Source organism: Lissotriton helveticus, chromosome 5_1 (assembly GCF_964261635.1).
Source record: "Lissotriton helveticus chromosome 5_1, aLisHel1.1, whole genome shotgun sequence".
Lineage (NCBI taxonomy): Eukaryota > Metazoa > Chordata > Amphibia > Caudata > Salamandridae > Lissotriton > Lissotriton helveticus.
Genome location: NC_136065.1, coordinates 1290440227 through 1290512315, shown reverse-complemented (window position 1 = coordinate 1290512315; position 72089 = coordinate 1290440227). Strand labels below are relative to the sequence as shown.

Here is a 72089-nt window from a genome sequence, read left to right as displayed (position 1 = left end):
GCGAGATCGCAAATTGCGATTTCGGTAATTGCGAGTTCGCAATTTCAACATGGTTAACGGGCGAATCTGCGATTTTTCAGCGATTTTGCGGTAATCGCTATCGGCAATTGCGGCCAATTGCGATTCGCTTTTTCAAATCGCTTTTGTTGATGCATCCCATTCTGCGAATTCTAAATTGCGATTCGGTATTTTACGCAATTTAAAATTCGCAGAATATGGGATTGATGCATCTGGGTGTTAAAGTATCCCATACATGAAGGAGCTGTAAGCACGATTCTTGGCTTCAGTAAATACCCCAACTTAGTAATGATGGCCGGGCCAATAGTCTCACAAAGTACGAATGCCCCAAAGGTCAAATACCAACAAGTGTCGAAGGAATAGCGATATCGGGGAGGCCCCGATCAAGGTGGAACAAGTGCACCGTTAGCCTGCAATGACTCAAGCAGGATATCCGCAGCACGTGGGTGCTGCACGACAAGAGAACAAGCAGCAGCTTCTTGCTCCCTGGAGGCTTCCTTTAACTGATCTTTCCCATCCGGTTCAGTTCCCACGTGTTCCAGGCGAATGCAGTTACTTCAGCTGTGCCCCATGGGAGTTGCAGTTTGTGGGTCTTTAAACGGAATGCAAACCGTGTTGTTGTGCAGCCCCACCATCGAGTCCTTCACAGGAATGGAGATCCCGTTCTCGGACCACCACTTCGCCAGCCATGACCAGGCCCTGCCATAGTGGGTAAGAAGGGGCGATGCTTCATTGCCCTCATGCGTGTTTGATAATGGGCTGGGATTTTTTACAGGGGCAGATTGTGTGTGTAACACAATGCATGTGAAAGCCAGGACATGTAATTGTGTGTGTGATATGTCCTAATAGTGAAATACTGCCAATTTCTTTTTTCACTATTGAAAGGCTATCTGTCCCATAGGATAGCATGGTAGATGTTTTGTAACATTTACAAGTATAACTTCCCACTGGGACAAGATTGAGGAATAAAGTTAGGCTCCCTGAACTTAATAACACATCTTTTAGTAAAGATGTTTTTAAAATTGTTTGTTTGAAAATGCCAATTTTAGAAAGTAGGCATGTTCTTGGTTAACCCTTCTGTGTGTCTCTGCCTGTTTGTGGATTGGCTGATTTTGGAGTGACAGGGGCTGGGTGTGTGCATTCACTATAGACAGCCACTGGGGGGGTGGAGGTTTGTCTGGCCCTTCCTGGAAGACTCAGAGCTGAGCTGAATAGACCTTGGATGCATTTAGAGTAGTGGGATGAGTTTTTCTTGCACCTGAATAGGAGATGTCTCTTTGCACCATGCTATCTTCACCCCCTGTGGTCATACTGCACCAGTGAGAACAGAACTGGTTTGGACTGGGCTCAAACGCCCTGGCACATAAAAGAAAAAATTCAAAATGGGGTATAAGTAGTGGGCCTTACACCCCAGAATGTTTTATCACTTTTGGACTCAAGAGGAACCTTTGCCAAGGAGAAGAGCTAGAGAGCTGTGAGGAGGAGAACTGCCCCTTTGCTGTGTGCCGAAACTGACGCCTCACCGCCGACGCAACCATCTTCCCCTGTCCTGGATTTAACACATTGCCTCCTCAAGGACAAGATCCCTCGTCTCCCACTTGGGAGCCAGGGAGCCAGCCTCTTCCTCAGCACTGACGCCTCACGTCCACAAAGCAATGCATCATCATTGACTTTGTTTTCCATGGTACTGATTGTTCGGGGGTCCGTGTGAATCTGTGCCCGACACCGCACGCTTTGCGGTTGGCATCGTACTTCGGATTTTTTCGTAATAGCTCCAGGTGGAGGTATTCGTTTTCTACAAGCTTTATTTTAGAAATTACTGATTTTAAGTGCTCTTTGACTACATATATGTTGTTGAGTTTAGATAAATATACTTTATTTTTCTAAACTGGCGTTGTGTCCATTTGTCATGTTATCACTGTGTTACTGTGTGTTTTGAGCACAAATACTTTACACATTGCGTTTGGGATAAGCCTGTCTGCTCGTACCAAATTACTAAGGGGGTGAGTAGGGGTTATCTAAAGTGTGTTTCCCCCTTACCCTGACTAGAAGCAAGGGTCCCTAATTAGATGAAAGGTACCTACCTCTGCCAACTAGAGACCCCGGTTCTAACATAGGGTCACATCTGCTCAGGCAGATATGTCCACACATGGGATATAGTGCACCCTGCTTTTGAGCTATAAAGCTTGCTTTAGGGGTGGCTTACCTATATCTCATTCATTGTCTGATGGCATGGCACACAGGGCTGTGTGCCATACTGACTCTTTGGTTTTGTCTGCATCAAGACACGCAGTCTGTAATGGCAGTTTGCATGATCTTGGTGAGGTATTCCTAGGGGGCAACATTTATGCTGCAGTACTAGTGGACCCTCTTCAGTCCCAATGCCCTAGGTACCAGGGATACCATTTACCAGGGACTTACAAGGGGGCTGAAGTTGTGACAATTGTGGAACAATGGTACATTTTTTGGAAAGAGCCTTGTCACTGGGCACCTGGTTAGCAGGAACCCAGCGCAGTTTCAGTCTAAATCACATCAGGTATCATGCAACAAGTGGGGGTGACCATGTCAGAAAGGTGCACTTTCCTACACACACCACTCCCTCCAAATGAAAGAGGATGAAACTACCCTTTCCCATGAAGAACCAGTAATGGTCATCTGCGTTGGCATGGTCAGTCCCAGGTTGGCGTTTCACAGTAAAGTCCATTCCCTGTAGGGATAGGGACCACCTCAACAGTTTGGGGTTTTCACCTTTCATTTGCATTAGCCATCTGAAGGGCTTGTGGTCAGTTTGAACAAGGAAGTGAGAGCCAAACAAGTATCACCTCAGCTCCTCCGGGGACCAAACCACAGCAAAGGTTTCCCTCTCAATGGCACTCCAACACGGGTCTCAGGGGAGTAACTTCCTGCTAATCAAAGCAGCAGGTTGGCCACGGCCATCTTCATTGGTTTGGGATAGGACCACTCCTATGCCATTTTCAGAGGCGTCTCTCTGCACTATGAAGTGCTTGGTATAATCTGGAGCTTTCAGAAAGGGTGCTGAGCACACTGCTCCATTCAGAGTGTCAAAAGTCTTTTGACATCTCATTGTCAAGTTACCATTCTTGGGCATCTTCTTGGAGGTCAATTCGGTGAGGGAGGCCACAATGGAGCCATACTCCCTTGCAAACCTCCTGTAGTACCCAGTCAATGAAAGGAATGCCCTGACTTGAGTCTCGGTGATTGGAGCTACCCAGTCTCGAATTGTCTGAATTCCGTGTCGTAGTGGTTGAACTTGTCCTCCACCTAAAAGGTGGCCCAGGTATACAACTGAGGCCTGCCCTATCTGGCAATTACTTGCCTTGATATTGAGGCCTGCACTTCTCATAGCCTCAAGGACCTTGCTAAGGTGGATCAGGTCATCCTGCAGGGTAGAGCTAGAGAGACCAAAATCATCAAGATATGCTGCACTAAAGGATTCCAACCCAGCAAGGACTTTATTCACCACCAATTGAAAGGTAGCAGGGGCATTATATAATCCAAAGGGATTAACAGTGAACGGATAATGTCCATCTGGTGTCAAGAATGCTGATGTTTCTTCTGCTCCAGGGATCAGACCTATCTGCCAGTACATGATGTCATATCAAAAGCACTGAGAAATCTGACTGCCCCTAACCAGTCTATTAAATCATCAGCCCTAGGAATTGGTTGTGCATCTGTCTTGGTCACAGAATTAAGGCCCCCATAGTCCACACAAAACCTCAGCTCTTTCTTCCCACCCTGGGTGTGAGGTTTGGGGACTAAAACAATGGGGCTGGCCCAAGGGCTCTCAAAGGGATTGGGGACTTCCAATTCCAACATCTTGCCTACTTCAGATGTTATGCTCTCTCTGACATGATCAGACTGCCTGTACGCTTTGTTTTTGACAAGTAGGCTGTCCCCAGTGTCCACGTCCTGTGTACACCAGTTGGTCTGACCAGGGGTCAAAGAGAAGAGCTCAGCATACTTATATAGGACTTTCCTGGAATCAGTTTGCCGTTGGTCAGTGTGGGTGTCTGGAAAGATGACTCCTTCAACTGACCCATCTTTAGGGTTGTTTGAGAGGAGGTCAGGGAGAGGCTCATTCTCTGCTTCCTGTTCCTCATCTGTGACCATGAGCATGGTCACTTCAGCTCTGTCATGTTAGAGTTTAAGGCGGTATAAATGGATGCCCCTTTTGGGGCTCCTGCGACTGCCAAGGTCCACCAGATAGGTGATCTCCCCTTCTCTTTCAAGTATGGGATAGGGCTAACTTGATTGGCCTGGAGAGCCCTAGGAGCCACCGGCTCCAAAACCCACACATTCTGCCCTGGTTGGAACTCCTCCAGGGCAGCATTTTCGCCATACCAGAGGTTCTGGAGCTCTTGGCTGGCATCAAGGAATTTAGTTGCCTTTTCCATGTTCTCAGCCATTCTGGAACTAAGGCTAAGCACATAATCCGCAATGTCTTGCATAGGCTCTTTGAGAGGTCTCTTCCATCCTTCCATCACAAGACACAATGGTCCCATTACAGGATACCAAACAGAAGTTCAAATGGGGAAAACCCTACTCCTTTCTTGTGTTACTTCCCTGTAGAAGGTGAAAAGCAGGCATGGTAGTAAGACATCCCATCTCCTTTTGAGTTTTTCAGGGAGTCCACTAATCATACCTTTCATGGTCTTGTTGAATCTCTCAATAAGTCCATTGGTTTGTGGATGGTATGGAGTAGTGAACTTATAAGTCACTCCACATTCTGCCCACATGTGTTTTACTTTTAGGTACCTAGACATGAAGTTTGTACCTCTGTCTGAGTCCACCTCCTTTGGAAATCCAACTCTGGTAAAGATACCAATGAGGCGCTGGCTACTGCAGGAGCGGTAGTAGTCCTTTGGGGAATGGATTCAGGATACGCGGTAGCCAGATCCACTACTACCAGTATGAATTTGTTTCCTGAGGCTGTTGGAGGTTTAAGGGGACCAACAATGTCAATCCCAACCCTCTCAAAGGGAACCCCAACCACTGGAAGTGGAATTAAGAGTGCATTTAGGTGGCCACCTTTCTTGCCACCGGCTTGACACGTAGCACAGGAGTTACAAAACTCTTTCACTTTCTGGGACATACCTGGATCACAGAAGTGGTTCACCAACCTACTCCAAGTTTTGGTCTGGACAAGATGTCCAGCTAGGGGGATGTCATGGGCCAAAGTGAGGAGGGATTCTCTGAACTGCTGAGGTACTACCACACTCCTAGTGGCACCAGGTTTGGGGTCTATGGCCTCAGTGTAAAGGAGTCTCTCCTCCCAATAGGTAATGTGGGAGCCACTGACCCTTTGCCTGATCAGCAGCTTGCTGCCTCACGCTTTCAAGAGTGGGACAGGTCCTCTAACCCTGGCATATATCTTCCCTAGAGGGTCACCCTGGGTCCAATAACTCTCCCATGTAAGGCTCAAGTTCCTGGGGCTCAGTTCCCTCTGGGGCTGGTTTTTATGCACACCCATTCTGATATACCTGGTATTGCCGCATGGGTTTTTCTTCAACCTCACCCCATGCTGAGGACTCCGGATCATTGTCTAGCTGACACTGTACAGAAATTGCAGAAGGTATGTGGCCAGTAACCCCTCCCCACTCTAAGGATGCCACCACCATGAAGTGGACCTTAGCCTGATTATCAGGACTATATAGGCCTCATCATTAAAGTATTGTTTGGAGGACACCAGTTGCTCAATCACCATGGTGACACAGGCACCAATGTCTTTCAGTTCTTCTACTCTAACCCCAACAATATCTGGATGTTGTCTGTACTTCTCCAGGTTACTGGGCCAGACAGCCGGGGCAGTTACATCCACACTGCCCTCTGAGACTAGAGTTTCCTCAGTGAGCTCCTTGACATGGTCAGGGCTCACCTGTGACCTGGAGACTTACCACTGAATTTACTGCAGGTGCACTAGAGGCATTCTTTTTGTTCTTACTAGAGTCTCCAGTTAAATGTCCAAGAGCTCTACAATCATGACACCAAGCCTTTTTGGGATCCCAGTTCTTACCCTGGTACCCACCCTTAGATTGTGTAGATTTTTGGGGCCCGTCGTCCTGAGCAGGTTTTTGGGACCCTTGAGAAGACTCTTTGTTTTCATCTTTTGCTTGATCACCCTCTCTTCCTGGGGGGGGGGGGCTTTTTGGCCTCTTTTTTATTTTCTCCCCTGTAGTAGCCTGGGGGGAAGGGCATTAGGACCCTGCACTGGACCACAGAGCAGGAATGGAACTGGACATCACTTCTGGTCAGGGAGTGGACAGGGCAGTACTGACGAGGAGGGCAAGAGGGCAGACGTGCATGTGGGCAGAGAAGTAACAATTAAAAATAAAGAGTAAAGCAACCCTTACCTGACTCCTGTGTGGTTCCTTGGGTAAAGAGAACACGACAACTGGCGACGAAGGTGGTGGGACTTCAAAGCAACACCAGACGCGTGCACCGAGGTACCTCATGATTCAAGAACGGAGCCAGGAGCCCACCCTAGTCCGCCTGCCGCCGGAAAAGCACAACTGCGACGTCGGGAGCCCACCCGGTCGCAGAGAAAAAAACGGAGCCAGGAGCCCACCCTGGTCCGAGTGCTGAGGATCGAAACATCAGCGCGGGAGCCCAACCAGCCGCAGTGAAGACATGGTAAGAGGCCCCCCACCTGCCTGATGGCAAGCAGTGTACTCGTCTCTGTGTGGGAGCATCGGGCGCCTGTTAGCAGGCCACCCGGCTGTGTCCCTGCCGCCTGCCGCATCACAAAGAGCCCGCTTCGCGCGTAGATTTGAAGGCAAACCTCCCGTGAACACGGCGGTCATTTTGATGTCAGGCGAGAGCAGCCAATCAGCACCCAGGAAGACCCGGTGGCCATTTTAAAGGGTCAGGCACCGGAAATCTTGGCCTCGCGATATCTGGTGGCCTTCTTAAAGACAGGCGGAGCAAGCCAATAGAAGAAGAGGAAGGCTGGGAGGCCATTTTGAAGTCAGGCAGAAGCGAAAAAGAGTGGAAAAAGTGGAATTCAAGTCCAGGAGGCCAGATTAAGGTGAAGCAGACAAATAAATTAATACAAAGGTATAATCAAAAGGGAAAAAGACAGCAAATAAAGGCAAAGTGAACGTGGCAATAAGGACAGTAAATAGAGACGGAAGTGCCACATAGAAACAAAGCAATTACAGAGAAAGACGGCCTGCACAGAAGCTGCACGTCAGTGAAATCGTTGACACAGAAAGTGACACAAAGGGTCCACAAGCAATATTTCGTAGACCATTGCCATTCAGCCTATTGGAACCACAAGCTGGCATCAGGTGGGAAAGGTGGATTCGGCACTTCGAGCGTTACATGCGCGTCATGGACATCGTAGACAGCAAACAGCTGGACCTCTTTCTGAATCTCGCAGGGTATGAAGTGGAGGATCTGCTCATAACATTTCCCAGAGATCAAACAGCGACATACAAAGTTGTGATACAATGCCTCACAGGGAAACTTGACCCGCAACGGAACATTGACTTTGAGAGATACACCTTCAACACAGCGTGTCAGCGAACAGTAGAGTCCCTTGACGACTTCGCAACACAACTGCGAAAATTGGTCACATACTGTGAGTTTGACAAGTTTGAAAATGAGCAAGTGATACGACTGCGCATCATTGAAGGCTGTCAGTCTGTAGAGTTCCCTGCACTTGTCCTGAAGGAACCAAGGACGCTGGAGAAGATATTGACCATGGCCCGCACGGAAACGAGAGAAACGGCCCATGCCAAAGTGATGGAGCTGGGGAAAGAAAAAGAGTAGAACAAGCGAATTGCATAACTCGAAACGGCAAGAAGAAAGAATACCTGGTGGCCTCGCCAACAAAGAAAAAAGAACAAACGTGCTATAGATGCAGACTCGATATTCCGCATGTCGGTGCGTGCCTGGCGATAGGCTAGAGATGCAGGAAATGCAACAGGGACAATCTCTTTGCAAGCGCCTGCATGAGCAGGCAGTTCAGAAATGAGCGGGGCAGAGCGGCATGATCACGATCATGATCATGATCATGACCACGGATGATCACCAGTACCACCAGCTGGTATGCCAGACACAAGGAAACAGCGAATCGCAGTTCCTCCGATGAGTCAGAAGAAACAGCAGCACCTGTGAGCGTGGCATGTCTGTATCTAACGTCAGATGCCCCCAAGGAAGACCGGAGACCAGAGCAAATTCATCTCGTGGAGAAGCATCAAATAAAGAAAACCGCATCTGTAGACATTGAAGTAGAGCGACATAATACACGGTTTGTGCTTGACAGCGGGGCCACATGCAACATCATGTGCACGTCGGTGTATGAAACAATCACCACCCACTGTTCATGTGTTCACGTGGGGCTCCAAAAAGCCAGTAGAGAACATGGGGAAGTTCACAGAGACCTTAACATACAAGGACAGGTCCTGCCAAGAAGAGATACATGTGCTGAGAGGTGACATCCCAGCACCATGCCTGCTAAGCAATGTCACGGCGCATGTGATGGGTCTACTAGCGATGACATACCAGATGTCGGAAAAAGGGAACATTCTACAGGAACATCCGGCCCCACTGCAGGGCCTTGGAAAACTGAAAGGGAAAAAAATAACCTTGCACATCAACGAGGCGATCAAGCCGGTAGCACAACATCATCGACGGGTACCAATACACCTACAACCATAAGTTGAAGAGGAAATTCAAAGTTTACTGGCCCAGGGCATCATTGAGCCTGCAGAAGGGCTGACACCATGGGTGTCTCCAATAGTGGCAGTTCCGAAAAAGAACACTTCCAAGATCAGTGTGGATATGAGGATACCGAATACAGCAATCGAGCGAGAACGCCACCCGGGGGCCTGCCGATTCTCGAAGTTAGACTTGTGCAAAGGATATCACCAACTAGAGCTGGACCAACAGTCAAGATACATTACCACGTTCTCGACGCACATGGGCCTGTTTCACTACAAGAGACTGAGTTTTATCATTTCATCGGCTACAGAGATATTTCAAGAGACCATAAGGCATGTGATAAGTCCGGTGAAAAACAGCCTAAACTATAGTGATGACATTCTAGTATTTGGGCAGTCAGATGAGGGACATGATAGGGCCCTGCATCAAGTATGCCTACAGCTGGAACAAGCGGGATTAACATTGAACACAGACAAGTGCGAGCTAGGGAGAAGTGAATTGGTGTTCTTCAGCCACATTTTCTCCAAGCAAGGAATGAGGCCAGATTCCAGCAAAGTAGAGACACTGAGAAACGCGAGTCCTTCAAAAGATGTCGGAGAAGTAAGGTCATTTCTGGGCCTTGCCAGCTACTGTGCTCACTACATCAAGTACCTCGCCACGGTGTGCACACCGCTCCGAGAGCTAACAAAGTGGGCAAAGGTTGCTCTGGTCACTGGAATGCAGTTGGGCGTTTGAAGCCATCAGAGAGGCCATAATGACTGTAGATCATCTTGCCTTTTTTGACCCTTTGCTACGCACTGAGCTGATGCTTGAAGCTAGCCCAATTCGACTAGGAGCCATACTTGCGCAGAACCTGCCGCGGAGAGATTCACCAAGAAAGATTGCTGCGTATGCAAACAAAAGCTTGTCTGACATTGAGAATGCATACTCCCAACCAGAAAAAGAAAGCCTAGCAGTGGTATGGGCATGTGAACACGATCACATGTTCATCTAAGGGAAGTCGTTCACCATCATAACAGATCATCAGGCTCTAGTCAAAATATATGGCAATCCTTCGGCAAAGATGCCACCTCGCATTGAGCGCTGGGGCATACGGTTGATGGACTAGGACTTCAAAATTGTGCACAATCCTGGAAAAGAACATAACCCGGCTGACTACATGTAGAGACACCCTCTACCACAGTCACCAGAGACCGCATTAATGGCTGAGCAATATCTGAACTTTGTACTAAAGCAAAATGCTCCGGCGCCAATAACAGTAGCAGAGCTTGAACAGGAGACTGCAAAAGATGCCACCCTCAGCTGGCCAAAGAAACAACAAGGATGCAGAGATGGAGACACATCAACAACAACTGCACCTGGGGAGAAGGAGTAAACAAGGAGGAAATGCTAGCACTGAAGAAGATACATAAGGAACTGCCGGAGACAGAAACAGGAATAATGATGCGAGAAACAAGAATAGTGATACCAAGCTCACTAAGGCGACAGACTGTCAATGTGGCACCCGAGTCACACCGCGGAATGGTGGCAACACAAAAGCTGCTAAGGTAGAAAGTCTGGTTCCCTGGCCTGGATAGAACGGTGGAAGACACGATCGTGACGTGTCACATCTGTCAAAGGACAGGACAGCCAGGCAAACCTGAACCGCTACAAATGTCAGAACTCTCAGGTGCGGTGTGGACAACGTTGACAGGTGACTTCTTCGGGCCACTGGACATGGGCAACTACCTGCTCGTGATCATTGATGAATACTCACGATTCCCCATATTGTGCGACGTATCATCAACGTCAGCAACAGCGACGCTACCAAACTTAGATGACATATTTGCGGCTTGGACTCCCCAGAAACTCTAAAGACAGACAATGGTGCTCCATTCTCAGGAGAAGATTTCCAAAAGTTCATGACCTACCTAGGCATTTATTACAGGAAGATAACACTGCTGTGGCCACAAGCAAACAGCATGGTGGAACGGTTTATGGGGTACATAAAGAAAGCTGTCCAACGAGCGAAGCTGGCACAAATCTCCATCGGACAAGCCCTATGTCAGGTACTACGAGACTATAGAAACACACCCCACAGATCCACGGGAAGATGCCCCGCTGAAATTTTATTGAGGAAGACAAGCAGGACGAGGCTACCACAGATAGAAGCAACAGCGTCACCAGAGCACAGCACCATTGCAGCTAAAGACAAAGAGGCTAAGGAAAAGATGAAAGCATATGCAGATGCAAGGCGTCATGCCACCCCGGCGCACCTCAAAGAGGGAGACGCAGTGGTAGTGCGTCAGCGACAGCAAAGAAAGTCCGACAGCCTGATCTCAAAGGACCCGCTAATGATCATAAACATGAAGGGGCCAATGATTACGGCTGAGTCAGAACATCACCGAATAACACAGAGCAGTTCTCATTTCAAAGGACTGAAGACCCTGAAGGAAGACGGCCAAGACACTGCACCAGGAGGAAATGTAGCGATGGATCACAACGGAAAGGGAAGGGTGAAGGGCCAGCAGAAAAACTACAGGAAGAGACTTGTCCAAGAAGAGTGAGCAGAAGGCCTAAAAGACTTATTGAAGGAATGCAGTGATGTGGTTGCCCACTTATCATTTCTTTGTTCTGAGCTGTTTCTTTTTCTTTCTCCCTATCTCTACATATTTTTCTGTCTCTCTACTCTCATCATTTCTTTGTGACAAAGGGGGGAGATGTAGTGGTCTGGGGTGAAGGGCACTATGACCTTGCACCGGACCACAGGGCAGGAATGATTGGCTCAAATGCTCCGTTCACTATCCCCTTTTGCCAGGCATGGAACTGGACACCACTTTCGGTCAGGGAGTGGACAGGGCAGTACTGACGAGGAGGGCACGAGGACAGATGTGCATGTGGGCAGAGAAGCAACGATAATGAATAAAGAGTAAAGCAACCCTTACCTGACTCCTGTGTGGTTCCTTTGGTTACGAGAACACGACATCCCAACCAGTGGACATTTTGGAGAAGAAAGCAGACCTAGGTCTACCAGGTACTGATCTCTCTTGAAGAACAGATGCTCTTTCATCAATGAATTGTAAACTCCATTATAGTCATTCAGATCATTAACTTTTAACCAATCACTTAGTGGTTTACCAAAAAGTCTACAAAATCTTCCCAGGACTGACTCTGGGTTTTACAAGTCTCCTGGAATGGAACCTGATCCAGTACTCTTCAGTGGTGAGTCCAAAGCCATCAATCAGGATACCCTTCATGAGGTTGTAGGGCTCAGCATCTGTCTCCTTCAATGTCAGGAGCCTATCCCACCATTTACCGGAGAACAGTCCCCAAAAAAGAAAGCCCCAATACTTTCAATTGGCTATATAGGATCTCTCGGACACTGTAAACTATTCGGTAATGTCTTCCCCATCTCTAAACCTGGGAATAATTCCTTTGCAGATTTTAGTGTCAACAGTTTCCTCTCTGTCCCTAGGAATTATTTTGCTGCTACCCAGCTCTGCCCTTTCCCTTTCTATGGGCAGTATCTGATCCTCCAGGGTGTCTTTGGACTAATCTTTCTAGAAAGACTTCCTCCTCTGAGGAGGCCTCTTTGTACCTCAAGCTACCTGAGCTATCCTCACTAGAGGCTGGTACCCTTGGCAAGTGGGTTGTTTTGGAGGACAAGGCATGGTGTCCTCGTCTTTGAGTAGAAGTATATTTGGGTCATTTTCCTCATTTGCTCGGCCCTGGGTCTCAGCATGGCCCAGCTCATACTCTGAAGCTTTCCCGTGGTAGGGTTTTAGCCTGTTTTTATTTGGTATCCTTTGCAGAGGACCCTCAACTGCTTAAAAGTAAGCTGTTGATACTGGGTAAGGTCGAGCTCCTTGGCCACATTCTCTGCAAGATCCATCATCACAATAATGTTGGGACCTTTTTGGAACTAGAAAAAAATCCTAACTCAAGTGTTGCAGTCCTAACTATAGTACGTTTAAAATCCTAAACAATTTTAAACCAAAGGGACTTAACCAAGGCCCTAACAGTTAATTTTAGAAATTTGTAAAAATCGACCAATTAGAAAAAATGTACGAAAGGTAATTTTGGGATATGCTTGTGTAGTCACTTATTGACAGAGTGGTACCAGCAAACACAAAGTCGTAGACCACTCTGCTGATCCATCAAATGTAGGAAGCTTGCTTTCTCTATATAGTGCACTAAAAAGAAGTAAACTGTGCAGGCAGTCCAGTGAGCCTCCAATTGGTTTACTGAGGCAAAGGTAGATAATACTAATGCTCTATTTGTGGTAGTGTGGGCGAGCATTTAGGCTTATCAGAGAGTAGTGCTAAGCATTTGTTGTACTCACAGAGGCAATAAATGAGACACATACTCAAAGAATAAATATGAGACCAATTAAGAAAAATAACACTTATTTTTATATATATTTTCATACCAAGAACTTCTTTTAAAGGTAAGTACTGTTTTTCTTATAAATTATCAACGTTCGTAAAATAGTTTACACTTGTGCGCAATTATGCACAATGGATTCCTATGGGATGAAAAAGCAGAAATGCATAGAAAATTGAGCAGACGGTTTCTAGGGATTCACCTTCTGGGTTTGGAGTTCTAACAAGTCAAGGTCCAATGTTCTACAGTGGTTCGTTGAGAGAGCCCCGTAATTGGACAGGAGCAGAGTGCTGAAGGCTGTGGTAGCTGGCAGCGATATGAAGAATGGAGGCCACCTAGAAACAGGCTGTAGAAGGGACTTGTAGGCAAGTCAGAGAACTCCCAAGAGGGGGCTCAGGTTGCAAAGGCCTCAGAAGCAAGGAGTGAGAACAAAATGGGGCTGGCTCTAATCAGCAAGGCTGAGCCTATATCACAAATAACAGAAGAAGGTGCCAGTACTGATAAACATAACTTAGGACTGTGATTAATCCTCCACAAACAGAAGATCAAATTCCAGAAAGGGATTGCTTATTAATCGCAATTTTATTTATGGAAAATCAACAATATTTTATAAAATTCATTTTTACATTTAAGGAGAAAACAATAGGAAAAATCAAGATGAGAACGGACACAAAAGAATACAGTCACTTAAAACGATCCACCATTCAAAACTACAATCATATCACATTCACCACACATTCGACACATGCAAACTTGGCTCAAACATACCACATGTTCATTATCTACAAGGGAAAAGAATAAAACTGGAACTGCCTTAGTTAAACAAAACGTTCAGAGTAATTGGTTGAAAAATAGTACAAAACCAAGAGATTATACAATTTCAAACAATGATTACAAATAAATGTAAATCGGTAATGCACAACAGATGGCAAAAAGTCTGTAGATGGACATGACTCTTAAACACAGGGGCAGACCAGTAAGAAGATAGGCCTACGCGTTTCGAATCCCCTTTAATTCTTCGGAGATTCTCATCAGGGCCTCAGGCAACTTCAAATAAATGAAGCTCCGAAAACACCTCAGAGTGTGTCACGGGCAGGTTATGCCGCTGGTAGCTGGCGAAAATGGAGATGTCTCTCGGGGGTGCCGGGCTATGGCATAGGCCACGGATTGGTAAAGTGCTGTTGTTGCCACCGGGGGCTGGCAAGAATGCTGATTGCATCAGTGAGAAACGGCCTGGCGGCTCCCGAAGTCACGTCGACGGGAAATGTTGGGGGGAACCATAGGTGCCCCCCAAGTACAAAACGTGAGTGCCCCTGCCGAAGGGGGGCCCGCTACTGGCCCCCAAAGTACATCCCCGCCAGTCCGTGAATGGTGGTTGAACATCCATACACAGGCCGGCGGGGATGCAGCACCCTAATCTGGCAGACGGTGCCTGCTAGGCACCGCCACCATTTTAGAGATGCTTGGTGGGTCCGCCAGGCAATCGTAACGATTGCCTGTGGCGGACCCGTAGCGGACAGACTTTGCATCTGCCAGCACACTGCCTTCCATCGTAATATGTTGGGCGGAGAATTGCTTCACGATGGTGGGGAAAACGCCACCAGCAGGCTGCCGTTGGCGTTTTCTCTGCCATCGTAATCCGCCCCTACATTTTTTGTCGTTTTATATAGCACAAACTTGGCTTGAAGGCATGAGAGCACTTTGCAAGATAACCAGACATTACACATTTTTAGACATGGGGAGATTAAGTAAGGATCACATGACTTTGAGCTGAGGCCTGTGTTCAAACCGGACTCCCAGTTTAAAGATAGTTCTAGCCGATAGGCAACTTCTCCCTTTTGGTGTTAAAAACTGGAAGCTTCTGGACGGTTGTTATCCCCACGTCACTTGCCTGCAAGTAAAAGTTCCAGCACCCACATCTGGATTTTCTCGCACTGAATGTCCCACCAACAGGACATCATGCACCAAGACAGCCAGCCTTTTGTGGAACGAGTATGGAGATTAGTATTAAGCAGTGCTTCAAATGGGCCGGGTCTGAGTACCAGCACTTTTATATTTTGAGAGGGAGAGTACCTGCACTTCGCAGGAGTGACTTGATACTTTTAATTGGAGTGTACCAGCACTTTTCAGAAACAAGCATGTACTCTGTTGCAGGGTGCCTCCACTTCTATTTTTCCATTTCAAGCTCTGGTATAAAGTTTATAAAGTGTAAACTTCACTCATCCCTAATCTTGGAGGGCTGGCTTAATTTGGAAGTATTCCACCAGTTGATTCTCCTCATTGTGTAGTACTACGCCCAGAATGAAATCTGAGGATTTTCCACTGCCATCTAACACCAAGTTAGGCCTTGTCTGTCAAACCTCAAAAGAATCCCAAATTAGCTGCACATTGAAAAGTTAATAACTTCGGTTGGTATCTTTTCCCATAGTGAGCAAACAAAGCTTCTTTCTGGCTTCTTTTCTGGCGAGCCTGGTGCTGTAAAACCCCTCAAGGTCATTGGTAGGGCGCAGAGCTAAAGGACCCCAAAAACCTGAAAATGTGCTTTACAGAAGAATTTCGAGCTCGAGGAATTTGTGACAAACCTACATAACATCTCCAGTATTCTCTTCTTGGATTGTAAACTGAAGTAGCTAAATATGTCAAACTAGGTATTGCAAGTTACCATGCTCGCTTCAGGGTGCAACTTAACCCGGAGTGCGCAGGGTCTGTCTGGCACTATTTCAGTGGATGTGGATGCGCGGAGGAATGCTTTCTGCTGCAAATCGTGCTCTGCTTTGCCCGACCCTTTGATAACATTCTTTCCACTGGCCAGTCCCCGGCCTGGTATTCCGCTTAATGCCCTATTATGAATCTGCCAGGCCTAATGGAAATATTTCGTGTATGTATCTGAATGTGGTTACTCATGCTCTCCAAAATACTCGTGGGCGGAAGTAACACCCTCGCCCCGGCCGGATCTCTTGGAGGGGTGATGACTTATATTTGGGTCTTCCCACGGGAGGGCGAGACCTTGCTTGTATTCAGACTATGACAGCAATCCACTCCTCCGGGATTCCCCTTTCAGAATTCTTCTCATATTCATGCCTTCGGTCACAAGCATTGACCGGGGTGGAGTAAGGATTCATGTCCTTTGGTCAAAGATGGAATAGCGAGGCTAGGCTTTACCAATGGCAGAGTACATGCTGCAGAAATATGAGTAACTTAGTTTGAGTTATTGACAATGTAGCCACTATTATTTATGTGCTGTGTTCTGCACGTTGGGCTTCATTTAGTGTTTGATGGATGAGGAAAATCCATCAAAAAGCTGCAGATGGCCTGTCCACCCGATTTAGAGTAAATTGGTCTTGATAAACTTTAAATATGGTGCAATAACTTCCATTACTTTATGGCAGCTGTCCTGTGTCCTCCAAACTCTGGATAAGGTCCATTGAGCTGACATGCCTCTAGATTCCCTACTTTTTTTGTGGGCTGTGCTAGTGGCATATCATTAGTTGGTAGTCATGCATATGTAAAATGAGATTTCAGCAGAGTTCATCCTCGATTCAGTTCTTCTGTAGTATTTTGATCATTGAAGGAAACAGGAGAGTACTTAGTGGTGGGAGGGAAGAACTGACGACAAGACACAGGACAGTCAGGGACCGACTCAGGATTGAGGTGTGTTCTTCAACAAATGTCATCTTTTACACGCATTTCCGGAGCAATCCAAATGCAGTTTGACTCATGTCTAGATAAAGGACTACCCTTTCTACCGCTTTCCTTCTAACCTGCTCTGTCGCTGAACCTCAACACGTGTTGGTGGAATATAATGCATATTGTGTGGCATGAGGATGGTCCAGTCATATTTGTCAATATTTATTAAAGTGGTAGAACCAATAGAACTCTCTCTTGAAGCTAGAAGCAACTTGATATAAGTAAGAGCATGTTGTAGTGTTGTTACATGGTTTTACAAAAGCACAGCTTTCACTAATTCTTAGTTTGTTTCCTGGTGCTTTAGGTTTTTATGGGCATATATTTTGTTCGCAATAGTGGGTTTACTTCATGGACGATCTGTGTGTGCGAAGTGGGAAGTGAAGGAGACTGGGAGGGGAGAGAAGTACCTAATCCCCAGGCCAGACCTAAGCAAATATTTGAGTGTGGTGGGGGAGGCAAGCCATCCCCAGGCCTAAGTAATTGTTAGCAGTGGTGTGATTGTAAAATGAGGAGTTTTCCCATGATTGTGTGGTGTCAGACCTTTTTCTATTCCAACTTACCAACTTAACCCTTGTGAGTTATGTAATAACTGGGGCTTGGGTTATACAGCCCTCCCTGCAACCTTTGTCAGCTACAGCACTGTTGTTTTGTAGGCGCAATGTATTTATTTTTATTATGTTTTATAAAGTTTTATATAGCGCAAACCAGATCCCGAGGGATATCAGAGCGCTTTACAAAAGGATGACAGGGAGAGTACTACTCCAGTAGCGATATCAAGTAAGAATGCCAAACAGTTGTAGTCACAAAAATTACATACAGGTGATACATAATGAGAAGAGGCGGAGAATACAGCTCCAGTAACGATATCAGATAAGGATACTAAACAGTTATAGTCACAATAATCACAGACAGGTGGTACACAGCGAGTAATGAAATAAACAGGTCAATAACAGGCTGCTACGGGGGCAAACCTTACATCCTAGAGGAACAGAGAGCAAAAACACAGGATGGTAAAAAGGATGTAGAGTCAATCGACACCTGTTGTAGGAGCAGTGGTTGCGCACGAATGCACATCGGCAATGGATATTTTGTCCTTTCAAACAATGTAACTTGTTGCATGTGTGAGTATTCAAGGTGAAGTGTTTGTGGATCTTCTGTTTCTCATCTTGAGTGCATTGTTCCTGATCTAGGTTCTAATGGATCCATTCTGCCCCCTGTTTCTGTTTTTCTGTATCCTTGAAGTTGGAACAGGTCTGTTCCTTTCCTGATCCGTTGCTTATTCTTCTTGGATCCAAAATCTAAGCATTGTTGAGTCTAGTGTGTCCACCCCCAATGTTTCTCGGTGAGAGAGTCTCCCTGTCCCTATTTCTCATGTACCCGAGTCTCCCTGTCCCTATTTCCCATGTACCCGTGTCTCCCCGTCCCTTAGTATTTCCTATCACCAGGTGTGTCAAATGCTTAATACGCACCCTGGTCAGCAAACTCACAGCACCGGTTGCAATCTACTGGTATTCATCATTAATAAATAAAATCTATAAATATAAGTTGGGGCCCTGAAAAGAAAAGGGCCTGGGGAATAATGAACCATTGCCTTTCCCCCATTCCCTTTTGACAGGACTGCATGTTGCACCAGATTTTTCTACATGGTTCCCTTTCCCTAAAGCTGCATGTTCCCTTACTCCTTGTACCCTGAGAGGCGATTTTCCTGAGGCTGTAAATCAGAGGGCTATCCTGCATTGTTGGTGGGTGTTGGCGGAGAGGTAAAAAGACTGAAAATTCAGGTAGAAAGATAGACAGAACTGAATCTTCCAGTGATAGATCAGGAGAGCAGGAGATTACTCTGCTGTTTCTGACAAGTGACAGCTAGATTTTCTCTGTGACAAATGAGGGATAGCGAGGCCCACTGCCCCGAGTGGAGGAATCAATTAGCTGAGCAAGTGATGGAGCGGATATCTGTGCAGGCAGCGGCAAGCCATGGATGGGCCACTGCCTCTCCTGAATGAGAGGTGGCCAAAGGACAAATCGGCTCTCAGTGACAAATTAACATTAAGCCTATTGCTTCTGTTTCTGGCTAGGTGACATTACTTTCCTTGTCCTAGTGCTGATGCTGGTGTGTTCTCAGAAAACTCTCTAGAAGTACTGCATGGAGAGGCAGACATTCCTGGCCCTTTGACTATTCAAACTTTTTACCAGCGGGGGCAAGCAGGTTTTCCAGTCCCTTTCATTTATTGGTACCTTATCTGTCAAGCCAAGAGTTGGAAACAGATTTAAAAGCTGGGAGAGCTAAGGAAGGCTCCGACATAGGGCAACATCATTTCGGTAAGAGACAGGCCAGGCAGTCTGCAACGTCAATGAGTAAAAGGTGCCAAATTGTATCCGAGCCCCTAGGCTGACTTCAAATCTAATATCCTTGACTCCCTCTTTTATTCGCAGTGAGACATTTGCAGGGAGCATCTGGAAGTTCTGATGCTCCCGCTGATTACTTGGTGGGCTTCTAGGATAAATTGGCCGATATCATGTGACGAAAATAAGATACATCAACTGCTTGGTTGACGTTCGAACTGCCAGTGAGAACCCCACAAAGCCATCCACATTAATAGGCGTAAGCCATAACCTCATATTGAGGCCTCAGTTCCAGTCTGTGTGGCCATGCAATAGGTTGTGGAACAGAGTGGGCGCTTCCCTAAAATGCCACATGTATCTGAGAAGGATGGTTCAGTAGAGGGCCTTTGCACTGCTTCCCAAATAGCATGTAGAGGGTGTATGAGGCATGAAATAACTGGTTTGAATGTCATCATAGAATATTGGTCTGAATCCTTGAAATCAACCTGTGGGGACGTACGATTGTAAAGATCAAGGTTTACAATATGTAAGAGAGTCGCACAGGCTGCCTTAAGGCAGATGCTTCCCCAATGTCAAAATCTGGAACTAATCGTGCATTCCAAAAGTCCACAGCCCACTGTTATTAGTTCCTAAGCAAGGGTTGGTGAAACCTTGCACCTGCATACATTACTAGGTCCTCAGAATTGTGACCAAGATAGTTGTCCATCCCTTTATTAGGGTAAACGTTTGACGATAAGTAGGGTGCAGCCAAACTCATGAGTACATTGTGTTCGACCAGTGCTGTGGTTCCTTTAGCCAAAGACAAGAGGGCCTCCACCACCTCAGATCCTCAACAACTTTAATGTAATAACTTTTGTGCTTAAAGAATTCCCCAGTCACGTTCCATAGGATGTCAAAGCAGGTGCTGGCTTGCTGGGAGACACAGCCTCTTGTTACGAGATTGAAGGAGTTTAGTGTGGAGATACTGTGTGACCAGAATCTCAGATTCTGGACAGTTGCCCTTCACCAACTCCCAGGACTTGTACATTTACTTCCCAGATCAGGGAACAACAACATGGACTCAAGAATGAGGGCACGTGTGTTTGTTTCACTACCCACAGGACCTGCTGGATTTTCAAAAAACAATTCCTTATGGATGTACTCCATACCAATACATGTCAAGGGCACATGCTATATTCCCCACAGCATGTTAAAAAACCCACACACAAAAATCATCAACTTGGTGTAGATTCCACTAGCATGTGCACACGTTTCAGTCATGAATTTATAAGATTGGAGTGTAATACTGTTTCACTATTGAGTGTATCAACTATAGTTATAGTCCATAATCTTGACCGATACAATCCTACAAATGTTTTTTAACTAAAACTTCAGGGTTGAAACATTAACATGGAATAATAAGAGTGATGAATTGTTCACCACTTTTATCACAGGATTTAAGTTGCATCAACAATAGATTTATATGTGGTTGTTTATTATACACCACTTTAATTTATAGAACCCGCCATGGCACTCTGAAATCAAGTGATCATTAGACTGTGGTGTCCTTTTCATGTGTGTTCTGAAAGGAACCATACCTGATGAAAGTGCCACATCCTGCAGGACACTGAAACATGTCGACTAAGATGACAAGCAGGGACCGGGAGACAAAACTGCTTATTTAAACATTGCAGATGGGGGTAAGGGAGGCAATGAATAAATGTATGATTTCCAAACACACAAACACTAATTGCCTCTACACAACACACATAGTACTCTCCTACATAGTTTGTTCATGAATAGTCTACCTGACAGTGAGACCACTCCAGGATGCCTCCCAGTGCTGGATGGGGAACCTGGTGATGAAACATGCCACAAAGAGTTAACAGTTGGTCATCCTATGTAGTCCTACTGCGAATTATGTATAGAAGATTATTTTGTTTGTGGAACCTGATTATGGAGAATACCCAGGCTACCTTTCTTTAAGGAAATGTAGTCTCTCTCTGCCTTCTTGGTCAAGAGGGTCAAGTCCCTGATGTCTCGATTTCCTAACTGGACAGCAGGACTTTTTTGGCATCCTAAACCCACCCTTTTGTTGTGGGTGAGATCCTGTTAATGTTGGGTGTCAGGGCTTTGGATGTCAAAGGAATCCTTGATTTTTGTAACTTTTGGCAGTTCCCTCTCCTTGTGCCCAGGACTGAGACAAACCAGTGCTGACTAGAACATTGATCAATATAAACAATGGTTCTGTCGGGTATAGCACTTATTCCTTCAGCACATGAACTAAATTCTATTTCAGGTACAACTTATAATCTTCTCATTGTTCAAGATAAAGCTCCAGACCAGGAGCTTGCTCACCACATAAATCCAACATCAAGAAAATTCAAGGTATTTATTCGTTTGTAATCTATGAATTGATTTTTCATTCATAAACGACCATTATGAGTAACATACTTTTTGCAAGAACTTCATTACAATTCATAAATATTTTCAAAATACGGCGCAACACAATAGAAAGTGATTATAATGTGACATAAAGTGAAATAGTGACATTCAAACGTGTGTATATACAAATCAGTGAAGAAGGGAGAAAGAAAGTCTTTTGGCCAGTTTCCAAATCTAATTAAAATTATCCCAGTAATCCACTTCAATTGGATGTCATAGAACCGGATATTCAGTACTGATCCAATGATATTAAGTTCATCGACGTTTCGACCCTATGGACGCCTTAATTATGTGTCTATAACGGGTCTTCTTCAGGACAGGGGGCTGTGGTAAAGGCGCCTGTAAGCAAGATAAACTGCTCATCAGATAGGATTCATATAGTGGTGGTGAAACAGTGTCAAGTGAGCGATATGTGCTTATTCATACACTCACCAACGGACTTGCGTAAGTTGAACCCAGGTTAATGATCTAGAAGTAATTACGTCCGTCTTTGATTTCGATCTGTTGAGTTAAGCGAGCATATTGTGAACCTTACTTCACAAAACAGGGATTAAGCCAACTAGTCCCTAATCCATTATTACCAGTCTCAATATACACTTGAAGACTCACCCCTTCGTTGACACAATGGTGTCTAACGTGATTTCCAAAGGAGTGCAGAAAACCCATGGGCTGTGAGTATTGGATTGTTCATCAAGCCCAAAGACGTCGTATGAAGCAGAACGTCTGAAAGGGAAAGCGCGAATATTCAGCACGATATTTCGTATATAATGTAGATACCCAAAGAGTACCATGAATGGTACACACTCACCCAACAATCGAATTCAAAGGTTCCTACATCTTATTCAAGCAAACATGGTGTAAATCCGGTTTCTGGCTCCTAAGGTTTCAGGAGGTTCAAACCGCCGTGGCAATCCGGCGTTTTGCAAAGAAACGAGGCATATCATGGGCATGCTGTTCCACCTATTCTCAACGCGTTCAGTTACAGCGTTATACATGTAACTGAAGTCTCACCTTTTCTCCGAATTATGTTGTTTCGTTTGGTTCCAGTCGGCGCGATCTGGCAGCCATTCATTCCTTCTTCCGTGTTCACAAACAAAAGAGACGACTCTCAGGACCCAACCAATCAAGGCCCAGTATATATGGATTCAGCCAATCACAACCCAGTATCACGTCTTGTGGACCTTATGTGGGCGTCATATTATCGCTAGGCAACCAATCGGATTATGCATCACGTGTTGCTACGTGAAGCCAGTGTTGCGGCCGTAAGAGTCATTGTATTGCTAGGCAACCAATCCGGTTCCGCATTCTATATTGTTACGTGAACCTAATGAACGGCTGCTTTGAACCCCGGTATCTCTCTCAATATGTTGAATTGACAGTGGGCATGATGACATATTAGGGGCAACAGACCACCGCATTCCATATTCAGAGTACCATTACCCAATCACACCCATTAATTCAGGCAGAGCAGTAGCCCTTCAGCGAGGTCTATTTATCATTGAGGAATGAATATCCGTGTTACCAGAATTACTATCTAGCAAATCTGGTATACCAACCACGGTATCAGTCTGGTATATAGACCATCAGGGCAAGAATGTTAGTATTGCTATCCATAATGTCCTACCAATTTAGCATAGGGTATCCCACACTATCGTTACTAGATTCATGATAGAATTCCCATATTATCATACAATTCCAGGCATATTACAGTTGTATATGAAAACATTCTGCTACTGTTTTATCTGCCCCAGCAAGGTGCCACGATGTTCAAAGTAATCAAAGTACCACCCGTTGGAAATACATAAGTGGACAAGATGGCTAAAGTACAAATAAATTGAACTTGCACATATAATTGTAATGGCTTCTCAATATCCACATTATCAGAAACCCAGTACTCCAAGATATTACATTTTACAAGTACTTCGACATGGACATTAAACACAAATCAATTATAGGCATCAATGTCACATTAATCACTTATAAACCCATGTACTCAGAGTTGTCCCATCTGCTTAGCTGTTTCCTCACGTTCATTCAATCCTTCCTGCACTGTATTGAGGATGTGTATCCACCTACACTCCTTGTAATTTAATGATTTAGTAGTGGACCCACCTCTAGGACTAGGTGTTATCCTGTCTAGAACTCTCCACCTTATGTCTTCCGGTGTATGTTTGTATGCATGGAAATGTTCCACCAAAGGCGCACCCACTGTATTACACCTGATCCTACTCATGTGCTGTAAAATTCTGGTTTTTACCCTCTGTTTTGTCTGCCCTACATATGTCAAGTCACAAGGACAGGTGATGGCATATATAACCTGTGTACTATTGCAATTTGTGAATGTTTTTAGTTCAATAGTTCTGGTATTCAAGGTAAAGTTCGAGCCCTCCAAGCAGTAGTCACAAGCTCTACAACTGCCACACTTGTGATGACCAATTACTGGTGGCAGGTTTAATAGAGTCCTCAGGTCAGGTAGCTTCGGAGGATCCAGAAAGGCTCTCACCACGGTGTCCTTTATGTTTCTGCCCCTTTTGTAGGCAAATAAAGGTTGTTGTACCATTTGCAATTCTCCTTGGACCAGGTTCCAGTATTTTTTAATAATTTTCTGTATCTCATTGCTTCTGGTATTGTATGTTGTTACACATGCAATCCTACTGGATTCCTCAGGTTTCTCTTTAATTTCAAGTAATGCTTCCCTCGGTTGGTACCAGGCACGCTTCTTAGCCCGCTTTAGGAGACCCGAAGGATATCCCTGATTTCTCAATCTCTACTCCTCTGATCTAGTGTCATTCTTATCACCTCTATGGCATTCTCTTGAGGAATAGAAGTATACAGCGATGACACGTCCAATGTGACCAATATTTGTTTGTCACCATCAAAAGCCTGACCCTCAAGTAATTGAATGATGTGCATACTATCTCGCACATACGATTTTGTGGATGGTACCCAAGGTTGCAAAAAAATAATCAATAAACTGATTCAATGGCTCGAGTATTGAACCACAGCCCGAAACTATGGGTCTTCCGGGGGGATTTTCCAGTCTCTTGTACACTTTCGGGAGGTATAGATAGTTGGTATCCTAGGTTCTTGTTGATTAAGGAACTCTCGTTCACGTTGACTCAAGAAACCTTCCACTCCCCCTTTGGTTGTCGCTTCTATTAGTGCCTTGATTTCCTTTGTAGGATCTCTCGGTACCTTTTGGTAGCTCTCCTGTACTTGCAGCTGTTGCTCGATCTCACTAATGTAATCTTGAGTATCCTGGACCATGATTGCACCTCCCTTTATCAGCCCCTTTTATTGTTATAGCAGCATTCCTCGCAAGCTTATCCAGGGCCATTTTCTCTTCTCTACTCAGATTGTATTTTATATATTTTCTTTCTCCCATCAGTTGCAAAGTTTCCTCTAATACCACTTTTTCAAAGGCCAGTATTCTATCGCTCATCATAAACGATGCTGGAGTGAAGGTAGATGGTGCCTTGAAGTTAGTTGCTGCATATTTCGGGGTAGAGGTATTCTTCATGAAAAAATGCTTCAGTCTTATCCTACGGAAAATCTCTGCAATTCCAATCTAACTTGGAACGAGTCCGGTGCCCTTGTAGGTACGTCGGACAAGCCCTTTGACAACACACTTATTTCCACATCAGACATTTCATAGCTGGATAAATGTAGTATTGGGTCCAGGTGTAGAACCTCCGTTCTTACTTGTAGTGCACTTGATATTCCCATCAGGGCTGAATCAACCTCTATAGTGTTGTTACTGGTCTCCGTAGTATTGTTACTGGTCTGTATCTGTACCATTAGTCTATCCATAGCGGAAGCATGGCCCTCTGGTCAAGTCCCTGATGTCTCGATTTCCTAACTGGACAGCAGGACTTTTTTGGCATCCTAAACCCACCCTTTTGTTGTGGGTGAGATCCTGTTAATGTTGGGTGTTAGGGCTTTGGATGTCAAAGGAATCCTTGATTTTTGTAACTTTTGGCAGTTCCCTTTCCTTGTGCCCAGGACTGAGACAAACCAGTGCTGACTAGAACATTGGCCATAAAGAACCATGTTATTATGCTATTTATTTGTCATTCTCCTTTTATCACATTCAGCGCAGCTATGCCTTGCAGAAAAATGATAGGACAACAAGGAAACAAATCCAGATGAGTGAAATCTTAGATAGTATATGAAACACATTTCAGTAAGTCCTTACAAGGGAAGAAGGGGAGAGGACAGTCAAAACACAGTACGGGTAATCTCTCTTCCAGGACACATGGAAAGAGAGTAGCATACGTGCAAATGGAGGAGCTGGAAGAAGCAACATTCAGTTTCTTCCTGCTTTGCTTGTGATTTTTCCTTAGTTTATTATTTGTTTAGGTATTGTGTAATCAATCCAGACAAACGTGCCTGAAACCTTCACATAAACAGTAGAAGCAATAGAGGACTAGTGAGAATTGTACAAAATATACATAAACATCATTGAATAAAGTTCAGACATCAAAGCAGGTAGGTACTTTCTATATGAATACTGTAAGTTTGCAGGAAATGTTTCTTTTGCCAAGATTTTAACAATATAAAAGAGGGCGCGCCCAGTGTGGGTTTACAACGGGGAGTTCAAGGTTTTCTGGTTTTGGGTACATTACTGTAAAACCTCACTTTATGATGGGGTTTCTTGAATCTGGGAAGTTCCATGCATGATGAGACTTTGCCTCTCAGGCTTCTACTTCTTCAGAATAGACTCACTCTTTTAGCCAAGTACACTGGGATGACCTTGTGTGAAACCGTATAATTGTTTTAGGCCATCTTATAAGTACTTCTAGAATCAAGTGCTCGCCAGTTTAATGATGTCAGGATTGGCAATACATGGTTACATTTTCTTTTCTCATTGATGAGGTGGGCAGGAAAGGTAGGCACAGCCTTTAAAGTTGTGAATTGAGCCTTGGGAAGACCAATGACTGAAGCATCCCCATATTCTTTTCTAGATATAGATGGAGCTTGGACTAGATTTTTAAGGTCTGATTTGGGGAAGTAGATTGATGTCCGTTAGGGTTCATAGATAGACCCTTTTTTAGTAAGACGGTTTAACTTTAACATCTTCAGAAAATAGAAGGATCCTGCAAGTAGTGTTATGGCGAATCAGTGCCAGTCAGAGTGGGGAGTGACAACCAACACAGAATGTTTTCCAGTAGGTGAAGTGCCATATGATCGAAATAAATGGCTGCCAGAAAATAGAGAACATCTGCATTGGGTGGTAAGAAGTTGTGCTTTGTCCCTGGGTGCTTAGAAGAGGTGTCATTTTAAAGAGGGGAAGGGGAAATGTTGCCCTCAAAGCCAGAGCTCTTACAAGCTTCTTCCTCTCCCTGTCAGGCATGGGCCGCCACGTTTCCTCTCTTTGAGTTACAAGATGATATTTTTGACTGAGGAAGCTCAGCACTCCTAGCAGTTGGCAGTGTTGGTTCCAGGATTGCAGATTCTGGACAAGAAATATATTTATTCAGGAAATTCCACCACACTTTGGGATGTTCTACCATGCTTCGGATGTTTTACCATGCTTCAGGACGTACTACCATGCTTCAAGACATTCTACCACGCTTCAGGATATCCTACCACGCTTCAGGACATTTTACCAAGCTTCGGGATGCTCTACCACGCTTCAGGATGTTCTACCACACTTCAGGATGTTCTACCACACTTCAGGATGTTCTACCACACTTCAGGATGTTCTACCACACTTCAGGACGTTCTACCACACTTCAGGACGTTCTACCACACTTCAGGACATTCTACCACACTTCAGGACATTCTACCACACTTCAGGGCGTCTACCTCGCTTCAGGATGTTCACTTCAGGATGTTCTACCACACTTCAGGACGTTCTCCCACGCTTCAGGATGTTCTACTGCTCTTCAGGACGTCCTACCACGCTTCAGGACGTTCACTTCAGGATGTTCTACCACACTTCAGGACGTTCTCCCACGCTTCAGGATGTCCTACCACTCTTCAGGACGTCCTACCACACTTCAGGATGTTCACTTCAGGATGTTCTACCACACTTCAGGACGTTCTACCATGCTTCAGCTGGATATTCCCAGACCAACTACAAGCCTTGCCTCTTTTTCCCCATAGAACCTGAAGCATAAACAGGATGGTTAAATGCCCACATTAACTCAGACGTCTGTGGACCCAAATGCCCGAGTGCCCTCAGGGGCTAAGAGTAACATAACCTTACTACCTCAGCAAATGATTAACAGACCAGAGAAGAATGCAATTGCCCCCTCAACGGCAGGGTTCCAATGGCTAAGAAGACAAATCTCGATTGTTGATTCGGCTGGAACGTCAAATGACCCAACCTCCTAATGGACACCTCTGTAAGGACAAGGTGGGTCAGTAAATGAGCGTCCCTATGGAGGATCTCCTTTCGAATGAATTTCTGCCACAGGCCGCAGTGACCACAAATCGCTATGTGGCCAGGTAAGGGCTGTGATTTGCAAATACCCATGAGCATGAAAACCAAATCAGTAGAGCTTTTTTGAAATGTTGCAACCTTTGTTTGCACTCGCATTGTTTATAAAGTATCTCTATTGTTAGTATCTCCATCCTGTACCACAATCAATCACACAAGACACGGTGCGCAGTATCATTAGACTCGTCTTCTGTGTGTAGGTGCCCCATAGGAGAGATCCCATTCATATGGAATGGAGACACTGAGAGCTCTTCTTGACTTGCTCTGCGCAGCCTGCGCGTGTGGTTTGGGACTGTGTACCGCACACTTCCTGCACGTTGTATTCATGCGGCAGAGAGAGTCTGCCACTTTGTAAGTGAAAGGGCGACCGCGAGCTCGACAAGCCCGTGCACCTTGCCGGACACCTGCCGTTCATTTCACTCACTTGCAAACATGCCAGGGCTGTCGGGCCCGGCAGGCGCGCGGCCCGTGTGCACGTGCAGGGGCGGCTCGTACAGTAAGTGAAACGAGCAGATGATCTGCTTTCACTCAGGAATGTGGGGCCGCCCGGTCCCCTGTCTCGGGAGGGGGGCAGCGGGGGTCAACGCTGCCATCCCGGGCCGCATTGTGGACGACGAATGACGGCTAATCATATTACAACATTGTTTTAAATGCTGTTTTACGGCTTAATTTCCCGGGCCAGGTTTTTCACATCTTAGCCTTGCGTGAATTGCCGGCCCTGCGCCAGCACAATCCCCCAGGGGGAAACAACACGAAATCAGACGTAAAAGTTTTGATGTGTGGCAACAGCTTACAGATAGATCGGGTTTCTTTTGCATTTTCTATATTTATCTCTGTGATTTAATGCCAGTCGGAGGCTTTAAATGCCACCAAACAGTTGGTGTGGGGAGACAGAAGTGCAGTTGGTGTCCAGATATGCAGACAGCCTGCCTGAGCAGCTCAGCGATGGAGCTTTTTGAGACCAATCCCTACTTTTTCCCAGATCAGAGATTTTATGAAGGCGAAACTTTTTTCCCATCCAGGCTGCCAGGTTATGAACAGACAGGGTACCAGGAGCGGCCTGGCATGGGGCTCTGCACTGATGGCAGGGTCCTCTCGGGCACTGGGCTCGAGGAGAAGCTGTCCCCTATGTCTTCCATGGGCCAACAGGAGCACTGTCCGGGCCAGTGCTTGCCCTGGGCCTGCAAGATCTGCAAACGAAAGACGGTGTCGGTGGACCGGCGACGGGCAGCCACCTTGCGGGAAAAGAGGCGGCTGAAGAAGGTGAACGAAGCCTTCGAAGCACTTAAACGCAGCACGCTGCTCAACCCCAACCAAAGGCTGCCCAAGGTAGAAATTCTGCGCAGCGCCATCCAGTACATAGAGCGGCTACAGACTTTACTGGGCTCCCTGAACCAGCAGGAGGGGGGCCAGAGGGACCTGCACTACCGGACCACCGCTTCCCAGCAGGGGGTAAGGCTTAGGGTCCAGACTACACATGCTGATGTTTACAAGAAGATTCCATATGTTGGGTGACATATGCTCAAGAGCTCAAATTTTCATTTTAGTAATTGCTGGTAATATGACAATCTGTGTTCCACATTTCAACTTGGCCTAATTTTGAGAGGGCAATCTCAAATTTGAAGTGATCTTACTTGTCCTTTCATTTTTTTTGTATTTTATCCTTTACGGTACAATGGCATGCAAGACTTTTGACCTAACAATGTCACTTATCTTCTTAAATACCCTTACTAATTGTATTCATTATTGTTTTGCACACATTGATACTCTTCTGCTAGACAACGATTGTAGATTCCAGACTCTTGTCTTGCTATGAGGGTGTCTCTTGAATTTACAAAGAAACATTTTCTTGAAGCCATCCATTTATGGGACCGGCATGAGGGACCACTAGCCTCATTTTTTACCTAGCACATTTTTGGTGTTTCTTTGTAGTAGCTTATTTGCAAGTTGTCAATTTTTCCTCAATTTTTTCGCGCTCTAATAGCTGTTTTTTTTCTTTCTGCTGTGTGAATCGCCAAACGCAGAGACAACGTTCAGTTTGGGGACTGACAACATTAGCTGAGAAAACGTGCTAAACTTGAGGGCAGCATGACCTCGTGTCAATAAAACCTCTCATTTTACTGCTGTATAGAGAGATTTTCCTGACGTGATTGTTCAGCTTAATAAGGGAATAATTAGGTATTTCCACATTAATACGCGCTGGTTATCGCAGCTGAACGTGCTGTGAAGGCTTGATGAACGTGCGAGCCTCATCTTGGGTCGGTCGACTCGAATCACTGCTGCGGACTTTTAGGAAAGCAGAATTATTCACCTGTTTGAATATTCGGCACCATTATATAACATTTAAGATCTGTGCATTATAAATGTTAACAGTGCATTTAGTATGTTGACTAGCAGTGAATACAGGGGGATGAGTATCAGATTAGTGAATGTATGGTTGTGGGGCCTTATGACATCTTGACTCATCAAGGATTTCAGGGGCCCTGGGTGGGATTTATTTTGGGAGCCCCTTTAGGGAGCAAATGCAGTTTCATTACTCATTTCTTGCTAATTCAAGCCTTCGTAATGACAAACAATGCTAAATGATATGTTACATTTCAATAGGATCACAGAACACTGGTAAAATATGTCTTTCCCAGGACCCCAAAAAATGTTTAAGATGACACTGGGTAGAGAGACAAAGGAAGAGGGTGGCAGAGAGTAAGGGAAGTTTAGATAAATACATTGAATAGCAGGAGATCAAATATAGAGAAAGTTCACTTTCTCAGGGGGTCCTGGGCAGCTGGCCACCTTGTCTGTGACTTCAAATGTCTCTGAACAACACCCTTTAAGTTCAGCTGCCGAAGTGAGCACTTTGCATCAGTCATCAGCTCACACTTGTCCGAGACAATTTTTTGTTCTTAATCTTCTTTTATTTATATAGCAAATTTGCCAAAGTGCTGCGCATAGGAAAGATCTTAAGATTTTAAGTAAGAACTTAAAAATAGTGTTCATGAAATCGTCAAACTGGCTATTACAATTGTAAATCAAGGTTTTTGTAGGTAATGACTAAAAAAAAGAAACAAAAAGTAACATTTCGGGGTTGGTCAGTAAATCGATAGGGATGGGGTGGCTGGGGAAGGGCTGCAGTTTCTGGAGCATCTAAAGCAAATTTTGAAAGCGAAGTGGGGTTCGTGTGGAAAGGCAGGTGCTCCCTAATGAGCTGACTTTCAATGATGGGCGTGTCCTTGGCTGTCAGTGGGTGCTGGCTGTCTGTGCTCAGTGGTGATGTTTTCATTGTTTCCTAGTGCTCCGAGGCTGTTTCGGTGAGCACAGAACAGATGGGCCCTGCATCCGCCAGGGCCGTTAGCACAGGGAGCAGGCTTTCAATGGAGGTACCGATGAGAGGGAGGGAGGGCCATTGATTTTACAGTTGAGGAGCAGTATTCGAGCCTCTTTCCCTTCCCAAAGAATTACCAGTCCCTGATGGTGTCAACGTTTTTCTTAGTTTGGGTAAATCATTCATTTACATAGTACTGTTTATAGATTTCAGAGTGGTTAGTCCTTCTTTAACACATCAGCCACTCCCATGTATCATTGGTCTTTGTTCATTCTGTCTTTGAAGGCTACAGGGGCAAGGGCATATTGTCAGACTTAGAACCCCATGTTCTCGAAGAGGGGCTACATGATTAAATAAGCCTCTGTCTTCCACAGGCTCCCTAAAGAAAACACGTCACTGAGTAGTACTGCCGCCTTCCATACCTATGCACCATCAGTAGCATTAGCACTCATGCACGGCGGCACTTAGCAGCTCTGCATGCTGTTTCTGAACTGGAAGCACACAGTGCGCTGTAAGTACTGGTAACAAGGGAAATACTTCCTCACAAGAATACATTCTGTATCACAGGTTTCATCCAATGTAACTCCAAACCTTGGTGAGACACAGCTCTTTCCGAGGTGTTAGTTCCTGTAGAAAACTATTAGAAGATATTGTGAATAAATTATCGGAGGGACAGTAAAGAAGCATTATTGCTTTTGTATTTACTTTCTGATGTATACATATGGTCATGTATTTGATACAGTATTTAACAATATCACCCATGGGATCAGTTGCAGTTGTGAGTGACAATATACAAACAGCGCCCAAACTGAGCCCGAATGAAATATACAGTTGTGGACTATAGTCCTTCAACAACACTGTCCTGTACATCATTTTCTAGATAAACTCAGGTGGGATAAAATGTTAATCATTCAACCCCAGTGGTACTTAATCCGTGGGTGTCATTAGGAAAATGAGTCTCAGCCTACACCCTACATTGAAAACAAAATAACTCAATTCTGGGTGTCTATCAACAGCAATCCATGTGGAGGCGGTTACCAGCAAATGCCATGCTTGAATATCTACGGGTGCAATGTGGGTGGTGGCAAATTTGCTCCCCATGCGTCTGCATGATTTTCTAAAGGCGGGTCCCTTTGAAATGCTGCTAGTGCTGAGACAGAGCAAATGCCATGTCAGGTATGCCAGAGACCTACCTGTCTCTTAGCGGCTTGCCTTGAATTCTAGTGATTTGGGAGAGTATGATAGATTACTGTTGACATAACATGGTGCTTTCTGGATGGTTGTCGCATTCAACATGGCTGTATACGTGCTGATGTCTTTCTGGACCATTTGTCAATCGCCATCCTTGTGTTCTTTCTGAATGGTGGACACTGTGTGCCTTCTGGTAGCAAACATCATGGTATTCAATCTAGAAGGTTATATCCTGCAGCCATGCTTAAAGCTTGCGGGGTAATGTGTAATATACTAGGCATATTTCTTTATTTTGTTTTAAACACTGTTAATGTGTCACATTTCAACCTCTTTGGAGCACTATGGAATACTCTTGAAAATATCTTTGAAGGGTATAGATTGAATCCAAATGTGTAACATCTAGGTAGCTCTGCAGCTGTCGCAAATGCAACAAAGCTAGCCCTTGGTACAAAAACACATCCAGTGTGAAGTTTTCACCTTGAATAATTATGCTCCTTTCATATTAAACAAAACAGGAACAGCAGTAAAAGAAAGTGTGACCTCAACTAAGAGATGGAGGGAAACATTTATTTTCTCTTTATAGAATTGAACTAAGTACTAAATACAGATAAATGGTATAGAAAATATGATACTCTAAGAGGTAAAATAGTGTAAAATAGCTCTTGTCACCAGGTGGAATTAACCGAGTCCGGACCTTTAAGGCATTTTAACAATCTTTGAGGTGATAAAATAAAAGATAATACAGTAAGGATCCCTTTCAATGCATCATTATTAAAATATTAAAAGTTAATTATGCATTGTATGAATTTGCGCATAGACCTGTAAGCTTCACCTTAGGATCTGATACACCAAAACTAACAAAGCAGATGCTGATGAATCAGTAGTTATCGCTGAGTCAGCCATATTTGGATGTCAATAATGTATCAACAGGATTCATAGATGGAGTTATCATGACTAAACACCTGCTATGAGCGGTGATCTGCAATAGATTATAATCAGGCTCTTTGACCTGCTTCTGCGGGTTGCACACTGGGGCATATGGAGAAGGTTTAACAACTCTTACAGTAGATATTTGCCTGAGGAGGCAGAGTCTAGGAAGATACGCCTTGGTAAGTGTGTACAAAAGGTTACCTGAGTATTGTGTAGTAAGTACATTATCTGGAAGTAAAATCTGTTATTGTCCTAGAAGTGTCTGTGAATTCTGATGTGCCACCAGAATATCCAGCTGAGAGGATGCTATCTCTCGTGATGTTCTGACACTGGGGCTCTGTGGGAGGAGAGGAGTGCGTAGTGAACCCGGCCTCCAGTAGTTAAAGACTCGGGCGGCAACAGTAGCGACAAGAGAGATGGACCTGAATTTTATCTAGCATTGAGGTAGTATCTGAGGTCCCCGGATCTGGGATATTTAGAAGGCTCAAGGCATGACCAAAATACAGCAGATATTAAAAAAGAGGTGACCATACTAGGACAGGCCAACCCACTCAAAGACTTGTGGTGTTAGAAAGACGGCAAAAGATGATGAACAAGCGTCCCAAATTTCTTTGACATTAATGTTTATTTTCTATTTTGAAAAATCCTTACTCAGGCGTCAAACCTCTCTTACCACGTATAGTAGCATTTAAACTACTACGATCTGGTTGGATCCGGCGCTCACCTTCATTGGGCATTCGAAGAGGGTTGCAGGTACATGTTACGGCATATTGCGAGGCATAAGGCCGGTCCTTAAATACTTCGATCCTCCAACCCGGCAGCTCGTAGTCCAAGCCTCTATACTATCTCGGCTGGACTACGGAAGTGCACTGATGCTGGGGGCTAACCAGGCTGAGGTAGCCAGACTTCAGAGGGTGCAAAATGCTGCGGCACGGGCCATTGTTGGTCTCCCTAGGCATTGCTCTGTCTCCGGCACTATTTCTTCTCTCCATTGGCTGCCGGTCAGGCAGAGGATTAAGTTTAAAGCACTCTGTCTGGCGTTCAAAATTATGAAACTCTCCTCCCCACCAGCTCTGGTCAATTTATTGACCCCTTATATCCCTCGGAGATCTCTTAGATCTGAGGCCTTGCATTTGGCGATCTGCCCTCGATTTAAACTCAGCAGAATGGGTGGACGCTCTTTCCGGGTGCTTGCTGCAGGACTATGGAACTCGCTTCCAGCACACACCCGTGCTCTGAATGATCTGTTCAGTTTTAGGCGTACTATTAAAACGCTCTTGTTCTCTACTTCTGAATAGCCCTCTTTTATTCTGCCTGTTATGTTACAGTACCTGTCTGAGCACCTGGACGCCCCTTTGCTGGGGTATCAGTGCGCTTTAAAAATATAAATAACATAACATAACATAACATCGTTAGAGGAAAAGGCCAGCATCCGAACAAAAAACTCCAGAGGTGAAGCAGCTGACACAACTCAACCACTTCAAAAGGCATTTACAGATCGATAACTCATCTTTAGTTACAGAACAAAATGACAACCTAAGCATTGCCTTAATCAGAGCAAATGAGGAGAGCGTGTAGTTTTCCTTCTCTTCTTCGTGACCTACAGTATACTGTTACTGCCATGTCAGTGATACTGTAGACTATCATTTTACGGAAAGAATACAACTGCACCCATCCAGTTTCTCACTATGAGTGACATCACAAAATGTGTGTGCTTTGTTTAAAAAAAACTGCATATGAGACAGGTAAATGTGATTAAATCAGAAACTGATGAACCCTACACAGGCGGATACGCCTGAGAGTCAAAGGTCTCAAGTTGCCCAACCTCAGACCGCAACAAAACCTCCAGAATGGGGTTTTATTTTTATTTCGGTGTTATAGTTTAGTTATTAAGATCGGAAAAATAATACTATAGATACCAAAAGTTAAAATGAAAACCAGGACTGGGCGTGTTGTAGAGGGAAATTTGTTGAAATCCAGTACCATCTTGTGATTTCTTGTGTAGAAGACATAAGGCATCTACGTGCATAATTTGAGCTGGTGGTTTCCGGTGCTCAGCAATGGCACTTAAAACTCAACAAGGGCACTTATGCCACCCTGCCACATTGTGGCACTGTTAGGCGAATTTTGTGATGAGTACAACAGCAGTTGTTTAGTAATTCAACATACATTAAAAATGACTAATACCCAGGGCCACTGGAATCATGAGATTGAGCCGCTGTGCAGATTTTCACATCATAATAGATTTGTCACATAATTTATCAGCTGCTCCATAATTTGCTGATTTGAACAAAAAAAATCTTTCTAAGTCAAATGGTTCAAAAGTTACAAAAAATGCAGGGATATGTGTTGTTGTGCTGTGGAAGGTCCTTTGTTGCAAAGGAGGGCTGGTCTCCATTCTGTGGCAATTGCTACGCTCAGGTGTTAATCTGGTACTAATGGGGTGTAACCAATGTCCATACAGTGTAATTAAGTTTAAAATGATAAAATAATGAAGTAATACTATTACAAAATGTGCTGCATTATACCACATAATTTGGCTTTTCTTGCTGCATAATTTACTCAACCCTTCTGCATAATTTGGTCCTATCCTGTCGCATATTTCCAGTGGCCCTACAAATACCTGACTGCCCCAAGATATTCTTATAGCATTGGATGGCCTGGAATAGTCTGAATGTTCACACTTGTAGGGTGTGATGGTTAGCAGTTGTGTTGGTACAGTCACTGGAAGAACTGGCAGGGGAAATGGGTGGTGCAAGCTTCAGTGGTCTCTCGACGAGGGCCCTAGCACTTATGTTTTTTTTACAAATTAATCACTAGGCACCTGTTATCTTAATGCGGCACCAGCACTAGTCACAAGCGCAACTGCAAATCGAGAACCAGGCAATAGATTTCTGAAAATAAAATCTTGTGGAAGAACCTTATGCCCCTCCTGTAATCTGGTCTTAAATCAGTGATGTCTGGATCATTTTTAAAGTGGGGGTGCTGGAAAATATCTTGGTTAAAGGCATAGGGGATATTTGACAGTATTCCTCTGAAACCACTAAAATAATGACAGATGAAAAACATTTGGGGGGGCTCTTTAGTGTTTATTCTCCATCTAAGCTAGTGCAAGTTTCATGGGGGTGCTGCAGCAATTCCGGCGAGCATTCCTTAACATGCACTACTGGGTACTGTATTTACCACAACGTGTCCTTGCACAGCTACCACAACCACAAAGAGCATCAGGACTCTGTGTATTGTTTGTGTACTCGTATTGCCATGGGGCTCCAGCTCTGGAGAGAGAAATATCCTATTGACACATATCAGTGAGGAACCTCCATAGAGATAGAAGAAAGACTAGCATGAAGCCAGTGGGTGCACCTTATGAAGTGTTTAACAGGACTGCAAGTGCGCCTGTCAAGCAATTGTCTTTAAACTCTGGATGGGCTTCCATGGGAGTATGTGAATTGATGTCGGAAGGGCCGCAAGTAACGGCCAAGAAAAGGTCTGAGAAGTACAGACAAACATGAAGAAAAGTGGCACAAATATTTTATTAAAAGAAAAGAGTGGAGTTGAGCCACTCTATAATGGGTAGTCACTAATTTCTGCCAGTCATGTCTAGGCTGGGGAAAAAGTTCAAATGTGGGCGTCCAAATAAAACCACCACCTAATTTCTGATAAAAGATCACACTAGCTAAATACGTCAGGTCCCATTTGAAACATCTTGGGGCAGTCCATGTAGTTTATCCAACAGAGCATAGTTAACATTGTAAGGATGGGCTAAAAAATACCAGCCTGCAAAGTGATTTTCGCTATAAAGCTAGGACTGGCTAGATGTGTCAGACTGTGATATAAGACCAATTGCTAGCAAGGTAAGATGTGACAAAAATAAAAGGCAGAAATGCTCAACTTTAATTCTTGTGAAATGTTTTTGATTTTGTCTTTTTTTAATTATAGCATTTTTCAATTCCACACAAGATGTATTCTAAGAACGAAGTAAGGCGGAAGATAGCATCTGAAAAAATTGCATTGTTGGCTTGCTTTAGTTCTACTCTTCGTATATCTAGTGTGTGAAGTTGAAAAGCACTACTGCAAATGAGCTATGTCTACATTTGTTATATAGGTCCTCTCAAGCCACATAAAATAGGAGGCTGCAGTTTCTAGGCTCTCACTGTCAGGATTGTTCAGTGGGTTGTGTCCCTGCTGCAGAGGCAATGATGTGAAGCTGTACTGAAAACATTCAAGCCGCAGGAGAGCTGATTCGTGCTTTCATCCATCTGAGGTCATTGAGACGATTATGATTCGGCTGGATGACAGTTATACTGATTTTTAAAAGAGACTTTTCGATTCGCATTGTGGTAGTCCCTTATCAAGCGGTGCCTGAGACGATTATGATTCGGCTGGATGACAGTTATACTGATTTTTAAAAGAGACTTTTCGATTCGCATTGTGGTAGTCCCTTATCAAGCGGTGCCTGTCTCTCAAATTTCCTTCATCTGAAAGTTTGAAAAAGGATGAAGCCGCAGATGAATACAAGGTGCACTAGACTTCTGCACAGCCCAACATCTTGATCTGCCTCAAGTGATAACCTAGAACCCAACAAAGAGTCACTGGAACACCTAATGCCTAAGCATTTCCAAGCGAGAAGAAGAAGGTACAGTGGAAAAAACACAGGAAACTGACACAAACAAGAGACTAAATTCCCTTCATTTTTTGTAAGGGTCAATCTAATCCACAAACAACACAATAAAGAAGTGTAGACGTTTTGCTGCTTGGCAGCGCCTTTACTAAATACGTTTCACACTATAGCAATGTTCAACTAAACGCACACAAAGCACCAGGGGTGTAGTCTGGACAATAAAGTTGGGGAAGGGGTGGTGAGCTTCAGATTCCCCAACAATCACGCTGGGATATCTTGCTAAAACACAAATGAGAAGCAAGACATGAGGGGGGCTTAATGGGCAGTTGAAAGAGAGAAGATGGCGTAGTGTTAGGGACTCTTAAAACACAATATTTTTTAAACTAAAAAACGTTTTTACGGCCTTCATAACAGAGACGAGAAAGTGTGTGTGTGTCTGTGTGTGGGGGGTGTGTTTTTGTCAGTATGGGCATGTAAAAATCCTAGGTGAAATCTGACAGACACTTCCCCATACTAAACTATTTCCTATAGAATAAATTTTTAGGTGGATTTAACAGCCCGAACACCTCCTAAAGCTACATCACTACAAAGCACGATCAATTCAAAATTGCAAGAAAATAGAAGCAAATATGAAAATTACAATACATTTTTTTAACAACACACCAGTCAAGCAGACACCTCACCTGACAAAAAGCAGCCAAAAACCATACATTCTAATTATGAAATAAAAACCCTGCAACTACAAACACAGATGACACTGCCTTTTCCATTGTGGCACACAGTCCATGCACACAAACCACATCCCTCATATGTATAACAACAAAGCGCCTGACAGTGGATCCCTGTTAGCTACAGCACCTAACTTACTATCCCACCATTATCTTGACCTCATCAATAATCATGAGGAAATGCGTGCACACTGTATCTACACCCACTGTCACAATGTATTCCTACTGGAACTAACAATTAAAAAAAAAGTTTAGGTGCACCACTTCTCATTCGATAGGGAAGAACAGTATACAATCTATTTCCCGATAACAATATTATTCAAAAAGTTTCCTTTTATTCCAATAATGCAAAGATTCTATAAAAACGCAGTCATAAGCATCATTTATTGAAAATGGCACAGCCGGCGCGTTTCGTCCTTGAGACGGACTTCTTCAGGGCAGAATTTACACCCCTTATATCATAGGGTAAAATTATGTCTGTGTCCAAAAAGTAAGGTTCAATTCCATAAATTCCCATATGCTGGTAGTGCACAATAATGATCAATCTACGTAATATTGTATGTCCATATTCACCAAAGGTGTCTCAGCCAACGAATACTCCCTTTCAGGGATTAAGTTACTTCTTCAAACTTAATTCAAAAGTACTCAAAAATATTTGAGCAGCATCTCAATATGTAGACAGCAATGGGAGCAACAAAATATCAAAGGCACCCGACCACGTCCTTCATGCAATTAAAGGCTAAACGTCATCAATAAGTAATATGTCCTAAGAGTGGCTATCTGGTAAATCTGTGGGTGGTCATCAAAATGCCAGGCATGGTCACCAGGAAACACGGGCAGGAAACATCCCTCATATGGTGCATGTCGCCCTTGAATATCATTCCGCTCATGCACACATACACACGAAAATACGAAGGCTACAACAGATTATTACAAAGTTTACAGAATAAAACCTTGATCCCTCTTACAGTGGGCATATTCCCTGGCACCAGTCCATGCAAACACACAAACATCACAATTATTTCAATCCATAACTAATGACTTTTGGTACACAGTCTACACAGGTACTCTGTAGTTCATTCCGGACACCCTGTTTCACACAGTTCATACAGACTCTCAAGTGTACTGTATGTTATTCGCTGGCATCAGTCTACCAAGGATAGTGAAAAAACATAACACCTCTTGCCTTAGACGCACAGTTCATTAGAGTATGCCACAACCCCACATACGATGCACATCCTCTTCTGGCGCCAGTCTAGGCAATCACAACACACTGCAAACTCAGACACTGCACACATGGAACTGTGAAGGCAGCAGTATCGTAAAGCCTCAATTAAAATGACATACAGAAACACATTACCTGCACAAAAAGGGAAACAAAAAAGCGCAATAAATACCTCATTTGCTCAACACCTCAACATGTACACAAGACAAAATGTACACCTTGACAACTGTGGGAGAAAACCATAGCCCAAAATGTAGACACTCTAATTTTTTTCTCATTCAGTGCTTCCATAATTTACTGAATCAGAGACAATGTTAAACCTCAATTTCATGAGGCAATGTGTCTCAGTATTAAAGCACCTCCACAAACATCAAATTAGCAGAGTAAAACAACTAATTATGTAAGAGGGTCCTCTCAGTAAGGGATTCCTAGATCACTAAAAATGTAAAAGGCATTATTGCAAAACTTTAGAATAAGCAATACAGAGTCAATGTAATGCAGTTTCTCAGAAGAAAAGTAATACAGAGCATGTAAAATCACAAAATTATTCTCAGTCCCAAATGAGTAGCAAAATCAAAAGAAATGTGGCAGCATCCCTAGTGGAATAGAAATGTCTTCTGTCTCACCTTCAAAATCAAGGGGTTCTTCCACACAATTCTTGCATAGGAAATTAACAATCCTGCAAGCTCATCCTGGGGTGGGCAAAATTATCATTTCCTTAGCAAATCAGAACACAAGAATAGTAACGGTCATTATCGTAATGCATGAGCAGCATCCCAATTCTTTGAATAATTATTTAACACCCTCTATGCTGATGTCATCTGGAGATGTTCAAACAAACATTAAACGTTTGCCAATGAGACTTTTTCTGAATAAATAGAACCAATGAAGGTACAGAAAATATGGATATGTGTTGCAATCTCACATCCACACCATAGAAAATTCAACCTTAACAAGACAACGATTGCAGTGAAAATAAATTATAATGACATCAGCTCCACATGCGCATGGGGGAAGTGAATGACAGAGCTAGCACCCATCTTGTCCAAGATGGCATTTTACACGGAAATGCAGCCTAATTTCAACATTAAGTAACACATTTCTATACATTATATATGACATTTGTTTCAAGTGCATTTATGCTACTTCTGTCTATCTATATAAAATCACGTAAAGGCATTGTCATTGTTTATTACACAAACTACAGCCCTGAAAACTTTTTCACCCACCAAACACTATTTATATTGAACTAAAACAACGGTCTGAAAAATACGCTTCACATAACGATTATCTATCATGAAGCTTGCTCTATGTTCGTTTATATAAACTTATGCAGCATATATGCAGGGCTGGGTGTTGGCATGGGCGAGCTGAGCCCCGGGCGCCAATCTTCAGAGGGGCGCAGGAAGCTGTCTACATTAAGGTTATGCAAACAGGAGTATCCCTAGCCCGTGGTTCTAATGATTAAAAATAAACAGCTCTAATCATTTTGTGTTTGCCGCAGGTGGCGTTTTCAATAGCCCATTAGTCCACCTGCTCCCCTTCCATCCCTTTCACCCCCTGCACTAATCCCCCCCAACAACCTGGAACCTCCGCATCATAGAGCTCAAGCTATGAGTGAATCAGATGAGCGACGGTGTGTGTTCAGAGGGCACTCACTGCTTTGATGTAATCACCAAATGACTGACCTGTCAACACAAAGGGGCATATTATCAAGGGATTTATCTCCGCTTTTATGGCTTTAAAAGCCAAGAAAGCGGAGATAAAATTATCTCCCTATCAGCAACAGGGTGCTAACACGCAAATTCGCATGTTAGCACCCTTTTTCTCTACGCTTCCCCTTGCATCTCTAATGAGATGCAAAGGGGGCGTTCCAGAGGAAAATAATAGGAGAAATGTTGTTAAGTGACATTTCTCCTATTATCAAGGATGTCGCTAACCCTGTTATTGATAAAAAAAGCAGCGCTAACTGCGGTTAGCGCTGCTTTTTTTTACACCTGGTATTTTCCTGACTTAGCCATGATATCCTATGGAAGGTGGATATCATGGCTAAGTTTGTGAGCCCCTATCATCAAGCTAACGCCAAACTTCGAGAGATTATCGTTGGTTTTCCAGAAATAATCTCTCATTTGGCAGTTAGCGCGAGGATTTTTATCACTTCTGTGATAAGCGTTGCTAATAGCAAAAAAAATCCACGCTACCCGGCGATAATGATCCTAGCGCTAAGTGCGCTTAGCGATAATTATCGCTGGGGCTTAATAATATGCCCCAAAATTCCCTTCATGCTGCCTCATATTCGAAAGCAGCAGCGAGGGCGCCATATTTTTCTGCCTGGAGTAGTATTCCAGCAAGGGGCGGCCCTGAATTTGTGATTGCAAATAAAATTATCCACAGAGATGCACTTTGGGCACCACTAAATGGAATTCCACATACAGTGTGTCTACACATATCACCCATCACTCCAAAATAGATTTCGATATCAAACTACTGGCCACAGTGCAATCGCAGAGCACACTGGAGGATTTGCACAATCTATGATAACAATGAATGAAAACGTTATAAATACGGACAGCAAGAAACTAAGGAAACTCACTGGTGGGGCAAACAACCTCCACCCCAAACATTTTTACAAAAAGAATAATCATTTGCCACTGAATATTTATTCGTATAGAAATGACGTGAAACCGGTAACTATATATACACGAGTTCCTCCTGGACACCTTTAGCTGAGCGCCAGCATCATACAACAAAACGACATTATTTTACACAAACGGTTAGTGAGTTGTACCTCTCTGCTTCTAAGGAAAGCCTCCCTAAGCTTCAGTTTCCAGACAGTCAGAGAGACCCTCAGTCGATGTAGAGTTTGGGTGTCTGAATGTCAAAATATTACACGAGAGTCATAGTCTTCCAGTGTGTTCATTTCAATCTAATGTTCATTAAGACTGAGCGCTTTGAAGTCTTCGTTGTAATGTTTGTAATACTCCCACAGGACACGCTGAGACAGGGTAGAGTGTATAACTCAGGTTTATTAAATCATACAATAGGTTTAAGAGCTAAGGGCGCCGAGCGTCTAACTATATCGAGCTCCGGTCGCCAACTGCCGTTCCTGGCGTTCGCGCCTTTCCTTTTCGCTCCACTGCGCATGCGCGCCTATCCGCTCTAGTCTATGGCGTGACACGTCATCGCGTATACGCGCATAGACTAGAGCGCATACCACATATCTCCCCCCTTTAATGGAAACAAGGTTATGACATTCCCCCCCAACAGGTTGAGTGTCCTCCAGCTGTGAAAAGTGTCTTGGGGGGCGGCACCAAGCTAGTGTCCTTCCATCACAAAGTCTCTATAACGAGAGGGCACGATAACTGCCCTTCCGCTGCGGGTGTGTCTTACCGGCATGTTCTCTCCCTCTTCTGTCTCTCCTTGGGACACCCCAGCTTCTCTCGCATCTGCTCTCTGCTCTGCATTCACCTGTACACCACCGCCGTCGGAGGTCCTGGCTCCCAGGACCTCCGCTTCACTGTCATCACCCGCACCTTCTCCATGGTTGTCTGTGCCGTGCTCCGAAAGGGCTCTGGCCTCCTGGTGATTCATGCAACTCTCGCCCTCCTCAGCCTTGGGCCAGACTAATATTTTGTTGACTCTGGCCATGCGGTCTTGCGACCAGACCTTTCCGTCACTGAGGAGAGCCGCCCTACCACGCACCTCCTTGACTTGTAGCGGCTGGCTGAATTTACTTTCGCCTTTCTTTTGTAGAGTGGGGAGTTTGATCCTAACCCACTCCCCTTCTTCCAACGCCGTTTCCTTCGTGCTGCGTCGCTTGTCATAGTGGGCTGCATAGATCTTCTGGGCCTTCTCCAGATTGTGCTGCACCACCGCTGGGGACCACTTGCTGGTGATGGTCTTCTCCCTCCATGCTACATTGTCCCGGGTGAAGGGATATCGTCCCCTTAGCACTTGGAACGGACTATACCCCACCACAGAGGGAGTTATCCGGTAGGCCCATAGCATGTTCATTACTTCCACCTCCCAGTCTTTTCCTTGCGATATGGCTGCCTGGATGGAGCCCATGAGCACCCTGTTAAACCTTTCGACCTGGCCGTTGCAAGCTGGATGGTACACGGCAGTGTGTTTCACCTCGATCCCATTCCTCTTCATGTATCTCCTCCACTTGTCCGATACAAATTGCGGTCCATTGTCACTGAGAATGGATTTGGGTATTCCCTCTCTGAGGAACACCGAGGTGAGGAACTTCAGGATCGTGTCCGTGTCCATCGACTCTTGTATGTCCACTTCCGGCCATTTGGAATACTTGTCAATTATCACACAGATGTACTTATTCACACCTCTACTGTCCAGCACGGGCCCCAGAATGTCTATGGCCACCTCTTCCCAGGGGCCTTGCGGGGTGTCGAACTTCCCCAGAGCTGGTCTGAGTGGGCGGAGCACCTTATCCGCTCCTTGGCACTGCCCGCACTCCCGCACTTGCCTCTCAATGTGGGCATCCATTCCTGGCCACCAATACATCTGCTTGACCAACGCCTTGGTTTTCACTATGCCCAAATGCCCCTCATGGAGCAATTTCAGCAGCCTGGGTATCAGTGTCACTGGGGGCACAACTCTCTCTCCTCTGTACAAGAATATTCCCGAGTCACTCAGGGACAATTCTTCTCTCATTTCGTAGAATCGGCGCACACCCTCCGTGAGCTTCTTCTTGTCCGGCCACCCCAAGTTGAGGTGTTTCCTTACTGCCATCTTTTCCTCATCGAGCTCGTAAGCCGCCTGCCATTCCTGTACACTGATCGACATTTCGTGATCCTCCATGCTGGCGACCATCTCCTCTGTGTCCGGGGTCTCACCCGGCGCCTCCTCCATTGCCGCTGCCCGGCTGAGGTAATCAGCTACCTTGTTCAGCGTACCTGGAAGATATTCTACATCATAGGTATAATCTAGCAACTTCAAGGTCATTTTCGCTATTCTCGGGGTGGCGGTGTCATGGCCCGATGACGTCAACACTTTGATGAGTGGCTTGTGATCCGTTTGGAGTCTGAATCTCGTGCCCCATATGAACTGACGAAACTTGCTCAACGCCCACGTGACCGCCAGCATCTCCTTTTCAATTACGCTGTACCTTTGTTCCGTCGGGGACAGCGCCCTGGATGCAAAACTGATCGTTTCTTTGGCTCCATCTTCCCTTTCCTGCGCCAAGACAGCCCCCAAGCCCTTGTCGCTTGCGTCTGTTGTCACAACAGTCTTGCCCGTGGGGACATACCCTTGCAATGGGATGGCATGGCTGATACAGTCTTTAATGGACTCGAATTCGGATTGGGCCTCTGCGTCCCATTCGAATTTTGCATTGTTTCTGATTAGTTGTCTCATCCTGTACGTTCTAGTGGCAAAATGTCTGACAAACTTGCTGTAATACTCGGCCATTCCGAGGAATGACCGCACTTCCTCTTTGGTTGTTGGGGCTTTGGCGTCCCTTATTGCCTTCACGTTTTGCTCCTTCGGCGAGATGCCATGCGTTCCTATCTCGTGCCCCAGGTAGGTCACTGAGCGAGACCCTATTCTACACTTGCTCCATTCCGCCGTCAATCCTTTGCCTTGCAGCACTCCCAGCACTCGATGTAGTTTCTTATCGTGCTCACCTTTGTCGGAGCCCATCACTAGGATGTCGTCTTGGAAATATTGCACTCCCGAGATGTCCTTAAACAACCTGTGCATCAACTTCTGGAACACGGCCGCAGCGGATGCTAGGCCGAACGGCATTCTCCTGAATTGGTAGCATCCAAAGGGCGTTATGAAGGCTGTGTACTTCCTACTCGACGGATGCAGTTCTATCTGGTAATACGCAGACGTGAGGTCTATGGTGGAGAAGTGGGTGATGCCTTTTGTCCTTGCTAGCATCTCCTCTATTCTGGGGAGCGGGAACCTCTCCACTATGAGGTTTTTGTTGAGCTCCCTTAGGTCCACGCAGAGTCTGACCTTGCCATTGGGTTTCTTGACCACTACCAAGGGCGATAGCCATTCCGCACTGTCCACTGGCTCGATGATGTCTTGCTCTTCTAGCTTCAGGAGTTCCTGGCGCACTGCCTCACTCGTGGATATCGGTATGTTCCGGACCTTATGCACCACTGGTACTGCTCCCTCCTTAAGGACCATTTTATGCACGAATTTGTCCAGTTTGCCAACCGTGCCCTCAAAGACCTTGGGGTATGCTGCCTTCCAGTCTTCCTCCTTCGAGAGGGGCCATTCGTCTGTTAGCAAAATCTGTTCTTTCCCTCCAGGATTGAGTATGATGCCGAGATCACCTGCGTCTCTCCATCCCAGTACCGACGGGCCCTTCTCCGCTACATACAGGGTGCACGTGGCTGACCGTCCTCTGAATTCGAACTCCAGGTCCCTGCACCCTACCAGGGGGATGGCATTCTCGGTATACGAGATGGGTCTGATGTCCGGCGGCATTAGGTCGGGTCCTATGACTGGCGCGAAGTCCTCTTCCCATATCGACCTTTGCACGATGGTCCAGGGGGACCCCGAATCCACGGCCACATATACCTTGACGCCCCCGATGAGCATGTCGGTGCGGGGCTTATCTCTTCGCTTCCCGGATACGTCCAGCACTTGATCCTCAATGCACAGAACCAGATCATCCTCTTCCGAATCGTCTTCCTCACTTACGTTGGCCGTGGCCGCATCGATGCACTTGACAGTGGACTTCGTCCCTTTCTTCCGGCAGACTTTTTCGAAGTGACCGGTCAACCCACAGAACGAGCACCTGGCGCGGAACGCGGGACAACGCCTGTCCTGGGCCGCGTGCGCTGCACTGCCGCATCTGTAGCACGCAAATTTTGTCCCCGGGCCAGAACGAGCCATCTGTTTCCCAGACCCTCTTATATCCTTCCTCGGGTCTCCGTAAGTGCTTTTGGGCTTGCTGGATTGTGGTGCCTCATCAATCTTGTTGATCATCTGTCTCGGCCCACCTTCCCTTTTCGCCGCGTCTGCGCCTCTCTTCGACATTTCTGCCTTCTTGACCATCGCCACAACTTCTTTCAGGGTTGTCTCATTCATCGCCCATAGCTTGTCTTGAACTGCTCTGCTGGTGGTGTGCATTACAATTTGGTCCTTGATGTATTCATCCTGCAGATTCCCATACCGACACGTGATTGCTAGCCGACGGAGAGCTGCCACATAGTCATCAATGGATTCTCCCGCCTCTTGTTTTCTCTGTTGGAAGTTATAGCGGTCTATCGAGACGCAGACCGCTGGGCGGTAATGGCTGTCCAGGTCGTCCAGAGCATTCACAAAGACATCCGTCTCCGCTGCACCCCTCTCCTTGGGCACCAGGTTCTTAAACACCCTCACCCCTTCTGGGCCTAAGTTGTGGAGCAACAGTCTCTTTTTCCTTTCCGGCGTGTATTCACCTTCACTTTCATCTCCGAGAGCCTCAATGTAATTGAGGAAATAATCTTTCCAGTCTTCCCATTTTAGTTGGGGTTCACCTGGTCTGGGTAGGAACGGGACGGGTGCCATTAGGGCTGACGCTTGATTCGCCATTCTGCCTTCGCCTCTAGGTTCACCTTCCTGGGCCCTTCGTTGGGTAGGCTCACCGGGCGCTCCTGCGCTCTCTGCCGTGTCACCTTGGCCCCTTGGGCTCCCTGGGGTATTATCCCTCGCGCTGTGCGCAGTCTGTGCACTCTCCCCCCCTTCCTCTAGCTTGGGGGTGTCTCCCTTGGTTGCCAGGTTGCTGCCTGGGGGCTCCTGGAGTCTTGAGCCACACTAACCTGGCTTGTAAGGTTGGTGTTTGGTTCCGTGCCGTGCTGCAGCGCTGCTGCCACGCCCTTTGCTCTTCCTTGCAGGTGACCTGCCTTGCTGACTCGTGAGTGTGGGCTGTGGGGGTGCTTGCCGTCGTCCACTGCACCGGGTGGTGTCCGGATCTCAGCCTCGTCGCCACTGTAATGTTTGTAATACTCCCACAGGACACGCTGAGACAGGGTAGAGTGTATAACTCAGGTTTATTAAATCATACAATAGGTTTAAGAGCTAAGGGCGCCGAGCGTCTAACTATATCGAGCTCCGGTCGCCAACTGCCGTTCCTGGCGTTCGCGCCTTTCCTTTTCGCTCCACTGCGCATGCGCGCCTATCCGCTCTAGTCTATGGCGTGACACGTCATCGCGTATACGCGCATAGACTAGAGCGCATACCACATTCGTCAAGCGCCAAAAGTTGTGTAAGGAGCCCCGTCCACGGGACGACGTCACGTTCCGATACATTTGCTTATCTCACTGACGCGATTAGGAAGTACGTGATGACGTATGTCCTTCCAACTGACAGAGCGTCCGTGGCACGTGCCCTCCGTGCAGTGCTCGTAGTTTGAACTGAAGTAGCTTGGGTCTTCTACCAAATAAAGAAAGCAAACGCCCAACAATAAGCTCGTTTTCTTGTCCTCAGTGACTCCCTAACATTGTATTAACTTGACAATGTTGTTTAGTATTAGTAATGTTCATATTTCCAGGGCACTGTAGCGCTCTAGTGCTCCGAGGGTCTCCCTTGAGCCCCGGAAGCACTATTACACTATGTAACACTTTCTGGCCAGGCGTGGCCAGAAAGGGATAAATAAACGGGCGGGAGTGGCACGGTACTTCCTGTCCAGACCGATACTGTGTGTGTTCATGTGTGCTCTGTAACGCATAGCGGCGCACGCGCAGTAGCTTTGCATCCCCCTAGCAGCTACAGGGCCCCACACTGGCGATGAAGGTGGGATCTGCCTAAAGCCACGCAAAACAGCTGACGAAGGGGTCGGAGACGCAGCGCTCCAGAAGCGGCAACACCCACACAGACCCAGGACCAAAGGCTAACAAGATCGACCAAGCACCAGAAAAGAAAAGAAAAGCCACATACCGGTAAGCAGCGTAGGCAAGAGGCTGCATGAGGCACCGGCAAAGAAGGCCCCCAAGCGGCAGAACACACGGTGCCGAGGCAGGACACAACCAGCGGGCCGAGCGGTCCGCGCATGCGCAGATGGTAGAGGCCGACGCCCTCTGAAGTCGCGTGAGCACGCGAAGGGGAAAGGCTGCGCACAAGCCCAGCAACATGAGGCCGGAGTAGGCCCACAAGGACGCCGAAAGCAAAGAAGGCTCCGCGCGCGAGAGGGAACACGCACGCAAGACAGGAGAGAGATAAAAGAAATAAATAAAACAAGCACGAGCCAAGCCCAGAGACAAAAAAAAAAAAACAAGCACGAGCCAAGCCAAGAGAAAAAAAAAAGTGTGTAGACAAATCAGCCAGAAGCAAGCGAGGCTGAGGTGGAGAGCTAATAAAGGTAGAAAAGCACGCATTAACTACCCAGAATGTCCCAAAACCAAGGAGGAGCAACAGGAGGAGCGCCACCGACGGCGGCAGTTCCTGCAGCTCAGATTCCAACTCCATCTGCACACTCACAAATACAAGCCTTACCACCATTCAGCGAGTTAATTGACCCGGGGACAGCAGCGCCACGATGGGCAGTATGGCTAGGGCAGCTCAACAATTATTTTATCGCCACCAGGGAGAAAGACAATGAAGTAAAGAGATCACTCCTACTACACTTTGGTGGCACAGAACTCTATAAGCTATTCAAGCATCTCCCCAACACCGGGGCCGCCACAGATTACGATGCTGCAGTCACCGCCCTAAATGCCCACTTTGATCCCCAGCTAAATCCTCACTACGAGAGATTCAAGTTCCGACAGTCCAAACAACGGGAGGGAGAGACAATGGACGCGTTCCACGCACGACTGAGAGACCTCATAAGCACGTGCACAGAGGACGACGAAAAGAAAGAAGTAACAGCACAACTCATCCAAGGCTGTCGCAACAAGCATCTGAGGACGTTGATCCTGAGACAACCGCGAATATCCCTCGACGAAATACTAATCCTTGCGAGGTCACACGAACTGTCCGACGCCCGCGCCACTGCAATGGAGGCGGCCCTCAATCCACAACTAGACACAGGAACGGTAGTGAAGACAGAACGAGTGGATGCAGTGCGCACTTTTAGCCGAGGAAGCAGAGGACGCTGGCCAACCAGGACACAACGCCGAACGCCATGTGGATACTGTGGCAGAGATGAGCATAACCAAGATGGCTGCCCAGCGCGTGGAAAGACATGTTCAAAATGCGGAGTCCCCAACCACTTCGCAAGCGTATGCAGAGGGGGTTTTCGCGGATGAAACGTTTCGGGGAGGAAGACGGCCACTGGAGCAATCAAGCAGCTTTCACTAGGCGAAGCAACGCCATCACGATCAACCAGGTCACAGAGACAACCACAGCCGCAATATGATGAATCCTCCACGGAAGACGAAGATGAATGTTATTTCGTATCATTTGTCAGCGAACTGAAGAAACGACGGCGACCACAGCCAAAATGCCAGATACAAATTCATGGGTCACCGGTAATCGGAGTCATCGACACTGGGGCCACAGTGAATGTGATGGGTATTCAACATTACAAAGCACTAAACCCAAAGCCCAAGCTAGTTCCATCCAAAGCCAGAATCTTCACCTACGGCAGTCACGAACCACTCCCACTGCGAGGGAAAATGGTAGTGCAGGTCAGAGCGGAAGACCAAGAGGTACTGACTACATTTCATGTGATAGACAAGGAAGCAGACCTACTAGTAGGGAGTAACACAGCAGAGGACCTATGCCTTATTGCCTTCGCGAACGCAGTAAAAGCGCTGCAAACAGACGACATTCTACAAATGTTCCCCAAGTTATTCACAGGCCTTGGAACTATCAAGCACCCTCCCATCAAGTTACACATAGACCCTGCCATACAACCGGTAGCGCTACGACATAGAAGAATCCCATTTCACCTACGCGCCGCGGTAGAACAAGAACTGAACCAATTAGAGACACAAGGAGTGATTGAAAAAGTATCTGGACCGACGCCATGGGTGTCCCCCATGGTGATAGCCGAGAAACCGCGACAACCTGGAAAGATCAGAATATGTATTGATATGAGGATCCCTAACAAAGCCATCCGGCGAGAACGACATCTCACACCTACAGTGGATGACATCCTGACCGACTTGAATGGGGCCCAATGGTTCTCTAAATTGGACCTCAATGCAGGCTATCACCAACTGAGGCTAGCAGAAGAGAGCCGCTACATAACAACTTTCTCGACACACCTTGGACTGAGAAGGTACAAAAGACTGAACTTCGGGATCTCGTCCGCGGCCGAGATCTTTCAGAACACCATCAAAGAGATCCTTTCTGGGCTCCAAGGAGTGCTGAATGTCAGCGACGACATTTTAATCCATGCCAAAACAAGTGAAGAACACCACAATAGACTAAAAGCGACGCTGCAGCGGCTGGCACAACATGGCGTGACACTTCACAAAGACAAATGTCAATTCTTCAAGAAATCCATCGAGTTTTTTGGCTATGTGTTTGGGTCTGAAGGAGTCGCCGTAGACCCCCGTAAATCGCTCGCTATCAAAAACGCCCCTGCACCTACCACAGCGTCAGAAGTGCGAAGTTTCTTAGGAATGGCACAATATTGTGCAAGATTCATCCCCAGTCTGGCCACGATTGCTGAACCACTAAGAAACCTAACAAAAAAGGAAAGCTCATGGAGATGGACAGTGACCGAAGACAAAGCCTTTCAACAAATCAAAACAGCCTTGTTAGATAGCACCACAATGGCATACTTCAACACGGCCAAACCTACAGAAATAGTAGTGGATGCCAGTCCAGTCGGCCTGGGAGCCCTGATCTCACAAGAAACTGAGCCGGGAGTATGGTCGCCCCTAGCATTTGCAAGCAAAGCACTGACAGCGACAGAATCTAGGTACTCGCAAATCGAGAGAGAGGCCCTGGCAGTGAAATGGGCCTGTGCACACTTTCATCTATACATCTCTGGACATCCCTTCAGAATGGTGACAGACCACCAACCGCTCATACCCTTATTCAGAGGCACAGCCCCTCACCCGCCACCTAGGATAGAGCGATGGGCGATACAAGTGCAACAATACCAAATGGACCTCACATACCGCCCAGGGGCGAAAAACCCTGCAGATTTTCTCTCTCGTCACCCTGACCCGGAAGAATGTCGACCAACGGAGCAAGAGAACCAAACTGAAGCATTCGTAAACATGTTGTCGGCTGCATCGTGCCCCCGAGCCCTCACGGCGGAAACTATCATATCTCAGTATGAACACGATGCCGTTATTCAACGAGTGAAAGACGCCCTGCAGTCAGGCTCATGGGAGAACTTCCTGAGGAATGTCAGCGGATGGAACGAAGACGACAGAGCTCGTTTGACGCAATTCTGGAGAGTGCGATATGACCTGAGCCGGGCTAGCAATGATCTGATTCTCAGAGGCCACAGAGTGGTCATCCCTAAGACATTACAAGAAAGAGCGACAACGCTAGCTCACGAAGGACATCAGGGAACCCGCCGGATGAAAGCACGGATGCGGGAAAAGGTTTGGTTCCCCAACTTAGAAGAAAGTGTTGACACAGTTGTACGACAATGCCGAGCGTGCCATATAACCAGCGCTCCTGAAGCTCCAGCACCTGTGATCACGGAGGAACATGCTCCATCGCCATGGTCATGGCTCAGCATGGACTTTGGGAGCTTCCCGGACGGGAGAATCACGGTAGTGCTAATTGACAATTACACCAAATACCCAATTGTAGACCTGGCTACCTCCACTAGCTTTGCAAACATTCGCCCCATCCTAAGCAAATCATTCGCCATGTTCGGAGTCCCTCTTGTCATCAAAACCGACAATGGGCCCCCATTCCAGGGAAGCGAATTCAAAGAATTTTTACAAAGTTTGGGCGTCCGACATCATAGAATCACACCTCAGTGGCCTCAAGCAAATGGCGAGGTAGAACGATTCATGAGGACAATTAACAAGACTTTACGAATTGCCACCTCGGAAGGAAGAGACCCCGAAGATGCACTACAAGCCTTTCTAAGGGAGTACAGGAGCACACCCCACAGCACTACACAGCGGTCACCGTGGGCGCTAATGCTAGCTGGGCCAAGAAGAGACTTACTCCCAATGGCGGATAACTGGGAGCCGGCGCCATATTCTCCAAGTCACACTCAAGAAAGGCGAAAGAAAACAAACGAAAGAGTAAGCCATGAAAGAAGAGCTCAGTCAAGGAATCTACGTCCAGGGGAAACTGTACTGATCAGGACCAGAAGACCAGGAGGAAAGTTCAACACAGCATTCGAATCTGAACCGTGGGTCGTCAAAGAGACAAGGGGCACGGCCATAACAGCCAGCCGAAATGGAGAAGAGGTAACTAGAAACGTCTCCTGGTTCAAACAAATACCACCGACTCGACAGCATCTACCCGTTCAAGAGGAGCCCACGGCAGAGGAGACAGAGAGAGTGACTGGAGGATCCAGTGAAGCAAGCACGCTCGCGAACACAGCGGAGCAGGACGAAACAGTTCCCACATCACCAGGACTGGTACAAGGACAGACACCTACCAGAGGCAAGTGGAGGTATGACCTCAGGCCGAACCCTAAGCCAAGTCAGAAACTAGCTGGTTTTGTGTGCTGAACATTTGTTTATAATTTTCAAAATCCAAGTTGGGAAGGGATGTAGCGCTCTAGTGCTCCGAGGGTCTCCCTTGAGCCCCGGAAGCACTATTACACTATGTAACACTTTCTGGCCAGGCGTGGCCAGAAAGGGATAAATAAACGGGTGGGAGTGGCACGGCACTTCCTGTCCAGACCGATACTGTGTGTGTTCATGTGTGCTCTGTAACGCATAGCGGCGCACGTGCAGTAGCTTTGCATCCCCCTAGCAGCTACAGGTCCCCACAGGCACTATCGTGACATAAGGATTTCTATGCTACTACAACATAGTGGATCTGTAGCAATTGTTTTTTTTTTCGTGGTTCAGCATGTAAATATTTTTGATAAACACATCTTAAGATCCTAGATGCATTGAAGCTTCTTTATACTAAGGACATTTCCTTTACACCATTATTTTCCTATAGTTCAGAACGTGTGGATAAATTCTGTCTGGTTAAAAATATGTTTTCAATCAGCACTGACAATCACAATGTTCGATTACAGGTGCCGAGCGACTGCGGGTCCGGCAGTTCCTCCTGTAGTCCAGAGTGGAGCGACCAAGGAGATTTCAGCAGCAATGCAGGGGGTGAGTAGAACACCTTGAGTGTCCGGTTATTCTTAGCTTTGTGTTGATTTCAATGTTAGGGTCTCCTTCCCTTCCAGACACTTACCTCTGCTGAGTGGTTGTAGGGTGTACAGAGCGTGCGTGGGTATGTGTGAGCGCTCAGTTGGGGTGAAATGTAGTTCAGAAAACAACTCTGATATTTTGAGCTAAAGGCTTAGTCATACACTTTTAATAGGATGAAAAACGATTTGGTTCTTTGAAAATATTACCCACCCCCACACACACACAGAGGTATAATATTCACATTACTGCACATAAACAATCTTTACAGGTAATTTACTCTATCCATGTGTGCTGCAGAAGGCAGCACATAGGGAAAGAGCAAAATACAAGGAGAAATAAAACATTTCTCGTCGTATCACCTGCTTTAAACCAGGGGCCTCATTTATGAAAGGTGACGCATCGCTGCGTGAAAACAGCGATGCGTCACTTTTCACTGCGCTCTCCCTGCAACGTGATTGATGCGTCATATTTATAATATGACGCATCATGTCGCAAGGAGTTACAGATACGTCAGTATTTCTGACGTATCTGTAGGCGCAAAAGTGGCGCATTGCTGGAGTGTGTCACAAAAGTGACGCAACTCCAGCAATGCTTCCTTTCACATGGGGAAAGCCCCATGTGAAAGGGCTTGCGTCAGTCTTACGCCTGCTTTGAGGCAGGCGCAAGATTTTGACGCAAAAGCATCCTAAAAGTGACGCAGTGAAATCTCATAGATTTCACTGCGTCACTATTACGAGGCTTTTTGCGGGTGAACGCCCCTTGTGCATACATTATACCTGACGCAGGTATAATGCAGCGCAGGGGTTTACAAAGTGACGCATCTGCTTAGATGCGTCACTTTGTAAATAGTGCGCATCAGGAGACATGTTTTACGCCGCCGATGCGTCACAAAAAGTGACGCATCGGAAGCGCAAAACTCACGCACGGCCTCATAAATGAGGCCCCCGGTATTTCCTGGCAGTATTTTTGGCGCTGCCCCATACCTTGTAAATATGGGGCAGTGTAAAAAAGCAATGGGTGATACGGCGGAACGCCTACTCCAACACCCATTGCATGCCCCTTTCATGCTAAGTGCTGCATTAATGGTGCATTTTTTTGCAAGACAGCAAATGAGGCAATGGAGTTAACGCCACCAGAATGTCGGAAAAAGTAACGTTCTGGTGGCGTTAACTCCAAGTAATTATGCCCCTCAATTTTTTCTTATCGTTCTTATCTTATATAATCATAGAGCAATGTTGGGAGAACATTTATGAAAGAATACGTGTGGTAGCTGGTACAATCCTACAACCAGGAAATAAAGTGATTTTGTTTAATGAACTGGCTACAGAGGCCACAACTGAAAAGCTTAGATAATCTGGGGCAGATTTACAAGCCCCTTGTATTGCCAGTACGTCACTTTTTGTGACGCACTGGCAGCGCATTTCTCTGTATCATATTTACAAGGACAGGAAACGCCACCCTGCATGGCTTTTCCTGTCCTTGTATATACAGCCCTTTCACAAGCAGGACTTTGCGTGAAAGGGGCGTTCCATGAGTGTTGCTGTGGGTGTTCCCATGCAACATCCATGGACCCAGACACATTTCCAGATTTACGAGGATTCATAAATCTGGAAATGCTTCAGTATGCTACGTAACGAGGAGAAATGTTTTCATTTCTCCACGTTTGTTTCCTCTTTCAATGCGTACTGCATTCTACAGCACGCATTAAAAGAGGAAAATGCCTGTAGTGATTGTTTTTGTGCAGGAAGGTGCCCCTTCCTGCACAAAAACAATCTCCCATGACGCAGGCATCCTTCCACCATGGTGCAAGGGTGCTTGGCCGGCGCATGGCAGCTGTTTGTGCGCCAGCACAGGGAGAGAACAGGAATGCGACATATAATCGTAAATATGCCGCATTGCTGTGCTCTGAAAGTGCTGCAGCATGGCACAGCCAAAGGGCTTGCAGTGCCACACTGCGGCACCTTCTTGTAAATCTGCCCCTCTGTATATAAGATCCTTAACAAGAGAAAAAAACATTATTTAAAAACATTAGAAAACGAAACAAAATATAAATATTCTATTCAGGTCAAAAGAACTGTTCAACTTAGCATCTATTGGATATCTTTATTTTAAAACGTATGATAACTTGAAACCTTCCATTACATTTTATATTTAGAAGTCTGTGGACATGTGTAACTGGTTGACTTCACTGAAGTGTAGTGATTAGTTAATACACACATATCCCCTTTGGCTTTCCTCCATTAATTCACTGAACTTTATAGAACTCTTCAATTTTAAGGTGACTTCTGTTGGGCCTGGCCCTTAAATACAATACTCATAGTGGACAAGAAACACCACCTAGGTTGTCAGCTGTACCCATTAACATTGGCAGTCACACATGAACACACAAGGCAGGGAGTGCAAAGGTGTAAAACTAAATGCATGGCCGTAATTGACAACAAGCTAGAGTAGTATAGTGCTTGGCCAGGCAGAAAGGAAACAAAAGCAACACTTGACACAAAGGAAACAAGCATAACCCACCAGGGAAATGTGAATTACAGCAGTAGGAATAGAAAGGCAAACACTGGGAAGTAAGTAAGCAGAGGAAGGAAGGCAAGGACAGTAAAACGGGAAACTATAGAAGAACAGGGCCAGACTGGGCAATCTGTCACTCTGCAATTTTCCCAGTATGCTCCAGGATCAGGGGTTGGTTTCAGGGTACAATGGATGCCTCTTCCCAACTATGGCCCTATTCTAGTTAGGGCTTTGTGGAGTGTAGGACTGATTTGAGCATTTTTGTTAGGGCTGATTTTGTATTGCAGTCTTTCCCAACAGTGGAAGAGAAAGTTCAAGGATTCGGGAAGCACGGAATAGTGTGAGCTCAAGAACCAGGGAAAAACAGCAGAACTGTGCTATCTCTGGAAACAAGGACACACTACAAAATAATAGTGCAAGTTCTGAAAGCAAGCCTGCACTGAAACACAGAGCAGGTACCATAAATAATGCTATACTGCTAACACGGCAGCTTCGTGAAACAAGTCTACACCACTAAATAGTGCAGGTCCGTGAAGCAAATATTCAAGAATCAATAATCAGTGAATCAATGATCAATGCTGGATTGGAGAAAACAGAGGATTTAAAGGAAGTTACTAATGATCACAAGCCTTACTTGAGATCAGGTGTGCTGATTCCTCCACTCATCCTTGACCAGCAAGGGTGGAAACGAAGCAGTGACCGGGGAATTCTAGAAATCTGAGACTTTGGCAATAAAGGCATACAGGCTGCCACAAAACCAGGTATGGCTCTTTAAAGCAAGTTGAGTCCTCAGGATTTTCCAGGAAGCTGGATATCTTTCATGGGCAATGGCACAATATCAGGACTTCTAGTAAATGTAATTGTCAGGAGAAATGGCAGTCTGGCTGTCACAAAGTTCGATATAGATACAAAATGAAAGGGATACTAAGAGACTTGACCTCATTATATGTATGTACCCAAGGTCAGGTGCAATGGTCCATCACTGGAATGTCCCACAAGTAGGCTCCTAGAGGTGGGCAGGAGAGTGCCAAGAGTGAACCATGTCAAAGGCATTGAAGAGGAGCATCATCACGTCAGAAGTGAGCTTTCAGTGAACAGGTAAATACATCACAAGGCCAGGAAGCGAGGATAAAATCAAAGAGAGAGAGAGAGGCAGGGAGGAATGAGTGAGAGGGACAGATAGAGAGAGACACAGGGTGTGAGAGTGATGCATTTACTGATGACCAACTGAAGGAGTGCATACAAAGAGACTACGGTTGTGTGTATTTCAGATGACAGCATACAATGTCTTTCAAAAACATCATTCTTGGATGGCCCTGGGTATTGATTTGAACTAGCTGGATTGTATAACATGCAAAACACTCTTGAGAATAACAGAAATATGCAGAACGGTAGTAGTATGTTCTTGTTTGTGTAAAGATGATGAACACATTAGGCAGAGTGGGGGTGGCCAGATCGAGCGGTGCTTAGGTAGAGGACAACGTATGCATGGGTTCAGTCTTGATCAGTAGAGGAACACCAGCGGCCTCACAAGAGGGCCCCATTAATACCAATAGTGCTAGTCGCTGTGATGTCCTAACTCATCATGTTTCCGAGGAATGCAAGAACATTGCAGATGACTAGTTTTTCATCTGAACACTTCAAAGCTGGCTAAATATCCAAGCCAAAATCTGCATGAGTAAAACGTGGGAATTGTCACAGAAACTTCAATTGATGCTTGATATTCCCCATTAAGTTGTAACCATGAGAAATCTCCTCCCCCTAGAACAAAAGATGCCTCTTTATTGGTAGCTTCAGGTTGGATTCCTGGCCAAAAACCATCCCACTCCCTTTGGGCCCCCGAATATGACCATGCCCCTCTGTAAAACAATGTTTTGTGTTAGTGTTATTATTCACCGCAAGAATGTATTCCTGATGAGGATCTAAGTACTTGCAGAAGCCAAAGTCATTTTTAAGTTGGTGAAAACAAATCTCAGCATTGAAAACCTTAACACATCCTTTATCTTTTCAGACCACTTGCTCAGTGATGATTCTCCTGATCAACACAACCTTCATTCGCTCTCGTCAATCGTGGAAAGCATCACAGTCGAAGATGTCTCTGTCATTTTTCCAGAGCAGCACATCTAGAACTGATCTTACAAGAACTGGTGCTCTGCAGGGCTCTGTCAAGAGGATTTTGCAAGGAATTCACCAAGAACCAAATTTGATGGACACCCAAGCATGGTACTTACCCGAGCAATGCCTCTGGGGAAACCTAGACAAGTAATAGCTCAAATGACACAGGATGAAGCTGTTCACCTTCTTTAAACAAACAACAAAAGACATTTGCCAAAGACACCGAGATTATTTTATTGAAATATTTAAATTAATTAATATTTAAATATAGTAATATTGACCATTAAAATCAATTTCTCAAAGGAAATGAATATTGAATTTAAGGTATAAAAATAATATTTAAATTAAGACAAGTGATAATTATTTATATCGGAAAAATATTCTACTCATTGCAATTGCTTTTTGGAATACGATGGTATTTAAGGGCACCATAGCATGAAAACACAATTTACATTTCAAAGGAATAATTCCATCTTTTTGAACAAGACGTATATTTTTACAGTATTTTCATGAAAATAAGTGTGTGTTTAGCTAAATAAAATGTTTGTTTTTTTCCTTTGGGGCCAATGATATTTTTGTATTGCTGTTTGACCAACTTAATTTTGCAACATGATTTGTTCAGAGCTAGATGTATATTGTAAGCCTTTTCTACTACGTTGTGTGGATTTGCATTTTTTTTATTTTTGCTAACTTATTTGGATATTTTTAATAAAGAACATCTTGTTTGCGTATATTGCATATATTTGTGCATGTGTTAATTCATCAGAGTTGATTTGGTGCCCTACCACATTATCAAGTTTTGAATATCACCCAGCCAAAATAGTGAATCCAGAATATCGACTACCAATATTGTGTAAAAATAAATATACATGGGCAAGTTATGTTATGCTAGCTGTACTTATATAGCGCATAGCTACCCCAACATCGGGGCGTCCCAGCGCTAGCGGGCGGGTGACCAGGGAAAGTGATGCTAGCTAGATGGAAAGACGGCCAGGTGTAATCTGTTACTGAAAGACCAGGGAACACAGGCGCAGCCTGCATACATATTGCGCACTAGATGGATGAAAACAACCAGGTTTTGATCTGTTTTCTAAATGTCCAGTGATCGTGTGTGCTGCGTGCCGAGAGAGGGATAGAGTTCCACAGGGCTAGGGCCAAGGACCTAAAAGAGCGCCCGCCCGCTCTATTCCTGCGTACCCTAGGAGTGCAGGCCAGATGCAGGTCTACTGATCACAATGCTCGCGTTGGGACATATCGTGTACAGAGCTCCTGCAATATCTGGGGGCCAAGACCGTGTAAGATCTTATGGGTGGTACAAAGAGGTTTGAACTGGATTCTCTGTTCGATAGGCAGCCAGTGCAGACGGTGCAGAAGATGGGATGTATGGCTGTGCTTAGGGAGGGCAAATAGAATGCGGGCAGCCACATTCTGTGCCCTTTGAAGTCTCTTTGTGACCGTTTTATTTAGGCCAAGTAACAGTCCATTGCAGTAATCGAGACATGACAGAACCTTCGATTGAATGATCACCTCACGGGTGGAAGCATCAAAAAACCCAAGATGGGCTTCAAACCCCGTAGGTAAAGTCCACATTTGTAAAGCGCACAATCACCCGTAAGGGTCTCTAGGCGCTGGGGGCCGTCGGGAAGATTAAGCGAGCTATTGCCCAGAGTCACATGGTGCTGGGCTAACCTGCCGCCGGAGCCGGGGATCGAACCGTGGTCCCCAGATTCCAGCGTCAGTCGCCCTGGCCGCGGCGCCACACCTCTCCCAAAGCATGTACCAACCACTTGTTTAGCGTAAAGTTCGAAAGAGAGGAAGTTGTCCATCAGGACCCCTAGATTCTTAACTGCGCTTTTCGGTTGGGGAGGAGTGCCCAGTGCAGCAGGCCACCACTGGTAGTCCCATTTACGAGTGTCCCGGCCTACCAGAAGCAGCTCCGTTTTTGAGGAGTCAAGTTGAAGATAGTTATCTGCCATCCAGTTGGAAATGGCCAGGACATCTTCATGGAATTTCAGTTGGTCTTGGGCTGGGTTGCTGGTGAAAGTGAATATCAATTGCGTGTCATCCGCGTATGATATCATATTGACCTGCAGAGCTTTGTCCAAGAGGGCTAGAGGACGGACGTACATGTTAAATAACGTGGGGCTCAGAGCAGAGCCCTGAGGGACACGGCTGCTGAGGGGATAAGTACTGGACGGGTAGGGAGGGGCGTGGATCTGAAAGGAGCGATCGGATAGAAAGGACGCAAACCAGGTCCGGGCCTTACCACTGACCCGGATCTCCCCGAGTCGTTGGAGCAGACGCTCATGGGAGACCGTGTCGAAGGCTGCACTCAGGTCCAGTAAGATCAGTGCCGAGGCGTTGCCCACGTCCAGCGATGCCCTTAGCTGCGCTGTAACTGCCAGCAGGGCGGATTCCGTACTATGCTTAGGCCAGAACCCGTTTTGTGACCTGAACAAAATCCCATTAACTTCCAAATACTTGGTCAGGATGCCATTAACATGGGATTCCATAATTTTGGCCAAATAAGGAAGCAGAGAGATTGGTCAGAAACTTTCTGGCAGAGATGCATCCTGTGCTGGCTTTTTCAGTAAGGGAACCACCTTGGCGTGTTTCCAAGATATAGGAATTATTGATGCCTGGAGCGATCTAGTAATCAATTCCCTCAGTCATAATACAGTCCTGGAATTTCCTGAAGGTGTCTGGTTTTACTAGATCTTCAGGATAACCTGATTTCACCTTTGCTGCCAGAATCTCCAGGTCTTTGAAGGACATAGATGGTAAGTCTTGTAGAGAGTAGGGGAGATCAGGTGAGAAATTGGGGAGCCACGATTTGGCGGCGACCCTTGCGGAGTTCAGTGTGTTAGAAATGCACTCAACTTTATAAATGAAGTAGCGTGCCAGAGATTCACATTGCAGGTTGGAGGATAGGATGTTATTAGTTCCTATTGGGGGTTTTGTCATTTCATTTATAAAAGAAAAGATGGTTTTAGAGGGGTTAGGACTTGATGTAATCAAATTGGTGTAAAATGCAGCTTTAGATTTTTGTACAAGTTTGTGGTAAGCTTTAATGGCCTACCTGTAGATCTTTTTAGCACTGGGGTCGTAGGTGCGCCTCCAAGTGCGTTCCAGAATTTTTCTGTGTTTTTTTTCCATAGCTAAGGTCTCATTGTACCAGGCGTGTGACTGCAAGGATGATTTTAGGCTGGACACAAAGCTGGATGCGTCCAGCTTAGCCTCGGGCGTTTCATGGACCGCAGAGGAGAAGACTGCCGCAGGGCACCAACTAGACTGAGGCCCATATGGATAAGAAAATGATCCATCCAAATTAATGGAAGGGGGGCGTGGACTTTGAGAAAGCGGATATTTGAAAATACTGGATCCAATAAGTGACCTGCGCAATGTGATGAAACCTTCCACAAATTGAATTAGTTGACATGCTTCCATGTCTCCTAGAAAGTTGGTAATCTCCTGGGAGTCCGGGCGTTCCAGATGTAAATTAAGATCGCCTATGATGCTAAAGTAAGCCGTCTCTAGGGTGAGAGTAGTTGTGGTGTGCGCTAGGGCTTCCTGGAAGGCCCTGGCCAGACCTGGAGGGCGATAAATGAGAAGCCCAGTGTGAGTAAAATTATGGGATATAATAATTTTAAACAGGGCACATTGCAGTCAGGGATGGCCTGGGGGGAAAGGGTGCAGACAAGACCATATTTGACCATGACTGCTAACTCACCTCCCTTACCACAAGGTCTATTCTGTGTGAGAATCGAATAGCCCATAGGGAGGGCCAGGGCAGGAATGGCTACAGAATCATTAGTTAACCATGTTTCTGTAAAAGTATATCAGGTGAAGAGTCCTTAAGAAGGTAAAATATTTCTGCGAGATATTTCACAAGAGACCTACAATTAAGGCTGTAAATATTAATGTTAGTGGATCAGGGGCCCTCACGAGAAGCTTAAGAGCCCCCCTTGGCTCTGAACCCACACTTATTGCACTGCCTTTGAGGGGTATCTAAGTGCCAGTTATGATGACCCCATGGCACTTTGGCTTGCAAGGCAAACAAGCGCTCCAGAGAGTAAGTAGGTCTCTGGGGTGACCCAGAACCAGGGGTCCTGGCTGCTGTCGGTGTACAGGTGCGGATGGGCGCAGATGGGCACAGACGGGCTTGCCTTAGGCACGCCCGCTGCACTAGTCCGTAGCACGTGTAAGCAGGCATCCTAACTAAATAGAGGTTTGCGGGAGAAGGGCCCCCATCTGCCTCCCGGAAGTGAGTCAGCTGCAGAGGGCCGAGCAGATGGTCGGAAACGCACTCCACTCAACAGGTACAAGCCCAGGGCGGACCGGGGCAACGACCAGGGTGCTTGATTAGGAAAGAAGAGCGGGTCTCAGATGCAGCAAGAGATGCCGGTAAGATCAGATTCTCAAAAAACACTTTTAAAATCAAAGCAGTACTGTCTTTAAAAACAGATTGCCCTGTCACCGCGTAGCTAGTGCTTCACAAGGCTGGCGCGTTCGCCGTAAGTATAGATGTACTCTTCCTAACCATACATCTGCGTATCTTGATGATATTTATATGAATAGCGCTCAAATTATACAAATCCTTGCTTTATGCAAAATGTAAAAAATCTGCAAATTTTTTTCCAACACAAAATGTGAAAATTATGCAAAATGATATTACATTTTGCACAGATCTGGTGAAGATCCGGCAATGAGGGGTGCATGCACACGATCCTCTTATAATCATCGAGCACTGGTGAAGATGAAACATGCATGTGTCAGTCTGCACACAAGACAGCATGCAGGTCATGATAAGCAGTTTCACTGCTCATGGTCTCAGTAGGCCTGGCTTCTCTGACATTCTCATGGCAAAGGTGCTCACACTCAACGTGGTCCCTGGCTGATCAGGCAGAGTCTCTCCATGCTGGGCAGTCAATCTCCTAGTTTCTGCAGCAGCAGGACTTTCTTCTCACGTGCCGAGGTATATTATTTCTCCTTAAAAGAAAGGCAGCCATAGTTTCTGCCTCTGGGCCTTGCTTTCCTCCCGAATGGTGTGCATAATTATTTGTGTTAAACGGTGAACACAGAATAAGCTAAAAGAGCCAATTTGTATACAATTCTAAGAAAATTGACTTTTCAAAATGCCCAAACAAATTCAAAATTCTCTCTAAAAGGTTTGGGATTGAATCACTGTGAAGTGCATTTTCATTTTGCTAATCCTCAGCTTCCCGGTAAATATCTGGAGGTCAAGCCTCTATCTACCTTTCCTTTTGTGGCTTCTAGCTAGACATGCTTTGCTCACAGATAAAGCACACAAAATCAAGCAAGTCCTGGGATACCGATTTTGCCCTTAAAACTGCATCCTTTTATAGCTCCCTTCCAAGAGTGTGCACTCACCAAGCATCTCAAGACACTGCGTCCAAGCGAACGTCATAGCTTGTTTGTGCATAACACTCTGCCTATTCGAAATCCATCAGGCTGAACTCAGGAGACAAACAAGTAAAACCTATTTTCAACCTGCCATACATTAGTCCATTTTGGCATGTGCGTAAGTGAGATTTTGCCCTGGTAAAAATCATGTTGTGGCACACAAGAACAGAGTGAACAAATCAAATGCGAGCAACTGTTGTCCACATCACAGGTGATTTTGGGGCATATGTATCAAATAGCATTATTGCGATTCTCAAATAGCAATTTTTAAAGAATTGCTATTTGAGAATCGCAAAACGGAATGTAATAAAAAAATTCGCAAATATTTTGCGAATCCTTAGCATTCCTTAATTGCGATTAGCAAATTGCGAATCGCAATTAAGGAATACCTTCCCATTCATTCCTATGGGCTAGGAGGGCCATGGGAAGGAATGGGAAGACATTTTCAATTTGCGATTCGCAATTAGAGAATCTCAAATTGAGAATGCAATTTCAAGGGTGCCAGAGTGTCAAAAGGACACCCTGTTGCACCCCTGAAATATGTATGTGTGCCCATGTGGTGCACATACATGCCCTAGAGGCATGTATGTGCGGCACATGGCACTTTGAAAAATGCAAAAAAGTGAATTTTTTCAAAGAAATCGCAGATTACCACCAACTTGAAGTTGGTGGTAATTTGCGATTCCTTAAGGCCCAATCACACTTTTTTGTGCTTCATACATTGCATTTAAGGAATCACAATTTAAGATTCCTTAAATCAATCGCAAAATAGAGAATTGCATATTTTGCAATTCTCTAGTTTGCAATGCCCTTTTGGGATGACACATCCAAAAAGGCCTTTTCCCGTTCGCAAACAGGCCGATTCTGAGAATCCACCCGGTTGCGAAAGGGAAAAGGGCTTGATACATATGCCCCATAGTGTTATATTTTTAGCGCCAAATGCATCCTCATGTTCAAAATGGATGCAAAGATGCATATTTTGTTAATGTAATCACAAGTCATTTTGTATAATTTCATGACATTTTCATAATTTCATAATTTCCACAAAGGAAATTAGATGAATTTCTCAATCCTCCCTGTTTGACTGAATGAATTTGTTCTCAACAAACAACAGATCGTTTAGTAAATCAAAGACCGCCTGACACCGAGCCACCATCCTTTCCTGAGAATGATCCAATCTCTGCTTCTTTAACTTCACTTTCACACAAACTATCATTCATCAGTGGCTTTCGAGTAGAATCATCAATTCAAAATGGCAGCACGATTCCATCTTTCGATTCAAGAACCTGGCAACAACTGATAAGCACCTTAGAATCCACAGTTAGAGCACTGGAATACCAATCAAACAAATGTGACATTACATTTTCTCTGTTAGAAGCTTTAGCACAGTACACGTCCTCCATTGATTCACGTTTTGAGCGACTCAACGCCACAGTCAGCAGTTTGATAACAAATTGTCAAAATCCTGGCATTCCTACATCATCGCAAGTCAACAAAAAAAATCCTCAAGACTGTGTATGTGTGATCTTGTTAGACACATTATTTGCTCTACCAGCGATAGTTAGTGATCTACTCCAGGAAGTTAAACTTATTTACAAACATAAGGCCACTAGACTGAGCCCTAAATTCCCCACAACACCTAAAATCTACTACCTTCCAGCATCCCCTAGACAAAGGTCGATATCTACATCGCTTCCTTAATTAATGTGACCCAAAAAGAATACGATAGAGCTTAAAGTAGAAGTTCATCCTGTACCTCCATGCTCTAACTCCCTAATTAATGACCACGTATTGAAACATCAAATAACCTCTGACGTAAGTCGACAAGCAACCCAGGACCTAAATCATTACGCATGGTGAGAAATTGAACTAGAAGTGCCTTTAGTCCCACTGCCGATCAACAAACTAAGTGAAAGAAAAAATGCCAAAGAAAACAAACTAAAAAACAGGATAACATTCCGAAGGCAGCAGCTCACGCAGCCAAGCTAAAGAGCTTCTTTCCCCCTTAAGAAGGAAGTCCAATCATATACCAGATACATTTGAGATTCTGTTGGGCATGAATGGTGAAGGCGCCATTGTGCATTTGACCAAATCCTCACCTCAAGTATCTGTAAAGAATCACCCATTGGACTCCACAGAGATTATAGCTCAAACCCCCATCACTCATTTAGTCCCCTTGGCCCAGGAACCCCAGCTCATTAGCGATTAATCACGAAAAAAGTCTCTGGTTGCCTTCCCCCAGAGAAACAAATCGAGCCAAGCACTAAACAGAATTAGTCCTCCAGAGAAAAACTGAGGCAACTTTCAAATGAGATCCGTCAACAGCCCAAAAGCTTGCATCAACACTGAAGTCAGCAACAAAATAGTGGGACAACAAGCGTACAACAGGCAGCTTTAAAAACATCCATGCCCAATGTAACATTGGCTCCTACCCAAAACAACTCCTTATTACCATCCGCCACTCCAAAAAACAATTTTATATCCAGAGTACATGTCCCAAGGACCAAACGATATCCTGAACAGGACTATTATAGCTAAACTTTTAGCTTCCCACTTGAAATTTCGAAAGTTAAACTCCACTTATATTGAGAGTATACAGTTCATCCCCTCAACCTTATTCCTCCACAAAAAAGCAACAGCAGTGACTTGGATCACTTTATTAGCAGCCAACACCATCTACAAAAATCGTACCCTCCTTGAGGATTGGGGGATTCTGATTACATCACCTTCAAAGGTTCGATATCCTTGTGTTCTCTCTCAGCAAGAGCAAGAACGACTTCTAAAACAAGATTCTCCCGATCCAGTGTATAATATAAACCACTGCAGGTGGCAACAACACATGCCACACCCTACAACACTTCTTAGGAACGTAATTGGCTCTCATCATTCAATTGCGATCAATCTCAAACAAGGTTTGATCATCTCCACTAACGCTCAAGAAGGAAGACTCTGTAAATTCACTCCACTATCAGCAAGAGGATTGGGGCTGGTTGGCCACCACTTTGGCAGGTCCTCAGTTAGAATGACTTACGTATAAAAAGCATGCACCGTCACCTCAAAAAACGAAGAATGAGCCCAAACTCATGAGTCTACTGTCCTGGAATGTGGCCAGGCTGGAAAACATTTTAACAGATCCAGACACAAAATCTTTTTCATCATCACTTGATATTATATGTATGCAGGAATCATGGTGCGAAGAAGAAACCTGGCTCAAAGAGTACTGTGAATTTTTCAATTGAGCCACCAGAAAATCTATTAAAGGCCATGTCATGGGCGGCTTATCCATCTACCTTTCACTACACTGGTCCCTAGATGCTTCTTTCTATCCAACTATCTATCCAACTAATCATCATAACTTTTAATGCATCATAATTAAAAACTGAAACCAAATCCCCTCTGTGACCAGCTTAATACTGCTAAATGTTTACATCCATCAAGCAGCCAAGGAAAAAGAGCAAAACAGCATAGCTTTGGAGCTCCTAATAACAGATATCAGGTTAATTTATTCAAAAGACCATTTACTGTTAACAGGTGATTTTAACTTAAACTTACTGGACAATCCATTTCCTAACCCTTCCTCTGCATTTGTGGATTCACAGTGGCTAATACCCTCACAGATTAAGGCACCTCAGACATGTCCATCTGGTCTTCATTTTTAATGTGAAGTGACGACCTCACTTTCGAGGAACTTGACCTCTTCTGGGCGTATGGCTCTTACACTTACCATTGAATTGCTCACTTTAAAAATATATATTTATCTTTGCCCTGATGAAGTCGTTTGGCATATAAACCTGACGAAACACGTGTTGGCATAACCTTTTGGCTACCCATTGGCTGAGGAAATTTCAAATAAGAACTATGAGAAGAATTTTCTTTGGCTACCCGGTAGTTGAAAATAAAAGAGAACTGTTTTACCCTGAAAACAACATGAAAAAGGAACAATAAAGAGAAAAAAAGAAACTCAATATCACTGAAGAGAGATGGTTTGGGTGAACTCAAGATTGTGATTTTTCCTGTTGAGATTCTCAACAAAGTATGTAGCTGAGGTAGCTGAGCAGAAGATAAGTCCGTCATCAATATACCTCAGCCACAAAATAACCCTCTCAAGATCACTGGTGAGGTTGCTATCTTCGCACAATTCCTCTTCCCATCAGCCTAGGAAGAGATTTGCTAGACAGGGAGCAAAACAAGTCCCCATGGCGGTCCAAAGGACTTGTTGTACAGTGTACCATTGAACATGAAGATTTTATGGGTCATATAGTGTCGTATCACTTCTAGAATCTTCTGTGTGTGTACGAGGTATTTGATGGATCAAGCTAGCATGAAATGTTCACATGCGGCTATCTCCTGCTCATGATCAAGGCCAGCACTGTCCGAAATGGGTCTTGCCATGGAGTAAAGCCTTTTGTTTACGAGGGGTGCACTTCACTGCCGGACTGGCCATATTCATGTACTATAGAAGGTTTACCCCAGGTGAAGTGCACTCATCAAGACCAGCAAATTTCTTTGGAGAGAGCAGCTTTGGTAAGTAATGGAATAGCGTGACACCTAACGTGTTTTAAAATCTCCTTCTTTTATCAAAGACAGCACGTTTTGTGCACAACAGACATGACCGTGCACCCTGCAATATCCTAGCGGGCCTCAATTGGCTGACTTTGGCAACATTATGGGGATTGACAAGGAGCTATTGATTGGAGGAAACGTTTGTGTGAACTGCACTGGCATTTGAAAGAAGTTTTTCAGCACAAAGTCACCAAATGGTTTAAATGTCGGGGACGACCGTCACACTTTTCTGTAGACCGGATATGGTTATTATTTGAGTCTATGATTAATATCATGTACATTAGGTTTTTATTTCACGTGTTAGAGGTGTTTCTAAATTTTGGCAGCAATAACTTTTCTTGCTTTCTACATAACCTGAGGGGGTTAAAATGACAGCAAAATGAATTGTTGTGAGACATACAACGTAGGGGTTATCTAAGAAGAAGGACGGAGAGGACGAGGAAGCAGAGCGGCCATGGCAAGGAGAAGGCAGCCACGGCAGGTAAGTCCCTTTTCTAAACATTATAATTACTTTGGGAGGGTGGAGGGACCGGCTAACTCTGCTCCACCACTGAGTCGGAGTTTTGCCTAAGCTCCGTGTTCACAATGGAGCGCAGAGTAGGCAAAACTCCGGAAAATCCACTGGCGATGCGGAGTTACCTGCCTGGGCTTACATGACAGGTCTGTCTGGAACACATGTAAATATTTGGTGCCCTTCAAAGGGAGCAAGCAAGATGCTAGGACAATTCTTCTTCTTCTGGTTGCTGAACAACCCTGCTTTGTCCTACCAGTCTTCTGTCTTTAGGTTTCTAATGGGTACAGTGCCTTCTTCAAACTTTAAGTGTTAGATGTGGGAGAACAGTAGGATTACCATAGTACACTGCTCCCACACACACCCATTTCCCAGAGCCTACATTTAGTGTGACTGAAGACTTTTGCCATCTTGATAATGCTCTGACACGTCATTACAGACTTGATTGCAGTAAAGTAAACAGGGACTACTGCAAAGGTAGGCAATTCAGGAACTAGGCGTGTATTAGGATATTCCCCATCAATAGCCTGGTAAACACTACAAAGCTGTACCCTCACTCAGCCTCCCCCCAAAGCACTGCTAGACTTGCGAAAGGATAGCAGGCGGACTGATTCTGCTGCGCTTGGCATCAGTGACCTATGGGAAGAAATTGAGGAGGTTGGACCCTCCCACTTGAAATCCAAGACAGAAAGATCTCCAAGGATCATAATACTGATCCCCTGGGTGACTTCAGCAACATAAAAACTGTAAATGGGGGGTCATAACCAAGGAGAGGACCCAGTCAGAGGACGTAACTGGGATACCAACTTCAAGATTGCCGTAAGGATGTAAGGCCATGCAGAAGTGTTTTTAACAGAGCCTAGTGCTGCTGATGAATGGCCCTCAGGCGAGTTGTTAGGGGCTCAACTGCTGAGGGATTGTGGCCTCACCAAAGATATACTTGGCTCAGTGGAGGTTGTAACATTCAACGTAGATGACCTGAGGATCACACTGCCCATAGCCTGATTGCTAGACTTGGTGCCAGAGGCTGTTCGACGTCCTTGCTGGCAGCAGAAAGACTAATAGCTTTGGGCACCCACTTTAACCTGGTGAAGCAAAAAGAGTTTAAACGAGCAATAGACTTCTTATGAGAAAATAAAGTTCCCTATCATTGGGACTTTCCACTGCATCTACTTTTTAGGATTTAGGGCAGATGCTGTATAGCATTTACCCTGGAGAAGGCTTAGACATTTCTCCAACTTCAGCCTGATACTGATCACTCCTGTCCATGACCTGCCACTCCAAAGAGAACTTGTCAAACTCTGAAACGATGACGAACTATACATAAACTGTTCAATCAGGAAGATGCCATCTAAACTGAAAATCTGACAGATGATGGTTGATTTTTCTTCTACTCTCCTTTGTTCACCTTTTGACACCTGTGATATCCTGGTGAGACCTATCTACCCCCTCCGCCATCTCTGAGATATACATGTCCTTGCCCGAGGATCAATACGTTAGCTGTCCTCCCGTGGATATTTGCCAGACTTTTAGTGTATTCTTGCGCTTGCTCTCTTTCATGTATGACTTATTTGAATACCTTGCCTTGCTTGCTAAGTTTCTCTCCTATGTTATGTTTATATTATTTGTATGCATGTTTTTTGTTTCTAGGTTATGACAGTGCACTATGTACCGTTCTTACACTCCACATTATGAGGGGATTACAATACTTTCATTATCCTGCACTACAGTAAGCAGAAGAACCTCGCTTTGAAATAAATTGTATCACACTAAGTATGGCTGCTTTTTTAAATCCTGATGGAAAACATGTACATCTAAAACTCGCCCATAAATCGGCTCGCACTACTGAATTTTCCCTACGCTAGTCCATGAGACTCACCTCCTGAGAGAGTATTAGTCTGATCCCATGTTGTTAGGATAGTTTGTGTAATGTGGGAGGCATATAAGTTGGGGGGTCCATGCGGCTTCTTTAGAAAGGGGATCTTCCTGAGTGATGGGCCCGCTACAGCTCGGTCCTGGAATAGCCAATGCTTCTCTGACTCAGTGCGATTCCATTCGACTAAATGCCGTACCTGCGCAGCTTTGTAATAGAGTTGAATGTCAAGAATCCCCAGGCCACCTTCGGTAGGTGGGAGGGTGCTTATGAGTTTCTTCATTTGTGGTACCCTGCCAAATAAAGAGGGAAAGTTCTGACTGTACTCGACTTAGCCAACCTGTTGGAGGTCGTAGGGGAAGCGTCTGAAAGAGGTATTAGATTTTGGGTAAGATAGTCATTTTGACAGCCGCTATCCTCTCTAGCCAGGCAATGGGGTAGTGCTTCCACCGCTGCAAGTCCGAGGGGATTTGAGTTTGTAGTTTAGCGTAATTAACTAACGCCGTGGTTTGCAGAGTGGTCGCCAATTGAATTCCCAGGTATGGGACGGTGTCCCCAGTCCATTGTATTGGATGCTGTTTTTAGAGGCATGCCTGTGCGTATGGTGACAGGGAAAGGTTGAGGGCGCCTTATTTATCAATATTGACCTTGAACCGGAAGCCTTCGTGAAGGAGTCAAGCTCCATCAGAAAAGCTCCCAGAGTCACTGCTGGGTCCACTAAGGTTACTAGGACATTGTCTACGTATAAACGTATGGTATGGACATCACCCCCAAACCGGATGCCGGTGATATGTGGGTGGTCTCTGACTCTCTGAGCAATTGGTTTTGTGTACAGTGCAAAGAGCAGGGGTGACAAAGGGCACCCCTGCCTCGTACCTCTGCTTATGGGAAATTATGCTGA

At 45.4% G+C, this 72089-nt stretch overlaps 1 protein-coding gene across 1 annotated transcript; it reads left to right on the top strand.

The window, feature by feature from the left end:
• The first annotated feature begins 28877 nt into the window (after positions 1-28877).
• MYOG (myogenin) lies at positions 28878-59555 on the top strand. Its single transcript, XM_078641227.1, has 3 exons — positions 28878-29416; positions 54065-54146; positions 58714-59555. The coding sequence occupies exons 1-3, from the start codon at positions 28880-28882 to the stop codon at positions 58827-58829; spliced, it is 735 nt and encodes a 244-aa protein (XP_078497353.1). The 5' UTR covers positions 28878-28879; the 3' UTR covers positions 58830-59555.
• Positions 59556-72089: the final 12534 nt, after the last annotated feature.

What these genes read in the sequence shown, in the direction of transcription:
- MYOG (XM_078641227.1), top strand. Translation starts at nt 28,880, where the DNA reads ATGCAGACAGCCTGCCTGAGCAGCTCAGCGATGGAGCTTTTTGAGACC. An exon ending in CCACCGCTTCCCAGCAGGGG is followed by an intron (nt 29,417 to 54,064) that starts GTAAGGCTTAGG and finishes GTTCGATTACAG; the next exon opens with GTGCCGAGCGACTGCGGGTC. An exon ending in TTTCAGCAGCAATGCAGGGG is followed by an intron (nt 54,147 to 58,713) that starts GTGAGTAGAACA and finishes TTATCTTTTCAG; the next exon opens with ACCACTTGCTCAGTGATGAT.